Here is a 72,089-nt window from a genome sequence, read left to right on the forward strand (position 1 = left end):
CAGCCGATTCCGTCCACAAACGCCAAAGTTATTAGACATAGAATTTTCAAAAGTTCCATAGAGAAAAAATCCTAACTATATATACCTACTGGCTATCGCCAGTAGGTAATATATGTATTTAAAATATATATATATTTTTTAGTTACATTAATTATTTCTCAATTTTACGTTTATTTAAGTATTTTAAATATGTTTAAATTAATTTAATTTATTATTATATTACTTTTAATTTACTTTTAAGACATTTGAAAAAATTGATATTTTGACAGTCTATATTTTTTACACTCGATATTTTGGAGTCAATATTTTGTCTGTCTCTGTTGTGTCAGTGATCGGTCCAAATCCATACTGTAGATTTGAGATATTATCATTCTCCTCTGCCCATAATTGTATCCTGTTTAAAACTATCTGGCCTGCTACCTTCATTAATGCATCGAGCAGCGAAATTGGCCGGTAACAAGTGGGGTCATTTCTATCTCCTTTTTTAAAAAGTGGGACCACTATTGCTTCCGACCAGGATGGTATAAACCCCTGTTGATTTGCTTTATTTAGGACGTTTGTTAACATCGGAGCCCATTGATCAATCTGATTTTTATAAACGACTATTGCCTGAGGGGCATTCATTAAGTGCCTTCATGACCTCTCCACAGTTAAAAATAATTTCTAACGGGAACTCACCCGTTAAGTTGATGTCACAGTGGGTACTCATCATCTCGGTCCCAAGATTCACATGATTTGGGGGGGTTCACTTTCTCATAAAGATGTTTAAAGTGATTTACCCAAGTATCCCCGTTAATTGCTTGGTCTATGACATCTGTCTCTCTGTTCTGTAAATACGGGGCAATTACTGCTTTCCAAAATGCGGTATTATCCTTCTGTTTAGAGACTTCAGCCAGAGCAGACCAGGCCTCTTTCCTCAGTAAGTTTTTCCTGATCTTTATAGCCGCTTGATAAAGCTTTCTGGCTTTCCGTATCTCCCCGGGGGATCTAGGTGATGCGTTCAATGCCCTTTTCAGGGTAGAATGTGCTTTTGGGCAGCGCTTTGTTTGAGTCTGGTCGATATTCCCTGGTTAATAACTTTTTCATCTCGATTTGAATTTTTTAAAACAAGTTCACTACTTTTGATGGCTCCTCCTTATCTGACAAACAAATAAATAGGTCTTCAAGGGATGCTAATGCTAAGTTTTGCAAGAAATACACGGGCTCCACCTTGTCCCATTTAATTGAATATTGATTTCTAGTTGCCAGTTTAATCCCAACTTTATATAAAGATTTACCATCTAAGATCTGTTTATGCCCTCTGATTTTTAAACTGAAAGAAATTGGATAGTGGTCACTAAAAGCAAGCTTGAGGGTTTCCCATGAAGATACTAGCCCCGCATACATGGTTGATAAAAGTGTAAAGTCAATCGTTGAATTACACCCTCTCCAGTTAAAAGTCGGCTGGAACGGGATGATTGGGGAGAATAATTCATTGACAAAGGATAAACTAAAATGGAAAATCATGTTATTCAGCATATTACCAAGTTTAGAGTGGGTGAAATGGGTGGGGGTGTCCTCCCTATGTTCGGCAAGGCCGCAAATGCCAGTCGAACCATATGGACAAATGGTACAGTTAAAATCGCCCACCCAAATAAAAACCATCTCCCCTCGTAGCTGGTCCTTAAGAGTAGGTAAGCTACTCATGAGTTTTTTAATTACATTTTCCATATTGTTTATGGGCACATTATTATAAAAATTTACTAGGGTCATGTTCTTTACATGGCCCCAGCTGATGGTTATAACCTGATAAAACTCAGTGGTCGTGAAATTAAGATTTTTAATTCCCCCTGTGGTGGAGATATATGTACACAAGCCCCTTTGTTTCTTCCCTGGGTGCTTACTATTGCGGGTGTATGCAGAGTCTGGAACCCGCTTATGTGCAATTCTTCTACAGCCCATGTTTCCTGGAGACAGAGTATGTTATAGTTATTGACTATATCTAACCAGGGTTGATGGAAAATGTTGTTCATTAATCCTGCCACATTCCAGGATAAGATATTGTATGTGGGTCTGAGCTCCACAGGGTGATACTGTTACCGATGTCACTTACTATCATTGCCCTTCCTAAAGGGGGGACTGGCTCTATCACGAACTTGGGTTTATCCCTGAGGTCCACAAGTAAGTCGTAGGCTTTTATTCTCATCCAAGCGATGTGTAACCTTTACCGCACTTTTTTCTTGCTCCCTATTTTTTGTCCCAGCCCTGCCTAAGTATACACTTAGTTGTGTGCTATTTAAATCCAATGGTAGTGGAGAGACATTCTCTATTAGTTTCTGCTCCCAATTATTCCTTGTGTGTCAATCGAGGTCTTCCAGGTCTGTTAGTGCCTCATACCGATTGTTTAAGGGAATGGCCCAGTGGGCAGTATATGCAGCCTGCTGTGCTCCCCCGTGTTGGAGTAAAGGGGGCCTACCTACATAAGACTGTAATGGGTGGAAAGCCTCCTGTCGACTGGAGGTCAAAGGGGTTTGAACTGGAGGAATACGTCTAAAACTCTTCCCCGTCTCGCATACAGATCTAAAGTTGCGAGAGGTCACTAGAGATTGGGGTAAAAATAACTCAGATCGCGTGTTGATATCCCGCCTCCTCCTCTCTCTAGGTACCAGTCTACTATGTGGGTGACTACTCTTCGATCCCTAAAATTAATGATCAAAACGTCCCCCTCTATGTCCTTAGGTCTGTGCCCCACCCAAACTAATCTTCTCACAAACATAAATTCTCTGTTAATATTGGGGGGAAGTGGTCTATTCTTCCTTAACCAAAAGACTGCTTTATTTTTGAGTTCCATGTATCCTTCCTTCTTTCCAGCTGCCAATTCTGGGACGCCGGTAAGAACGATAACATATGGAACCGCCTCTGGTAGCAAATCTATATGCTGTCCATTTCCTTTTATGTTATTATGCAAAGAATGTTCCCTTACAGTGTTAGTGTTTGTGTGTCCTGGCCCCTTGTCTGGCCCTGCCGTTATTACTTCTCTATTTATCACTGGACCACTCACTTTTTCATCGGGCACTAAGATGGTCTCTTTAAGTGAAAGTAATGTGTCCCCTCTATTGATCGCGTCCGGGGGTTTCTGCTCACACACAGCAGTAGTTTGTTTATGGGCTGGCAGTTCCCTTAGTAATTTACTATTGGCGGCGGACGTTTCCGCTATAATGCCTATTTGCTCAGACATCCTCTTGACTCTTTCCATAAGGGGTAAGAGTAAGGATTTAACTAGGTGTCCTATGCTTTCCACTAAGCCATGAGTACTGACAGGGGCTGGTACTTGTGGTTCATGCAAGGTCTTTATTATTGGCGTAACTTGGCTCTTGAAAGGGCTAATATGAGTTTTAGATGTTTTGGCACGTCTACCCTGGCGGCAATCCCCCCCGCTTTCTCTTTTTCTCTTTAGTGTTGCCCCCTGTCCTGGTAAATTGTGTTGTGTATTGGTCTTTTTGTTCCTACGGTCAGGATTAGAACCAGAAATCATTTGAGGCTCCTCAACAATTGATTCTATCGAGTGGTCTAAGATAACAGTGTTGGTAGGTACCCCCCTGTGTGGCTCTGGGGATGCTATTCAATCCTGTAAGATTAGTGTAATACTAGATTCGCAGTTAGGATGTTCCTCTATGATTTGTGTAGGGGGAGAGATTGCTATTATAAGGGAACCCAAAGAAGAATTTTTGTTGTGGGTGAGTTCTAGGGACAGGCGGCGTTCAGAAATCGCTATTTCCTGCTCTAATTTCGAGGCCGCCCTTGTTAAGAAGTGGTCTAAAGTCCCTCTGATAGTCCCTCCCCCCAACGAGCTCCTTCCTTTGGTTGGGCGTGTACTCATCTCTTCAGCAGATTTAAGATACAAGACCTCTCTGACTTTAAATACTATCCCTAGAAACAAGCATTAAAACACCAATGTCACAATCCAAATGTGCACCGAGGCACTTACTTCACGTCCAAAGTTCAAAAACCAAGAGGGCTTCCCCGCCCCGGCCTCGTCGGGCCCCGGGCGGCCCGCCCTTTGCCTGGGCTTCGCCCGCCTCGTCCCGTGTGCGTCCTGCGATGCGGGGTTAGAAGGCAGGTTATATGCACCTGTGGAGGGTGTGGCGGGAGGGTGTTTCTGTACCCAGATGGCTAGTGGGCTCTGTGGTTCACTCTTGCTTTCACTCGCAAAGGCCCCCAAAATTCAAGTGTTTCCCGCAGAGCGGGAAACGTGAGAAGTGATGCTGATGCCGCAATTGAGAGGGGGAGCGTGGTTCACCTCCGAGTCGTTGCCCCCACCGCTGCTCCAAACAAAGTCCGTAGGGTTTCAAGATATTTCCCTCGATGCGGGGTTAGAAGGCAGGTTATATACACCTGTGGAGGGCGTGGCGGGAGGCTGTCTCAGTGCCCAGATGGCTTGTGGGCTCTGTGGTTCACTCTTGCTTTCACTCGCAATGGCCCCCAAAATTTGAGCGTTTCCCGCGAAGCGAGAAACGCGAGAAGTGATGCTGCTGGCGCAATTGAGAGGGGGAGCGTCGTTCACCTCCGAGTCGTCGCCCCCACCGCTGCTCCAAACAAAGTCCGTAGGGTTTCAAGATATTTCCTGGCTATCAGTAAAAATAGTCACTTTTAGATTTTTCCCAAATTTACAAGCTTTTGTCAATGCAATTAATTCTGCTACCTGTGCAGATTTTACTCCAGGTAAATATGATGCTTCAACTGGACCCCATAGAGTGCAAACTGCATAAGCAGCACTCAAACCTCCTTCCTCATGTCGCATACATGAACCATCTACAAATAGCTCATGTTCTGAATGTATTAGTGGCTCTTCTCTTATGTCTGGGCGTGGTTTAGTACAATATTCTGTAAGATCAATACAATTATGTTCAATTTCATTTTTGACTTCTGCAAATTGTGATTCAGGTAACAATGTTGCTGGGTTCAGAATATTATATCTAGCAATTGTCACATTCTTTGCACCTTCAAGAATTTGTTCATACTTAGTCAGCCGACTAGGTGTTAAATACTGAGTTTTAGTCCTAGTCAGTAAAATCACAACTGCATGTGGAACATACACTGTTGCTGGATGTCCCATGATAATGGACTCACTTTGCTCAAAACTCGCACAAGTAGCTGCTACTGCTTTCAGACATCCAGGCAATGCTGCTGCCACTGGATCCAGAGTAGAAGAAAAATATGCAGCAGGTTGTCTCATTAGACCATGAGTCTGAGTCAGGACTGAAAGTGCCCAATTGTCTCGGTGTCACAAAACAATGCAAAATCTTTTGTATAGTCAGGTATCCCTAATACTGGAGCTGAACACAGACAATCTCGTAACTTTAGAAAAGATGACATGCTTTCATCATCCCATTCTACTGGGTCTTTTGCTCTTTTCTTTGTCATTTGTATCAAAGGTTTTGCTAGGACTGCAAATCCCACAATCCATTGCCTGCAGTAACCTACAACTCCAAGAAACATTCTGATCTCTTTCTGTGTTTGAGGTAGATTCATGTTTTAAATTATTCTGATTCTTTCAGAGGGAACCCTTCTAACACCTCTCTCTATCTGGTGCCCCAGATATTTCACTGATGTTGTACAATACTGCAATTGTTCAGGTGATACTTTGTGTCCACCTTTTCCTAAATGATTCCGCAAAGCAATTGTATTAGTAACGCAGTCTTTTGGATTCTTAGATGCCACCAGTAGGTCATCTATATACTGCACCAGGACTGATTGTCAAGGCAATATCAAAGATTGAAGAAATGTTTTCAAGTTCTGATTAAAGATCAATGGACTTTCTGCGTACCCCTGAGGGACGCGATTCCAAACATAGATATGGTCATCGAATTTGAACGAGAAAAGATATTTAATATCCGGGTGCAGTGGTATTGGGAAAAATGGGTGGCAAATGTCAATTACGTTGAACCAGCCTGCTGCCCATGGTATTTGATACAAAATCACAGCAGTGTTTGGCACAACTGGACAACATGGGACGACAATTTTATTAATTTTGCAGAGGTCCTGTACGACCCTGTATTTTCTGCTCGGTTTCATGATACTAATTATGGGTGAATTACATGGACTGCTCATCATTTCCTGCAAAATTCCTGCTTCCACTAGACGTTTTATTTCTAGTGTGACTCCTGCTTTTATTTCTGGGCTCATTTTGTACTGTTGAATATTTTGATAAACTGCACCTTCTTTTACTGTCACTTTTACTGGGTCAACATTTGCCATTAATGCACCATCTTTTTCTGTGAAATCCCATACTTTAGGATCGACTGTATGTTGTAATTCTTTTGGCAAGCCTTCTATGGTAAACTTTTGTTTTTCAGTTTCTTGTTTTGCTAGCACTCACTGGAGTTGGAATAGTAATTTTTACCCCTACACTATTCAACACTTTCCCTACTGTTGCACTCACTGGAGTGGGAATAGTAATTTTTACTCCTACGCTATCCAACGCTTTCCCTACTGTTGCACTCACTGGAGTTGGAATAGTAATTTAAACCCCTACACTATCCAACACTTTCACTACTGTTGCACTCACTGGAGTGGGAATAATAATTTTTACCCCTATACTATACAACTCTTTACCTACTGTTGCACTCACTGGAGTTGGAATAGTTATTTTTACCCCTCCGCTATCCAACGCTTTCCCTACTGTTCCACTCTCTGTAGTGGGAATAGTAATTTTTTTAACCCTACGCTATCCAACGCTTATCCTACTGTTTTACTCACTGGAGTTGGAATAGTAATTTAAACCCCTACGCTATCCAACGCTTTCCCTACTGTTGCACTCACTGGAGTGGGAATAGTAATTTTTACCCCTACGCTATCCAGTGCTTTCCCTACTGTTGCACTCTCTGGAGTGGTAATAGTAATTTTTACCCCTACGCTATCCAATGTTTTCCCTACTGTTTCACTCTCTGGAGTTGGAATAGTAATTTTTATCCATACGCTATCCAACGCTTACCCTATTGTTACACTCACTGGAGTTGGAATAGTAATTTAAACCCCTACGCTATCCAACGCTTTCCCTACTGTTGCACTCGCTGGAGTGGGAATAGTAATTTTTACCCCTATGCTATCCAACGCTTTCCCTACTGTTGCACTCTCTGGAGTGGTAATAGTGATTTTTATCCCTACGCTATCTAATGTTTTCCCTACTGTTGCACTCTCTGGAGTTGGAATAGTAATTTTTATCCCTACGCTACCCAACGCTTACCCTACTGTTACACTCACTGGAGTTGGAATAGTAATTTAAACCCCTACGCTATCCAATGCTTTCCCTACTGTTGCACTCTCTGGAGTTGGAACAGTAATTTTTACCCCTACGCTATCCAACGCTTTCCCTACTGTTGCACTCACTGGAGTTGTAATAGTAATTTTAACCCTTTCGCTATCCTACGGTAAAAATATTGTATATGTTTTGTAAATAATATGTATATATATATATATATTCACAGAAAAAACCATAGGTTATAGACCATATATAGTTAGGAATTTGCATTTACAAAACCTTGAAAATTCACTGAAAAAACCATAGGTTATAGACCATATATAGTTAGGGATTAGCATTTAAAAAACCTTATTTTATTTGCACAAAACCATTGAAATTCCATATATAGTTAGTTGCACTAACTATATATCGCGGACCCGCAATCCACTGCTAATGATGTCACATATTACATCATTCATGACATGGTCAGTGACATCACTGATAACATCACTGATGACATCTCAAATGACATCACTGATGACATCACTGATGACAACACCCAGTGACTGTATGTTTCTGTAAAGTTAAAATATGTCTTACATATTGAAGAATGAGTGGATGTATAAGTGTCTGGATGAAGGATTTAGTAGGTGCATGACTGACTGTATGAGAGAATGATTAAATGTGTCTCACTGAGTGCATGGGTTAGTGATTAAAGTGTCTTAATTTGGCAATTCTTATTTATGTTGTTCTGTAAACTGCTGCATGTTTAAATCAGTAGCTATATCAGAAACTATATGAATTATTGAATGGTTGCCCAAGTATTTGTATGGGAGACTGAGTATGTGTGTGGGTGGCTGGGAGGTGTATAAATCTGTGCATAGATGTGTGAGCAGTTGATTCCCTAGGTGTATGGGTTCAAAAGTGCATGTAGAAACAGCTGTATGGACAGTTGACTGTGTGCATGAGTATATTGGTGAGTGAATGGATATCTCAGTGCTACATGTCAAAGTAAGTACATATGTAAAACACACTCCATGTGAGAGTTGACATATATAAATAACTGAACATAAGAGCCAGTGAATGTGAGAGTGGCTGTATGAATCATTGTGAACTTGTATCAAGGATTGTATAAGAGAGTAAATATGTGTTAGTATATATTTGAATAAGTAAGGTGTGTATAACTGTATAGTTGAGGAAATGGAGATGTGATTGATTCTTTGCATGACTGACTAGGTGTGTGAGTAACTCCATGGATGTGTGACAGTCTGTGAGTGCCTGTTTACACTGAGTGTATCTAAGGTTATATTAGAGTCTGAAGATGTATTATCACATAAATGATATCATCAGTGATGTAATCAGTAATGTCAAATGAGATGTCAGTGATGTCATCAGTGATGTCATTTGAGATGTCATCAGTGATGTCATCAGTGATGTCATTTGAGATGTCATCAGTGATGTTATCAGTGATGTCACTGACCATGTCATGAATGATGTAATATGTGACATCATTAGCAGTGGATTGCGGGTCCGCGATATATAGTTAGTGCAACTAACTATATATGGAATTTCAATGGTTTTGTGCAAATAAAATAAGGTTTTTTAAATGCTAATCCCTAACTATATATGGTCTATAACCTATGGTTTTTTCAGTGAATTTTCAAGGTTTTGTAAATGCAAATTCCTAACTATATATGGTCTATAACCTATGGTTTTTTCTGTGAATTTCATTGGTTTTTTAAAAGCTAATATCTATAGCTGTAAAATATATTCTTTATTAAGTGACGTATCACGTAGCCCGTGAGACGCCTCATGATGCATCGCATAACAGTGACGTATCGTCTCTGCAGCGCAAACCAAACCCAAAACGTAAGCGCGCCAGAACACGCTTAAAGATATATATATATTTTTTTAACCTTAATTAGACAAAATCCACACGTGCACATATCACAAACGTTCAAAAAACACAATATGTCGGACTCCCGTTACGCTGCCGGTTAGCTGCCCAGTTAACGTACCAGGAAGCACCTTTACCACGAAAAATCGCAATTTTTTTTTCTTTTGCCCCGCAGGGAACTTTAATAGCCCCCTCATCAATCCTAGGGGTTCAGGAGGGGTCTGCCTTACCCCTTTCATTCATTTACACCTTTTTTTTTTTCCACCTCTTGTCTCTCGATCCCACAGAGAGACAAGATGGCGGCCGCTCCAGACTGTTTACAATGATAACAGCCAATCAGCTTCTCCTCAGACTCCCGTTACACTGCCGGTTAGCTTCCCGGTTAGCTGCCCGGTTAGCTGCCTGGTTCGCGTACCAAGACGCGTCTCTACGGCGAAAAAATCCGATTTTTTTTTTTTTTTGGCCCCGCGTGGCTTTATAATATCCCCCTCATCAATCCTAGGCGGTCAGAAGGGGTCTACCTTGCCCTCTTTCCTTCATTTCCCCCTTTGTTTTGGCCTCCTTTTGTCTCTCGATCCTACCGAGAGACAAGATGGCGGCCGCTCCGGAATGTTTACAATGTTGACAGCCAATCAGCTACTCCTCAGACTCCCGTTACACTGCCGGTTAGCTTCCCGGTTAGCTGCCCGGTTAGCTGCCCGGTTAGCTGCCCGGTTTGCGTACCGGGGCGCGCCTCTACGGCGAAAAAATTGGATTTTTTTTTTTTTTTTGGGGCCCCGCGTGGCTCTATAATATCCCCCTCATCAATCCTAGGGGGTCAGAAGGGGTCTACCTTGCCCCCTTTCCTTCATTTCCCCCTTTGTTTTGGCATCCTCTTGTCTCTCGATCCTACCGAGAGACAAGATGGCGGCCGCTCCGGACTGTTTAGAATGTTTACAGACATCAGAGAGCCAATCAGCTTCGTATCGCAAAGTTCCGTTACGCGAAAAGTACGCGAACCGGAGCGCTGCCCGGAGCGCTGTTACAGATATATATCTTATTTGAAACGTTAATTTCTCAAAATCCACTGAAGCACATATATTGAGACCTAGCAAAGGCACATCGGGCTAACAGTCCCTACAATTTTGCCAAGTTTCGTGCAAATCCATTCAGCCGTTCGAGCTAAAAGTGAGGCCAACCGCCCTATGGAAAACTCAATGTTAAAAATGCGTTTTGGGACCCCCCTTTTTTCTCGGCCCCCCCCTTGACGACCCCCCCCCCAAATTTTCAGGGGCTGCTCAGAAACAAAATGTGCCATTTTCCTGAAAATTTCAGCCAATTCCGTCCACAAACGCCAAAGTTATTAGACATAGAATTTTCAAAAGTTCCATAGAGAAAAAATCCTAACTATATAGAGACAAGATGGCGGCCGCTCCGGACTGTTTACAATGTTGACAGCCAATCAGCTACTCCTCAGACTCCCGTTACACTGCCGGTTAGCTTCCCGGTTAGCTGCCCGGTTAGCTGCCCGGTTAGCTGCCCGGTTCGCGTACCGGGGCGCGCCTCTATGGCGAAAAAATCGGATTTTTTTTTTTTTTTTTTGGGCCCCGCGTGGCTCTATAATATCCCCCTCATCAATCCTAGGGGGTCAGAAGGGGTCTACCTTGCCCCCTTTCCTTCATTTCCCCCTTTGTTTTGGCCTCCTCTTGTCTCTCGATCCTACCGAGAGACAAGATGGCGGCCGCTCCGGACTGTTTAGAATGTTGACAGACACCGGAGAGCCAATCAGCTTCGCATCGCAAAGTTCCGTTACGCGAAAAGTACGCGAAAAGTACGCGAAAAGTACGCGAACCGGAGCGCTGCCCGGAGCGCTGTTACAGATATATATCTTGTTTTAAACGTTAATTTCTCAAAAACCACTGGAGCATATATATTGAGACCCAGCAAAGGCACATCGGGCTAACAGTCCCTACAATTTTGCCAAGTTTGGTGGAAATCCATTCAGCCGTTCGGGCTAAAAGTGAGGCCAACCGCCCTATGGAAATTAACATGGGAAAAACGCGTTTTGGGACCCCCCTTTTTTCTCGGCCCCCCCTTGACGACCCCCCCCCAAATTTTCAGGGGCTGCTCAGAAACAAAATGTGCCATTTTCCTGAAAATTTCAGCCGATTCCGTCCACAAACGCCAAAGTTATTAGACATAGAATTTTCAAAAGTTCCATAGAGAAAAAATCCTAACTATATATACCTACTGGCTATCGCCAGTAGGTAATATATGTATTTAAAATATATATATATTTTTTAGTTACATTAATTATTTCTCAATTTTACGTTTATTTAAGTATTTTAAATATGTTTAAATTAATTTAATTTATTATTATATTACTTTTAATTTACTTTTAAGACATTTGAAAAAATTGATATTTTGACAGTCTATATTTTTTACACTCGATATTTTGGAGTCAATATTTTGTCTGTCTCTGTTGTGTCAGTGATCGGTCCAAATCCATACTGTAGATTTGAGATATTATCATTCTCCTCTGCCCATAATTGTATCCTGTTTAAAACTATCTGGCCTGCTACCTTCATTAATGCATCGAGCAGCGAAATTGGCCGGTAACAAGTGGGGTCATTTCTATCTCCTTTTTTAAAAAGTGGGACCACTATTGCTTCCGACCAGGATGGTATAAACCCCTGTTGATTTGCTTTATTTAGGACGTTTGTTAACATCGGAGCCCATTGATCAATCTGATTTTTATAAACGACTATTGCCTGAGGGGCATTCATTAAGTGCCTTCATGACCTCTCCACAGTTAAAAATAATTTCTAACGGGAACTCACCCGTTAAGTTGATGTCACAGTGGGTACTCATCATCTCGGTCCCAAGATTCACATGATTTGGGGGGGTTCACTTTCTCATAAAGATGTTTAAAGTGATTTACCCAAGTATCCCCGTTAATTGCTTGGTCTATGACATCTGTCTCTCTGTTCTGTAAATACGGGGCAATTACTGCTTTCCAAAATGCGGTATTATCCTTCTGTTTAGAGACTTCAGCCAGAGCAGACCAGGCCTCTTTCCTCAGTAAGTTTTTCCTGATCTTTATAGCCGCTTGATAAAGCTTTCTGGCTTTCCGTATCTCCCCGGGGGATCTAGGTGATGCGTTCAATGCCCTTTTCAGGGTAGAATGTGCTTTTGGGCAGCGCTTTGTTTGAGTCTGGTCGATATTCCCTGGTTAATAACTTTTTCATCTCGATTTGAATTTTTTAAAACAAGTTCACTACTTTTGATGGCTCCTCCTTATCTGACAAACAAATAAATAGGTCTTCAAGGGATGCTAATGCTAAGTTTTGCAAGAAATACACGGGCTCCACCTTGTCCCATTTAATTGAATATTGATTTCTAGTTGCCAGTTTAATCCCAACTTTATATAAAGATTTACCATCTAAGATCTGTTTATGCCCTCTGATTTTTAAACTGAAAGAAATTGGATAGTGGTCACTAAAAGCAAGCTTGAGGGTTTCCCATGAAGATACTAGCCCCGCATACATGGTTGATAAAAGTGTAAAGTCAATCGTTGAATTACACCCTCTCCAGTTAAAAGTCGGCTGGAACGGGATGATTGGGGAGCATAATTCATTGACAAAGGATAAACTAAAATGGAAAATCATGTTATTCAGCATATTACCAAGTTTAGAGTGGGTGAAATGGGTGGGGGTGTCCTCCCTATGTTCGGCAAGGCCGCAAATGCCAGTCGAACCATATGGACAAATGGTACAGTTAAAATCGCCCACCCAAATAAAAACCATCTCCCCTCGTAGCTGGTCCTTAAGAGTAGGTAAGCTACTCATGAGTTTTTTAATTACATTTTCCATATTGTTTATGGGCACATTATTATAAAAATTTACTAGGGTCATGTTCTTTACATGGCCCCAGCTGATGGTTATAACCTGATAAAACTCAGTGGTCGTGAAATTAAGATTTTTAATTCCCCCTGTGGTGGAGATATATGTACACAAGCCCCTTTGTTTCTTCCCTGGGTGCTTACTTTTGCGGGTGTATGCAGAGTCTGGAACCCGCTTATGTGCAATTCTTCTACAGCCCATGTTTCCTGGAGACAGAGTATGTTATAGTTATTGACTATATCTAACCAGGGTTGATGGAAAATGTTGTTCATTAATCCTGCCACATTCCAGGATAAGATATTGTATGTGGGTCTGAGCTCCACAGGGTGATACTGTTATCGATGTCACTTACTATCATTGCCCTTCCTAAAGGGGGGACTGGCTCTATCACGAACTTGGGTTTATCCCTGAGGTCCACAAGTAAGTCGTAGGCTTTTATTCTCATCCAAGCGATGTGTAACCTTTACCGCACTTTTTTCTTGCTCCCTATTTTTTGTCCCAGCCCTGCCTAAGTATACACTTAGTTGTGTGCTATTTAAATCCAATGGTAGTGGAGAGACATTCTCTATTAGTTTCTGCTCCCAATTATTCCTTGTGTGTCAATCGAGGTCTTCCAGGTCTGTTAGTGCCTCATACCGATTGTTTAAGGGAATGGCCCAGTGGGCAGTATATGCAGCCTGCTGTGCTCCCCCGTGTTGGAGTAAAGGGGGCCTTCCTACATAAGACTGTAATGGGTGGAAAGCCTCCTGTCGACTGGAGGTCAAAGGGGTTTGAACTGGAGGAATACGTCTAAAACTCTTCCCCGTCTCGCATACAGATCTAAAGTTGCGAGAGGTCACTAGAGATTGGGGTAAAAATAACTCAGATCGCGTGTTGATATCCCGCCTCCTCCTCTCTCTAGGTACCAGTCTACTATGTGGGTGACTACTCTTCGATCCCTAAAATTAATGATCAAAACGTCCCCCTCTATGTCCTTAGGTCTGTGCCCCACCCAAACTAATCTTCTCACAAACATAAATTCTCTGTTAATATTGGGGGGAAGTGGTCTATTCTTCCTTAACCAAAAGACTGCTTTATTTTTGAGTTCCATGTATCCTTCCTTCTTTCCAGCTGCCAATTCTGGGACGCCGGTAAGAACGATAACATATGGAACCGCCTCTGGTAGCAAATCTATATGCTGTCCATTTCCTTTTATGTTATTATGCAAAGAATGTTCCCTTACAGTGTTAGTGTTTGTGTGTCCTGGCCCCTTGTCTGGCCCTGCCGTTATTACTTCTCTATTTATCACTGGACCACTCACTTTTTCATCGGGCACTAAGATGGTCTCTTTAAGTGAAAGTAATGTGTCCCCTCTATTGATCGCGTCCGGGGGTTTCTGCTCACACACAGCAGTAGTTTGTTTATGGGCTGGCAGTTCCCTTAGTAATTTACTATTGGCGGCGGACGTTTCCGCTATAATGCCTATTTGCTCAGACATCCTCTTGACTCTTTCCATAAGGGGTAAGAGTAAGGATTTAACTAGGTGTCCTATGCTTTCCACTAAGCCATGAGTACTGACAGGGGCTGGTACTTGTGGTTCATGCAAGGTCTTTATTATTGGCGTAACTTGGCTCTTGAAAGGGCTAATATGAGTTTTAGATGTTTTGGCACGTCTACCCTGGCGGCAATCCCCCCCGCTTTCTCTTTTTCTCTTTAGTGTTGCCCCCTGTCCTGGTAAATTGTGTTGTGTATTGGTCTTTTTGTTCCTACGGTCAGGATTAGAACCAGAAATCATTTGAGGCTCCTCAACAATTGATTCTATCGAGTGGTCTAAGATAACAGTGTTGGTAGGTACCCCCCTGTGTGGCTCTGGGGATGCTATTCAATCCTGTAAGATTAGTGTAATACTAGATTCGCAGTTAGGATGTTCCTCTATGATTTGTGTAGGGGGAGAGATTGCTATTATAAGGGAACCCAAAGAAGAATTTTTGTTGTGGGTGAGTTCTAGGGACAGGCGGCGTTCAGAAATCGCTATTTCCTGCTCTAATTTCGAGGCCGCCCTTGTTAAGAAGTGGTCTAAAGTCCCTCTGATAGTCCCTCCCCCCAACGAGCTCCTTCCTTTGGTTGGGCGTGTACTCATCTCTTTAGCAGATTTAAGATACAAGACCTCTCTGACTTTAAATACTATCCCTAGAAACAAGCATTAAAACACCAATGTCACAATCCAAATGTGCACCGAGGCACTTACTTCACGTCCAAAGTTCAAAAACCAAGAGGGCTTCCCCGCCCCGGCCTCGTCGGGCCCCGGGCGGCCCGCCCTTTGCCTGGGCTTCGCCCGCCTCGTCCCGCGTGCGTCCTGCGATGCGGGGTTAGAAGGCAGGTTATATGCACCTGTGGAGGGTGTGGCGGGAGGGTGTTTCTGTACCCAGATGGCTAGTGGGCTCTGTGGTTCACTCTTGCTTTCACTCGCAAAGGCCCCCAAAATTCAAGTGTTTCCCGCAGAGCGGGAAACGTGAGAAGTGATGCTGATGCCGCAATTGAGAGGGGGAGCGTGGTTCACCTCCGAGTCGTTGCCCCCACCGCTGCTCCAAACAAAGTCCGTAGGGTTTCAAGATATTTCCCTCGATGCGGGGTTAGAAGGCAGGTTATATACACCTGTGGAGGGCGTGGCGGGAGGCTGTCTCAGTGCCCAGATGGCTTGTGGGCTCTGTGGTTCACTCTTGCTTTCACTCGCAATGGCCCCCAAAATTTGAGCGTTTCCCGCGAAGCGAGAAACGCGAGAAGTGATGCTGCTGGCGCAATTGAGAGGGGGAGCGTCGTTCACCTCCGAGTCGTCGCCCCCACCGCTGCTCCAAACAAAGTCCGTAGGGTTTCAAGATATTTCCTGGCTATCAGTAAAAATAGTCACTTTTAGATTTTTCCCAAATTTACAAGCTTTTGTCAATGCAATTAATTCTGCTACCTGTGCAGATTTTACTCCAGGTAAATATGATGCTTCAACTGGACCCCATAGAGTGCAAACTGCATAAGCAGCACTCAAACCTCCTTCCTCATGTCGCATACATGAACCATCTACAAATAGCTCATGTTCTGAATGTATTAGTGGCTCTTCTCTTATGTCTGGGCGTGGTTTAGTACAATATTCTGTAAGATCAATACAATTATGTTCAATTTCATTTTTGACTTCTGCAAATTGTGATTCCGGTAACAATGTTGCTGGGTTCAGAATATTATATCTAGCAATTGTCACATTCTTTGCACCTTCAAGAATTTGTTCATACTTAGTCAGCCGACTAGGTGTTAAATACTGAGTTTTAGTCCTAGTCAGTAAAATCACAACTGCATGTGGAACATACACTGTTGCTGGATGTCCCATGATAATGGACTCACTTTGCTCAAAACTCGCACAAGTAGCTGCTACTGCTTTCAGACATCCAGGCAATGCTGCTGCCACTGGATCCAGAGTAGAGGAAAAATATGCAGCAGGTTGTCTCATTAGACCATGAGTCTGAGTCAGGACTGAAAGTGCCCAATTGTCTCGGTGTCACAAAACAATGCAAAATCTTTTGTATAGTCAGGTATCCCTAATACTGGAGCTGAACACAGACAATCTCGTAACTTTAGAAAAGATGACATGCTTTCATCATCCCATTCTACTGGGTCTTTTGCTCTTTTCTTTGTCATTTGTATCAAAGGTTTTGCTAGGACTGCAAATCCCACAATCCATTGCCTGCAGTAACCTACAACTCCAAGAAACATTCTGATCTCTTTCTGTGTTTGAGGTAGATTCATGTTTTAAATTATTCTGATTCTTTCAGAGGGAACCCTTCTAACACCTCTCTCTATCTGGTGCCCCAGATATTTCACTGATGTTGTACAATACTGCAATTGTTCAGGTGATACTTTGTGTCCACCTTTTCCTAAATGATTCCGCAAAGCAATTGTATTAGTAACGCAGTCTTTTGGATTCTTAGATGCCACCAGTAGGTCATCTATATACTGCACCAGGACTGATTGTCAAGGCAATATCAAAGATTGAAGAAATGTTTTCAAGTTCTGATTAAAGATCAATGGACTTTCTGCGTACCCCTGAGGGACGCGATTCCAAACATAGATATGGTCATCGAATTTGAACGAGAAAAGATATTTAATATCCGGGTGCAGTGGTATTGGGAAAAATGGGTGGCAAAGGTCAATTACGTTGAACCAGCCTGCTGCCCATGGTATTTGATACAAAATCACAGCAGTGTTTGGCACAACTGGACAACATGGGACGACAATTTTATTAATTTTGCAGAGGTCCTGTACGACCCTGTATTTTCTGCTCGGTTTCATGATACTAATTATGGGTGAATTACATGGACTGCTCATTATTTCCTGCAAAATTCCTGCTTCCACTAGACGTTTTATTTCTAGTGTGACTCCTGCTTTTATTTCTGGGCTCATTTTGTACTGTTGAATATTTTGATAAACTGCACCTTCTTTTACTGTCACTTTTACTGGGTCAACATTTGCCATTAATGCACCATCTTTTTCTGTGAAATCCCATACTTTAGGATCGACTGTATGTTGTAATTCTTTTGGCAAGCCTTCTATGGTAAACTTTTGTTTTTCAGTTTCTTGTTTTGCTAGCACTCACTGGAGTTGGAATAGTAATTTTTACCCCTACACTATTCAACACTTTCCCTACTGTTGCACTCACTGGAGTGGGAATAGTAATTTTTACTCCTACGCTATCCAACGCTTTCCCTACTGTTGCACTCACTGGAGTTGGAATAGTAATTTAAACCCCTACACTATCCAACACTTTCACTACTGTTGCACTCACTGGAGTGGGAATAATAATTTTTACCCCTATACTATACAACTCTTTACCTACTGTTGCACTCACTGGAGTTGGAATAGTTATTTTTACCCCTCCGCTATCCAACACTTTCCCTACTGTTCCACTCTCTGTAGTGGGAATAGTAATTTTTTTAACCCTACGCTATCCAACGCTTATCCTACTGTTTTACTCACTGGAGTTGGAATAGTAATTTAAACCCCTACGCTATCCAACGCTTTCCCTACTGTTGCACTCACTGGAGTGGGAATAGTAATTTTTACCCCTACGCTATCCAGTGCTTTCCCTACTGTTGCACTCTCTGGAGTGGTAATAGTAATTTTTACCCCTACGCTATCCAATGTTTTCCCTACTGTTTCACTCTCTGGAGTTGGAATAGTAATTTTTATCCATACGCTATCCAACGCTTACCCTATTGTTACACTCACTGGAGTTGGAATAGTAATTTAAACCCCTACGCTATCCAACGCTTTCCCTACTGTTGCACTCGCTGGAGTGGGAATAGTAATTTTTACCCCTATGCTATCCAACGCTTTCCCTACTGTTGCACTCTCTGGAGTGGTAATAGTGATTTTTATCCCTACGCTATCTAATGTTTTCCCTACTGTTGCACTCTCTGGAGTTGGAATAGTAATTTTTATCCCTACGCTACCCAACGCTTACCCTACTGTTACACTCACTGGAGTTGGAATAGTAATTTAAACCCCTACGCTATCCAATGCTTTCCCTACTGTTGCACTCTCTGGAGTTGGAACAGTAATTTTTACCCCTACGCTATCCAACGCTTTCCCTACTGTTGCACTCACTGGAGTTGTAATAGTAATTTTAACCCTTTCGCTATCCTACGGTAAAAATATTGTATATGTTTTGTAAATAATATGTATATATATATATATATGTATTCACAGAAAAAACCATAGGTTATAGACCATATATAGTTAGGAATTTGCATTTACAAAACCTTGAAAATTCACTGAAAAAACCATAGGTTATAGACCATATATAGTTAGGGATTAGCATTTAAAAAACCTTATTTTATTTGCACAAAACCATTGAAATTCCATATATAGTTAGTTGCACTAACTATATATCGCGGACCCGCAATCCACTGCTAATGATGTCACATATTACATCATTCATGACATGGTCAGTGACATCACTGATAACATCACTGATGACATCTCAAATGACATCACTGATGACATCACTGATGACAACACCCAGTGACTGTATGTTTCTGTAAAGTTAAAATATGTCTTACATATTGAAGAATGAGTGGATGTATAAGTGTCTGGATGAAGGATTTAGTAGGTGCATGACTGACTGTATGAGAGAATGATTAAATGTGTCTCACTGAGTGCATGGGTTAGTGATTAAAGTGTCTTAATTTGGCAATTCTTATTTATGTTGTTCTGTAAACTGCTGCATGTTTAAATCAGTAGCTATATCAGAAACTATATGAATTATTGAATGGTTGCCCAATTATTTGTATGGGAGACTGAGTATGTGTGTGGGTGGCTGGGAGGTGTATAAATCTGTGCATAGATGTGTGAGCAGTTGATTCCCTAGGTGTATGGGTTCAAAAGTGCATGTAGAAACAGCTGTATGGACAGTTGACTGTGTGCATGAGTATATTGGTGAGTGAATGGATATCTCAGTGCTACATGTCAAAGTAAGTACATATGTAAAACACACTCCATGTGAGAGTTGACATATATAAATAACTGAACATAAGAGCCAGTGAATGTGAGAGTGGCTGTATGAATCATTGTGAACTTGTATCAAGGATTGTATAAGAGAGTAAATATGTGTTAGTATATATTTGAATAAGTAAGGTGTGTATAACTGTATAGTTGAGGAAATGGAGATGTGATTGATTCTTTGCATGACTGACTAGGTGTGTGAGTAACTCCATGGATGTGTGACAGTCTGTGAGTGCCTGTTTACACTGAGTGTATCTAAGGTTATATTAGAGTCTGAAGATGTATTATCACATAAATGATATCATCAGTGATGTAATCAGTAATGTCAAATGAGATGTCAGTGATGTCATCAGTGATGTCATTTGAGATGTCATCAGTGATGTCATCAGTGATGTCATTTGAGATGTCATCAGTGATGTTATCAGTGATGTCACTGACCATGTCATGAATGATGTAATATGTGACATCATTAGCAGTGGATTGCGGGTCCGCGATATATAGTTAGTGCAACTAACTATATATGGAATTTCAATGGTTTTGTGCAAATAAAATAAGGTTTTTTAAATGCTAATCCCTAACTATATATGGTCTATAACCTATGGTTTTTTCAGTGAATTTTCAAGGTTTTGTAAATGCAAATTCCTAACTATATATGGTCTATAACCTATGGTTTTTTCTGTGAATTTCATTGGTTTTTTAAAAGCTAATATCTATAGCTGTAAAATATATTCTTTATTAAGTGACGTATCACGTAGCCCGTGAGACGCCTCATGATGCATCGCATAACAGTGACGTATCGTCTCTGCAGCGCAAACCAAACCCAAAACGTAAGCGCGCCAGAACACGCTTAAAGATATATATATATTTTTTTAACCTTAATTAGACAAAATCCACACGTGCACATATCACAAACGTTCAAAAAACACAATATGTCGGACTCCCGTTACGCTGCCGGTTAGCTGCCCAGTTAACGTACCAGGAAGCACCTTTACCACGAAAAATCGCAATTTTTTTTTCTTTTGCCCCGCAGGGAACTTTAATAGCCCCCTCATCAATCCTAGGGGTTCAGGAGGGGTCTGCCTTACCCCTTTCATTCATTTACACCTTTTTTTTTTTCCACCTCTTGTCTCTCGATCCCACAGAGAGACAAGATGGCGGCCGCTCCAGACTGTTTACAATGATAACAGCCAATCAGCTTCTCCTCAGACTCCCGTTACACTGCCGGTTAGCTTCCCGGTTAGCTGCCCGGTTAGCTGCCCGGTTCGCGTACCAAGACGCGTCTCTACGGCGAAAAAATCCGATTTTTTTTTTTTTTTGGCCCCGCGTGGCTTTATAATATCCCCCTCATCAATCCTAGGCGGTCAGAAGGGGTCTACCTTGCCCTCTTTCCTTCATTTCCCCCTTTGTTTTGGCCTCCTCTTGTCTCTCGATCCTACCGAGAGACAAGATGGCGGCCGCTCCGGAATGTTTACAATGTTGACAGCCAATCAGCTACTCCTCAGACTCCCGTTACACTGCCGGTTAGCTTCCCGGTTAGCTGCCCGGTTAGCTGCCCGGTTAGCTGCCCGGTTTGCGTACCGGGGCGCGCCTCTACGGCGAAAAAATCGGATTTTTTTTTTTTTTTGGGGCCCCGCGTGGCTCTATAATATCCCCCTCATCAATCCTAGGGGGTCAGAAGGGGTCTACCTTGCCCCCTTTCCTTCATTTCCCCCTTTGTTTTGGCATCCTCTTGTCTCTCGATCCTACCGAGAGACAAGATGGCGGCCGCTCCGGACTGTTTAGAATGTTTACAGACATCAGAGAGCCAATCAGCTTCGTATCGCAAAGTTCCGTTACGCGAAAAGTACGCGAACCGGAGCGCTGCCCGGAGCGCTGTTACAGATATATATCTTATTTGAAACGTTAATTTCTCAAAATCCACTGAAGCACATATATTGAGACCTAGCAAAGGCACATCGGGCTAACAGTCCCTACAATTTTGCCAAGTTTCGTGCAAATCCATTCAGCCGTTCGAGCTAAAAGTGAGGCCAACCGCCCTATGGAAAACTCAATGTTAAAAATGCGTTTTGGGACCCCCCTTTTTTCTCGGCCCCCCCTTGACGACCCCCCCCCAAATTTTCAGGGGCTGCTCAGAAACAAAATGTGCCATTTTCCTGAAAATTTCAGCCAATTCCGTCCACAAACGCCAAAGTTATTAGACATAGAATTTTCAAAAGTTCCATAGAGAAAAAATCCTAACTATATAGAGACAAGATGGCGGCCGCTCCGGACTGTTTACAATGTTGACAGCCAATCAGCTACTCCTCAGACTCCCGTTACACTGCCGGTTAGCTTCCCGGTTAGCTGCCCGGTTAGCTGCCCGGTTAGCTGCCCGGTTCGCGTACCGGGGCGCGCCTCTACGGCGAAAAAATCGGATTTTTTTTTTTTTTTTTTGGGCCCCGCGTGGCTCTATAATATCCCCCTCATCAATCCTAGGGGGTCAGAAGGGGTCTACCTTGCCCCCTTTCCTTCATTTCCCCCTTTGTTTTGGCCTCCTCTTGTCTCTCGATCCTACCGAGAGACAAGATGGCGGCCGCTCCGGACTGTTTAGAATGTTGACAGACACCGGAGAGCCAATCAGCTTCGCATCGCAAAGTTCCGTTACGCGAAAAGTACGCGAAAAGTACGCGAAAAGTACGCGAACCGGAGCGCTGCCCGGAGCGCTGTTACAGATATATATCTTGTTTTAAACGTTAATTTCTCAAAAACCACTGGAGCACATATATTGAGACCCAGCAAAGGCACATCGGGCTAACAGTCCCTACAATTTTGCCAAGTTTGGTGGAAATCCATTCAGCCGTTCGGGCTAAAAGTGAGGCCAACCGCCCTATGGAAATTAACATGGGAAAAACGCGTTTTGGGACCCCCCTTTTTTCTCGGCCCCCCCTTGATGACCCCTCCCCAAATTTTCAGGGGCTGCTCAGAAACAAAATGTGCCATTTTCCTGAAAATTTCAGCCGATTCCGTCCACAAACGCCAAAGTTATTAGACATAGAATTTTCAAAAGTTCCATAGAGAAAAAATCCTAACTATATATACCTACTGGCTATCGCCAGTAGGTAATATATGTATTTAAAATATATATATATTTTTTAGTTACATTAATTATTTCTCAATTTTACGTTTATTTAAGTATTTTAAATATGTTTAAATTAATTTAATTTATTATTATATTACTTTTAATTTACTTTTAAGACATTTGAAAAAATTGATATTTTGACAGTCTATATTTTTTACACTCGATATTTTGGAGTCAATATTTTGTCTGTCTCTGTTGTGTCAGTGATCGGTCCAAATCCATACTGTAGATTTGAGATATTATCATTCTCCTCTGCCCATAATTGTATCCTGTTTAAAACTATCTGGCCTGCTACCTTCATTAATGCATCGAGCAGCGAAATTGGCCGGTAACAAGTGGGGTCATTTCTATCTCCTTTTTTAAAAAGTGGGACCACTATTGCTTCCGACCAGGATGGTATAAACCCCTGTTGATTTGCTTTATTTAGGACGTTTGTTAACATCGGAGCCCATTGATCAATCTGATTTTTATAAACGACTATTGCCTGAGGGGCATTCATTAAGTGCCTTCATGACCTCTCCACAGTTAAAAATAATTTCTAACGGGAACTCACCCGTTAAGTTGATGTCACAGTGGGTACTCATCATCTCGGTCCCAAGATTCACATGATTTGGGGGGGTTCACTTTCTCATAAAGATGTTTAAAGTGATTTACCCAAGTATCCCCGTTAATTGCTTGGTCTATGACATCTGTCTCTCTGTTCTGTAAATACGGGGCAATTACTGCTTTCCAAAATGCGGTATTATCCTTCTGTTTAGAGACTTCAGCCAGAGCAGACCAGGCCTCTTTCCTCAGTAAGTTTTTCCTGATCTTTATAGCCGCTTGATAAAGCTTTCTGGCTTTCCGTATCTCCCCGGGGGATCTAGGTGATGCGTTCAATGCCCTTTTCAGGGTAGAATGTGCTTTTGGGCAGCGCTTTGTTTGAGTCTGGTCGATATTCCCTGGTTAATAACTTTTTCATCTCGATTTGAATTTTTTAAAACAAGTTCACTACTTTTGATGGCTCCTCCTTATCTGACAAACAAATAAATAGGTCTTCAAGGGATGCTAATGCTAAGTTTTGCAAGAAATACACGGGCTCCACCTTGTCCCATTTAATTGAATATTGATTTCTAGTTGCCAGTTTAATCCCAACTTTATATAAAGATTTACCATCTAAGATCTGTTTATGCCCTCTGATTTTTAAACTGAAAGAAATTGGATAGTGGTCACTAAAAGCAAGCTTGAGGGTTTCCCATGAAGATACTAGCCCCGCATACATGGTTGATAAAAGTGTAAAGTCAATCGTTGAATTACACCCTCTCCAGTTAAAAGTCGGCTGGAACGGGATGATTGGGGAGCATAATTCATTGACAAAGGATAAACTAAAATGGAAAATCATGTTATTCAGCATATTACCAAGTTTAGAGTGGGTGAAATGGGTGGGGTGTCCTCCCTATGTTCGGCAAGGCCGCAAATGCCAGTCGAACCATATGGACAAATGGTACAGTTAAAATCGCCCACCCAAATAAAAACCATCTCCCCTCGTAGCTGGTCCTTAAGAGTAGGTAAGCTACTCATGAGTTTTTTAATTACATTTTCCATATTGTTTATGGGCACATTATTATAAAAATTTACTAGGGTCATGTTCTTTACATGGCCCCAGCTGATGGTTATAACCTGATAAAACTCAGTGGTCGTGAAATTAAGATTTTTAATTCCCCCTGTGGTGGAGATATATGTACACAAGCCCCTTTGTTTCTTCCCTGGGTGCTTACTATTGCGGGTGTATGCAGAGTCTGGAACCCGCTTATGTGCAATTCTTCTACAGCCCATGTTTCCTGGAGACAGAGTATGTTATAGTTATTGACTATATCTAACCAGGGTTGATGGAAAATGTTGTTCATTAATCCTGCCACATTCCAGGATAAGATATTGTATGTGGGTCTGAGCTCCACAGGGTGATACTGTTACCGATGTCACTTACTATCATTGCCCTTCCTAAAGGGGGGACTGGCTCTATCACGAACTTGGGTTTATCCCTGAGGTCCACAAGTAAGTCGTAGGCTTTTATTCTCATCCAAGCGATGTGTAACCTTTACCGCACTTTTTTCTTGCTCCCTATTTTTTGTCCCAGCCCTGCCTAAGTATACACTTAGTTGTGTGCTATTTAAATCCAATGGTAGTGGAGAGACATTCTCTATTAGTTTCTGCTCCCAATTATTCCTTGTGTGTCAATCGAGGTCTTCCAGGTCTGTTAGTGCCTCATACCGATTGTTTAAGGGAATGGCCCAGTGGGCAGTATATGCAGCCTGCTGTGCTCCCCCGTGTTGGAGTAAAGGGGGCCTACCTACATAAGACTGTAATGGGTGGAAAGCCTCCTGTCGACTGGAGGTCAAAGGGGTTTGAACTGGAGGAATACGTCTAAAACTCTTCCCCGTCTCGCATACAGATCTAAAGTTGCGAGAGGTCACTAGAGATTGGGGTAAAAATAACTCAGATCGCGTGTTGATATCCCGCCTCCTCCTCTCTCTAGGTACCAGTCTACTATGTGGGTGACTACTCTTCGATCCCTAAAATTAATGATCAAAACGTCCCCCTCTATGTCCTTAGGTCTGTGCCCCACCCAAACTAATCTTCTCACAAACATAAATTCTCTGTTAATATTGGGGGGAAGTGGTCTATTCTTCCTTAACCAAAAGACTGCTTTATTTTTGAGTTCCATGTATCCTTCCTTCTTTCCAGCTGCCAATTCTGGGACGCCGGTAAGAACGATAACATATGGAACCGCCTCTGGTAGCAAATCTATATGCTGTCCATTTCCTTTTATGTTATTATGCAAAGAATGTTCCCTTACAGTGTTAGTGTTTGTGTGTCCTGGCCCCTTGTCTGGCCCTGCTGTTATTACTTCTCTATTTATCACTGGACCACTCACTTTTTCATCGGGCACTAAGATGGTCTCTTTAAGTGAAAGTAATGTGTCCCCTCTATTGATCGCGTCCGGGGGTTTCTGCTCACACACAGCAGTAGTTTGTTTATGGGCTGGCAGTTCCCTTAGTAATTTACTATTGGCGGCGGACGTTTCCGCTATAATGCCTATTTGCTCAGACATCCTCTTGACTCTTTCCATAAGGGGTAAGAGTAAGGATTTAACTAGGTGTCCTATGCTTTCCACTAAGCCATGAGTACTGACAGGGGCTGGTACTTGTGGTTCATGCAAGGTCTTTATTATTGGCGTAACTTGGCTCTTGAAAGGGCTAATATGAGTTTTAGATGTTTTGGCACGTCTACCCTGGCGGCAATCCCCCCCGCTTTCTCTTTTTCTCTTTAGTGTTGCCCCCTGTCCTGGTAAATTGTGTTGTGTATTGGTCTTTTTGTTCCTACGGTCAGGATTAGAACCAGAAATCATTTGAGGCTCCTCAACAATTGATTCTATCGAGTGGTCTAAGATAACAGTGTTGGTAGGTACCCCCCTGTGTGGCTCTGGGGATGCTATTCAATCCTGTAAGATTAGTGTAATACTAGATTCGCAGTTAGGATGTTCCTCTATGATTTGTGTAGGGGGAGAGATTGCTATTATAAGGGAACCCAAAGAAGAATTTTTGTTGTGGGTGAGTTCTAGGGACAGGCGGCGTTCAGAAATCGCTATTTCCTGCTCTAATTTCGAGGCCGCCCTTGTTAAGAAGTGGTCTAAAGTCCCTCTGATAGTCCCTCCCCCCAACGAGCTCCTTCCTTTGGTTGGGCGTGTACTCATCTCTTTAGCAGATTTAAGATACAAGACCTCTCTGACTTTAAATACTATCCCTAGAAACAAGCATTAAAACACCAATGTCACAATCCAAATGTGCACCGAGGCACTTACTTCACGTCCAAAGTTCAAAAACCAAGAGGGCTTCCCCGCCCCGGCCTCGTCGGGCCCCGGGCGGCCCGCCCTTTGCCTGGGCTTCGCCCGCCTCGTCCCGCGTGCGTCCTGCGATGCGGGGTTAGAAGGCAGGTTATATGCACCTGTGGAGGGTGTGGCGGGAGGGTGTTTCTGTACCCAGATGGCTAGTGGGCTCTGTGGTTCACTCTTGCTTTCACTCGCAAAGGCCCCCAAAATTCAAGTGTTTCCCGCAGAGCGGGAAACGTGAGAAGTGATGCTGATGCCGCAATTGAGAGGGGGAGCGTGGTTCACCTCCGAGTCGTTGCCCCCACCGCTGCTCCAAACAAAGTCCGTAGGGTTTCAAGATATTTCCCTCGATGCGGGGTTAGAAGGCAGGTTATATACACCTGTGGAGGGCGTGGCGGGAGGCTGTCTCAGTGCCCAGATGGCTTGTGGGCTCTGTGGTTCACTCTTGCTTTCACTCGCAATGGCCCCCAAAATTTGAGCGTTTCCCGCGAAGCGAGAAACGCGAGAAGTGATGCTGCTGGCGCAATTGAGAGGGGGAGCGTCGTTCACCTCCGAGTCGTCGCCCCCACCGCTGCTCCAAACAAAGTCCGTAGGGTTTCAAGATATTTCCTGGCTATCAGTAAAAATAGTCACTTTTAGATTTTTCCCAAATTTACAAGCTTTTGTCAATGCAATTAATTCTGCTACCTGTGCAGATTTTACTCCAGGTAAATATGATGCTTCAACTGGACCCCATAGAGTGCAAACTGCATAAGCAGCACTCAAACCTCCTTCCTCATGTCGCATACATGAACCATCTACAAATAGCTCATGTTCTGAATGTATTAGTGGCTCTTCTCTTATGTCTGGGCGTGGTTTAGTACAATATTCTGTAAGATCAATACAATTATGTTCAATTTCATTTTTGACTTCTGCAAATTGTGATTCAGGTAACAATGTTGCTGGGTTCAGAATATTATATCTAGCAATTGTCACATTCTTTGCACCTTCAAGAATTTGTTCATACTTAGTCAGCCGACTAGGTGTTAAATACTGAGTTTTAGTCCTAGTCAGTAAAATCACAACTGCATGTGGAACATACACTGTTGCTGGATGTCCCATGATAATGGACTCACTTTGCTCAAAACTCGCACAAGTAGCTGCTACTGCTTTCAGACATCCAGGCAATGCTGCTGCCACTGGATCCAGAGTAGAGGAAAAATATGCAGCAGGTTGTCTCATTAGACCATGAGTCTGAGTCAGGACTGAAAGTGCCCAATTGTCTCGGTGTCACAAAACAATGCAAAATCTTTTGTATAGTCAGGTATCCCTAATACTGGAGCTGAACACAGACAATCTCGTAACTTTAGAAAAGATGACATGCTTTCATCATCCCATTCTACTGGGTCTTTTGCTCTTTTCTTTGTCATTTGTATCAAAGGTTTTGCTAGGACTGCAAATCCCACAATCCATTGCCTGCAGTAACCTACAACTCCAAGAAACATTCTGATCTCTTTCTGTGTTTGAGGTAGATTCATGTTTTAAATTATTCTGATTCTTTCAGAGGGAACCCTTCTAACACCTCTCTCTATCTGGTGCCCCAGATATTTCACTGATGTTGTACAATACTGCAATTGTTCAGGTGATACTTTGTGTCCACCTTTTCCTAAATGATTCCGCAAAGCAATTGTATTAGTAACGCAGTCTTTTGGATTCTTAGATGCCACCAGTAGGTCATCTATATACTGCACCAGGACTGATTGTCAAGGCAATATCAAAGATTGAAGAAATGTTTTCAAGTTCTGATTAAAGATCAATGGACTTTCTGCGTACCCCTGAGGGACGCGATTCCAAACATAGATATGGTCATCGAATTTGAACGAGAAAAGATATTTAATATCCGGGTGCAGTGGTATTGGGAAAAATGGGTGGCAAAGGTCAATTACGTTGAACCAGCCTGCTGCCCATGGTATTTGATACAAAATCACAGCAGTGTTTGGCACAACTGGACAACATGGGACGACAATTTTATTAATTTTGCAGAGGTCCTGTACGACCCTGTATTTTCTGCTCGGTTTCATGATACTAATTATGGGTGAATTACATGGACTGCTCATTATTTCCTGCAAAATTCCTGCTTCCACTAGACGTTTTATTTCTAGTGTGACTCCTGCTTTTATTTCTGGGCTCATTTTGTACTGTTGAATATTTTGATAAACTGCACCTTCTTTTACTGTCACTTTTACTGGGTCAACATTTGCCATTAATGCACCATCTTTTTCTGTGAAATCCCATACTTTAGGATCGACTGTATGTTGTAATTCTTTTGGCAAGCCTTCTATGGTAAACTTTTGTTTTTCAGTTTCTTGTTTTGCTAGCATAATTTTATAAATTCCATCTTCATCTGGAGTTTGAATTTCAACTCCATTTGGTGTACAAAAGATAGTGCAATTCATTTTGCACAACAGATCCCTGCCTAATAGATTTACAGGACTGGAGTCACATACAACAAATGTGTGCATTTCTTTAAAATTGCCTATTTTGACTTCCATTGGTTCTGTAACTGGGGTACTAATTTGTTGATTAGAAACGCCCACTACTTGGATCGCTTCTCCCGAGAGGGGTAGGTTTGGAACGTCTGCTGTTCTTGCACATGGCCCTCAATGGACTGTTGCCTTTGTGGTCAAGGCGATGAATCAGTGCTCCATTTACTCTGTATTTGTCCGGCATTACTATACGAACGGAAAAGATTGCTGAGGCCGTTATTGATAAAAGAACAGATAAGGACATGCAGATCAGCAGTAATAAAATGTTTAGGAGGGTCAACAGTGCAACTGGCATGCAAATCACTAAAACTTTTAAGTCTAGCTGCAAAAGCGCTAGAAAAGAAAGATACAGAACAGGATTTAGGAAATGCTTAGACATGTACCTCAAGTAAACATAAGTACTAGAATCAGATTCCTTGAGCTAGTATAACTTCATAAGACTAAAAGGCGCTAATTGAACCCTCGCTTCCTTTGTTTTATTGATTAAAATGTTTTAAAAGAAAGCTTACTTACTAAACCAGTATTATTTTAAATTTTAAGTCACATGTGCTCATGTGTTTTTAGCGGTCATTCCGTTCTTTGTATGATTTAAACCAAATCAAATAAAAGATTTTTTTTACTGCTGCTGTTCTCACAGTTGAATGGGTAGCGCCAGTATCCAACAGAAAGGTAACATCATTCCCTTCAACCTTTCCCTCAATGTATGGACCTGACTGATCTACCTGCAAGGATGCGCCAAGTACGCACTCCTCGTCCTCCCCCCTCAGGCACCGTCAGAAACTACCTTCATCAAAGTATGAGTCGCTCAAAAGAAATTGGGGTATCACTGTGTCCCTTTTACCTCTTCCTTCCCAACTTGTGGTATCTATACTGTATGCTGGTTGACTCCTATGGTTTGGCATAGGCACTAACGGTAACTGATTTTGTATTACCTGTTTTTGCTTCTTTTTTGATACATCATTCTGCGTCTGTGGATTCAAATTATTATTATTATTTAGCACAGCCTTACACTCGTTCTTCCAATTCCCCAACTTGCCCCACCCATGAAATTAAATTTCTTTTTAGCCTCTTCTCGATTACATTTTCCACTAGGTTTATTACCATTTCCATCTCCTTGGGTCTGAATGTTTTTCAATTGAAGTTCTTGTTGCTCTGCTAATTCTACCTGTGCCCACATTACCTTTTCTTCCAAATTCTTTCATTTATTATCCATTTCGTCTTCACAATATTATGCATATGTAGGTATTTCATCTACAGGTTTGGCCTGCCAACAGATTTTATTATCCTTAATCCATTGTGAAATTTATAGTCTTAGTCCAGACACAAACCGATAGATAAAATGTGTCATATCTTTGGTGTCAATATTTTCTAAACCACTATACTGTTTAAAAACTTGTAAAAGACTTTCATAATATTCATTCACAGATTCAGCTTTATTCTGAGTAGTTCTGTCTATTCTAGTCCAGTCTGTTTCTTTTGGAGGTACTTTCCCTTTCAAGTACAGTATAACCTGATTATATTTCCTCATCACCTCGTCTGATGGTGCTCCTGTTTTCGCGTCTCTAGGATACTCATCATTTGGCCAGTTTACTGCAATTTTACATTCTGTCCATAAATTGACAGGAACAACGATGTTGAATAACCCATCTAGGTCTTTTAATAACACTTTTGAAACCTTTACAAATCTCTCGACCTGTCTGTACCAATCTACAGGTTTCTCTCTGAGTTTTGTAAATTCATTTGTAAATGACAATGTATCTTGTCGGGACCATGGAACATGCACATAACCTCCACCTGGTACTTCTCTCATTGGACACAACCTTTCCACTTTTTCTGTTTCTTTCAACATATATTCTGATACAGTGTTTTTCCTTTGATCTTCCTCCTTTTTCTTTAACCATCTAGTTTTCCATCTGTCTATGTCATCCCATTTTTGCAACAATGATAGCAGTTCTTTTATTTGTAATTTACGACCTGACAAATTCATATTTTCTAAATCTTTGTCAGAAAATTCAGCTCGATATGGTTTCTGTAACACTTTTGATTTACCAATGTAAATCTCCATTTCACTTGCTAAACTCGTTAATTTTTCATGAAATGTTTTTGTATTTCGAGTAATACTTCGACATATAAACAACAATTCATCCCACATTTCCAGCATCCATTTCTTCTCATTCAACTCTTAATTTAAAAATATCCAATGTTTTAGACTGTGATTTTGGTTTTTCTGTTTCACTGGACCATCTTTCAATTTCTTCTGGAGTAACAACAGTAGCACTTCTCGTACCCAAAGAGGTTTCGATTTGTACCTCTCTAGTATTTACAGGTGTGGTTTTCTTAGCCAAGCTACTTACTGGTTCTCTTATAGGTATATCCATCAAATAAATTTTGGGCCCACATTCACTTGCTTGGTAATCCACTATTAGTGTTTCTTTCCTTGGCTGCACTACAGGTGTAGTTGAAACAGGAGGTCTAAGACTAGTCTGTTTTTCTCTATATAAAGGAACAACTGGACCTATAGTCACCGGAATTGTCAAGGCTTCAGGACTGATATTTAACTGTGAAATTTTCTGAATTAAGTAATTCCTTTGCTTAATTATTGCTTCTTGTTCCTTTTCCTGCAGCACTTTTTCTAATGATGCCTCATGTAATACTTGTGGAACTAAAGGTGGCTTTAAAACCGGAGCACTAGCATTTGTCTGATTCTGCTCCTCATTATAAGGTGGCAGATTTTTCATTAATAAATCCTCCAAGTAATCATCTTCTGGATTAGCACTTGTCATGAAATTTCTATTTTTTTCAGTACTTTTACTCCCTGTTTGTTCTGCTAATGCTCGAACAGGATATACAGCTAGATTCTTAAATGCTATTCATGAAACATTTAAAACTTGCGATTTCGCAATTTAGGAGCGCTATTTACCACAAAGTCAAACCTTGTGGTAAATAGCGAAAACTTAGAAAAATGCATTTAAATGCATTTTTCTAAGTTGCATGTTACACACACACATGTCCTTTGGACATGTGTGTGCACAACATCAGTGTAAATTCACATTTCAGGGGTGCTACAGGGTGTCCTTTGGACACCCCTGGCCCCCTTGAAATCGCATCCTTATTTACGATTAGCAAATTGCTAATCACAAATAAGGAATACTCGCCATTCATTCCTATGGGCCTTCGGAATGTGTAGGAATCACAATTTATTTAGCGATTCCTACATGAATCCCGTTTTGCAAGTCCTTAATAGCGATTCCTTAATAATCGCTAGTAAGGACTCGCAAAACGGCACTATGATGAATCTAGCTGATAATCCTTCCGCTAGCATAGACTGTCTCCATTGTTTCATCTGCATATCTCTTGTTTCTTTAGGAAATTTAGGATAACATTTGCTAATACTTTGATCAATTCTGGATCTGTCTCGCTCAAAAGCTTCTGTTTCGCATTCGTCCAATGCCTCATATTGGGTTAACCTAGGTCTTGGATCTAATTCATTCATGCGTGCTATTAAATTGTACACAACTCTACCATTAAAAGTACCATTTTCTGGAAATGCCACAATTCCATCATCTTTTGTGTATTCTATCCAGTTTTCTAACCATATCCAAGTATGGTAGCCCCATTCAACCATCATGTATGATGCCAGCGTATTCGGTGGTGGAATAATAATCCCTTTTCTGGTTTTAATCAGTTTATCCTTTTTAAAGAAATTTTTAACTTTCTTGACAAATGACATTTTTCTTTTGTCTCCGTACATGATATAAGGTCTCCCTCTTATCCTCTGTCCTTCAGCAAACCCAGATATTTTCTATCTGGTCAATTTCCTATGAATCCTGGATCTAAATGCCACATATATTTTATGCCGCTTTTACTTCGTGATGACACTCGTTTGGGTACGAAAAACCTCCAATACCAAAACGTTTCTCATTTTCAATGACCAATCAACAATTAGAATCCAAAATATATTCAACCAATGGTTGTGCGGCTTTTCCTGTGAAACGAATTCTCACACCCCTGTACTCACCCCTCCTTTATAAAATTACCTCAGCTACACACCCGCTGTATTAACTAATACCAGCGCAGCTCTGAGTGACGTCAGCGCAGCTCTGCAACTGACTCCCTCCTTTGCAAGGTAATAAAAGAGTTTTCTTCGATTTACTTTTAAATGCTCATTTTATTAATTAACGACGCAAAAACATTTGCCACTGTGTCTGTGTAACTAATTTAAAGGAAAGAAATGACTTTATTCACTGCGAGTAACTCCCTTCCGTTTACTCTTCATTCACTACAAGTAGATCCCTTCCGTCTACCTTTCACACAAGCATCGGAGAACTCTTTACTCCCTCTGACTTACCCTTTCTAGGTTATGCAAGGCCAAAGTTTAATCAACGAATCCCTTTGCTGTCAATCAAGCTTAGAAGAACCTGCTACACCTCCAGTGTGACCCTTTCTAGGTAATATCACATCAAAGTTTTACTAGCGAACTCTTTGCTAACAATTATTCACACATTTATACAGAAAAAATCCCTAAAACAGTGCTTCAGGTTTTACCTAACCATGCACTTACTTCACTGACAAGTGACCTCACTACAGAATGGTTTCCATTTACCACCTGTTATTCTGCCCCAGGGGTTTGCAGACAAAACATAAAAACAGGTACGAACAGTTTTGGTTAGTACATTAAAATCAATAAATCAATAACTAATAATCCATCAATAATCAATATTTTCTAATTACCTATCTACACTAATCCCTAACCTTGCCTCTGCTACCAAAATAACTGATAGAGCGCGGGCTCACCTGCTCAACATACCCACCTGGGCCCATATATCTATGTATACACTAAACAGGTAAACCTACACTTAATCAATTAGGATTTTTACCATTTGAATTTTTATACCATTTATCTTACCAAATCCAAGTCACCGGCACCTATAGTCCTAAAGGATCAAGGGAGTTAAAGAGAGAATAGGTAGCAATAATAACATTTAGCATTTCATAAATGACCACAAACTCAGGAAAGGTTTAACATCTTTATCTAAGCAAATCTTTGAAAACGTATAAAACATGAAACTCAAAATTAATTTCTTATTCTGTTTAGACTAATGCATATTTATTAAAACATAAACATTAAACAAATTATTTGGAGAGTAAATGTTGTTAAGCATTTAAACAGAGGGTGGGTAAGAGAAAGGGAAAACAGTACAATGACAAACCCACACTTTATAGTTACCTAGAACGGTGTGATGACCAACCCTGGTCATAGGCTGAGTCAAAGAATAAGAATCCCAAAGTATAGGTGCCAGCAGGAAAGAACAGGTGCAAGCCAGAATCAGGACGTGTTACGGACCAAGTTGGATCAGGATAGGACCACCACAGGCTAAGACCAGCACCACAGTTAAAGTTCAAATTCCAGAGTTTTAAACCCTCTCTGCAGCTAACGGTGGAACCCCGATTGGGTCATCGATCTCCTTCCCATAACCCCGATTGGGTTATCGAATCTTCTGACTGAGTGCTCCGCCAGCAACTCTGCTCCCGATCACCTATTGAGTGCGCTGGGTCAGTGGCAGGTCAACTATTTGGACGAGTCGGACAAACGAACTAGCTAAGCCTACCCTAGTTATACTATTTTTCAGGTCAGTGTACCACCCCCAAATGTTGCAAATGTGTGAATCCCACAATTTTATTGGACAAAGACCGAGGAGTAACCATCACACCATTTTCTTCTGAAGCAACTTGTCAATCATGTATTCAAATTATTCCCTCCCATAACTTTATCTACCCATGTACTTTTATTCCGCCCGGTAGTGAAATGTAACAATAAACATAAACAACATGGTTAAATTCATCTTCCTCTAGCAAGGCAAGCAGTTCATTCTTCTCTGCCATCCATGTCTGATTGGCTTGATTTCAAGGCTACCGCTTCAGTGGCTTCAGGACATTTGTTGCACTGGCGCAGTTTCTCCAAAGATGGAGTTCAGCAAAGCATTTAGGCCTGTATGATGTAAAAATAGAAAAGATACAGTTTTAGAGACATAGAATAAATGAATGCACTGTATACCACGTCTTTCTACTCTATTCCCATTATTATATTTTAACTTTTGCGTTAAATGTTAATCGAAAACAAGCAGCTTAGCAAAGCAGCGATGCAAGCTTCTTGCACGTTAGGACACATAACTGCCATCTTAATTCTGTTGCGCAGAAGCAGAAGTTTTCCCACCAAGCATGTCACGTGGGCATGACAGACGCATGCGCAGTAGAAAATCCTGCATAGCAGCAACCATTTTAGTGCAAGCAGATTATGGTTAGTAAAAGCACATTGGCTAGCTTCCCCTAGATGCCTGATATGTTGTGTAATGCAATATTAATAAGACAAATCATGTTAGTTAGTACAATAATATTATTATCGAGAGGGTTGAGTACAAGCAAGTCACTTTACTTGTAAAACCTTGCTCCATCACATCCACTAGTAGCTGCTGCAAGCATGCACTTTGATCCATTGCTGTTCTTATAGTTGGCCCCAAAGAGTTCTATTTTATATTATTTATTATTTTTTTTAAGTATTTGTAGAGCGCAACTGATACCTTGCAGGCTTCCTGGCGCTGGAGAATACTCTGCTGAGGAAAGACCGGGGTAGTTAGCAGGCGAGCGGAATTTTAGGGGAATAGCCAGGTCTTGATACGTTTCCTGAATGGAAGAAGTTGTGAGATCCTGGCGTATGTCAATGGGCAAGCTGTTCCATAACTTGGCCGCTGCGACCCTGAAGGATCTGCCCCCGGTTCTGGTTTTGTTGAATCTGGGCACCTTTACCAGACGGGCTGATGAAGATCGTAGGTCTCTGGTGGGAGTGTACCACAGAAACAAAGCTTGCAGGGGTCTGGGCCCAAGTCCATGCAGAGCCTTAAAGACAATGCAGAGGGACTTGAATGCCACACGCTGCTTTAAGGGAAGCCAATGTAGCTCGGCCAGGGCTGCTGTGGCCGAAGACCTTCTCGTCGAGCCAAGAGCCAGCTTGGCGGCGGCAGATTGAATTCTTTGAAGTCGGTCCATCAGCGTGACTGGAGATTCAAGGAGCAGGGCATTACAATAGTCGAGGCGACTGAGTATTGTACACCTGACTATCGACGCCCGGGCTTGTGCCGGGAGGAGTGGCATGATTTTACGCAGGGAGCGTAGCAGGGCTGTGCAGATCCCCACTGTTTTTGCTACCTGGGTTTCCAAACTCAGCTTGTTATTGAGCATGGCCCCCAGGTTGCGGACCGAGGAGACTGGCAGAGGTTTATCTCTAGTCTCTGGAGGCCAGAAATCGCTCGGAAACTGGCGGGGTATATTGGTGCCAGCACAGAACAGAACCTCTGTTTTGGAGGAGTTGAATTGGAGGGAATTTCTGTGGAGCCACCCAGCCGTCTCTCTTAAACAGTCGTGGAAGGTGGTTAAAGGAATGGAGTCTACACCTTCCCAAGAGAGAATGAGCTGCGTGTCATCAGCGTAGTTGATCGTTTTTATCCCAAAAGACTTAATTAACGTGATCAGCGGGATGAGGTACACGTTAAAAAGAATGGGGCTGATGGAGGAGCCCTGGGGAACTCCCTGAGGCACCGGTGCGAAGGTGGATTGGAATGGGGGGAGGGAGACAGCCTGTCTCCTGTCCCATAGGTAAGAGTGAAACCATAGCAGCGCTGTGCCATCCACACTTGCCTCACCTAGTCTCTGCAGCAGCGTACTGTGGTTGACTGTATCGAATGCAGCAGACAGGTCCAGCAGTATCAGTGCTACTGGCTGGCCCCTGTCTGCACGCATGCGAAGGTATTCCATGTAAATGTAAATGTATGTAAATGTATAGGCATTTATATAGCGCACTACTTACCCGTAGGGTCCCAAGGCGCTTCGACCGCTGCGAAACCCTTCCTGGCTTCCCTGAGAGATGGTCCCTTAATGGGTATCTCCAGGGTGAGACCAGGCATCCCCGGCGGTCTGGTGGGGCCGTTAGTGAAGATGAGGCAAGCTAATGCCCAGAGTTGCCGAGTGTGATCGCTGATCAGAGTGGGCACCGAGGCGAGAGAATTATCGAGTCCGCTGACCCTGGTCCAGAAACGTGCCGCGCCGGGAATCGATCCCTGGTCCCGGGCCGTCCTCTGCTCTTGGGTCTGCCGCCTCTAACCAGTGAGCCACACTACTTCACTTCCATGGCTGTCAAGACCGCTGTTTCGGTGCCGTGGGCGGGACGGAATCCGAACTGGTGATCGTCTAGAAAGTTGTTCTGTTCTAGGTGACAGGAAAGGCAAGAACTGACCCATCGTTCAGCGACTTTCGCCGGAAAAGGTAATAAGGAGATGGGTCGATAGTTAGATAGGCAGTCTGGACTCAGGGAGGGTTTTTTTAGGAGTGGAGTGACCAGCGCCTGTTTCCACGAGGTTGGGACAAAACCACTGTGCAAGGACTGGTTGCATATTTGGCGCATGGTGCCAAAAAGTTCAGTTCCAAAACTTTTCCAAATTTTTGGAGGCAGGGGGTCGAGCGGGGAACCCGATGTAATTCCAAGCGCCAGTCTTTCAAACTCGGAGACCGGGATAGGAGGAAATTCCCGTAATCTGGCCGTCAGGGCGGAGCCTGGAGGCATCAAGTTTAGAGAACTGGTGCTGGGTCCCTGAGTGTTGGGTGCTCCCAGAGAGGGGGGTGTATTCAGGTTTTGAATAATAGTGTTTATTTTATTGATGAAAAAAGCTGCAAGGTTGTCACAGAGGGCTTGGGTGGGGGGCTGCGAAGAAGTTACACAGTCTGGATGGGTTAAGTTTTTAAGTATCTGGAAAATACTTTTCGAACTGTTGGTCAAGTCAAGTCAAGTCAAAGAATTTATATAGCGCACTACATACCAAGAGGGTGTCAAGGCGCTTAAGAAGGGGTGGGGAGTTACTTGTCAAATATCCACGTTTTAAGTTGCTTTCTGAATGCTAGGTGGTTCTGGGTAAGGCGAAGGTAAGTGGGAAGAGAGTTCCAGGTTTTAGCTGCCAGGTAGGAGAAGGATCTACCTCCCATGGTGGTCTTGTTGATGCGAGGTACAGTGGCAAGGGCTTGGGTGGAAGATCGAAGCTGGCGGGAGGGGGTGTAGAAGGACAGTCGTGAGTTGAGGCATTCTGGTCCGATTTCGTAGAGTGCTTTGTGTGCGTGGGTTAGGAGCCGGAAAGTGATCCTCTTATTGACGGGAAGCCAGTGGAGGTTTTTCAGGTGACCAGAGATATGTTCTTTGCGCGGGATGTCTAATATGAGCCTGGCAGAGGCGTTTTGGATTCGTTGGAGTTTTTTCTGGAGTTTAGCGGTAGTCCCGGCGTATAGGGTGTTTCCGTAGTCCAGGCGGCTCGTGACCAGTGCGTGGGTGACCGTTTTCCTAGTTTCGGTGGGGATCCAACGAAATGTTTTTTTGAGCATGCGAAGAATGTTGAAGCAGGATGAGGAGACGGCGTTGACTTGTCTGTTCATTGAAAGTGAGGAATCCAGGATGACGCCCAGGTTCCGTGCGTGGTCTGTTGGGATGGGTGCTTTTCCAAGGGCTTCTGGCCACCAAGAGTCGTCCCGTGCGGAGGGGGAGGAACCTAAGATGAGGACTTCTGTTTTATCAGAGTTCAGTTTCAGACGGCTGTGTTTCATCCATTCGGCTACTTCTTTCATTCCTTCATGTAGGTTGGTTTTGGCGGTGCTAGGGTCATTGGTGAGTGATAGGATCAGTTGAGTGTCATCCGCGTAGGAGATGATGTTTAGGTTGTGTTGGCGGGCGATGGCCGCGAGGGGGCTCATGTATACGTTGAAAAGGGTGGGGCTGAGTGAAGATCCTTGTGGTACGCCGCAGATGACTTCAGTGGCCTCTGACTTGAATGGTGGGAGGCGGACTTTCTGGGTTCTTCCGGTGAGGAACGAGGTGATCCATTCCAGGGCTTTTCCTTGGATTCCGATGTTTCTGAGTCGCTGTAGAAGGGTGCTATGGCAGACTGTGTCAAAGGCTGCGGAGAGGTCGAGGAGGATGAGGGCGACTGTGTCTCCATTGTCCAATAGGGTTCGAATGTCGTCTGTTGCTGCGATGAGGGCGGTCTCAGTGCTGTGTTTTGCTCGGAAGCCGGACTGTGAGGAGTAAAAGGGATTTGTTGGCTTCGAGGAAGGCGGCAAGCTGGTTGTTGACAGCTTTCTCGATGACTTTGGCCGGGAATGGAAGGAGCGAGATAGGGCGGTAGTTTTTGAGTTCGGTGGGGTCAGCTGTGGGTTTCTTCAGGAGGGCGCAGAGTTCAGCGTGTTTCCAGCTTTCCGGGAAGGTGGCGGATTTGAAGGAGCAGTTGATGACGTCTCGGAGGTGCGGTGCTATGATGGAGTCTGCTTTGTTGAAGATGTGGTGAGGGCATGGGTCTGTGGGGGAACCTGAGTGGATGGAGTTCATCAGGCGGATGGTATCCTCAGTGGAGATTGTGTTCCAGTCATTGAGGATGTTTGAGGGGGGTGAAGGTCCAGCAGATGGTTGGGTGGGTTGGTCTCCGGGTTGGTTGTCGAAGCTGTTGTGGATGTCTGCAATTTTGTTGTGGAAGAATGAAGCTAGGGAGTCGCAGAGGGCTTGAGAGGGGGTGATGTCGTTAGAGTTGGCCGAGGGATTGGTAAATTCCTTGACGATGTTGAAAAGTTCCTTGCTGTTGTGGGCGTTGTTATCTAGTCGTTCCTTGAAGGCGGTTTTCTTGGCCTTTCGGATCAGTTGATGGTGTATGCGGGTGGCGTTTTTGAAGTCGTCCTTGGTGCTGGTGGTTGGGTCTTTTTTCCAGGCCTTCTCAAGGGAGCGGCAGAGTTTCTTGGATTTCTTAAGATCATCGTTGAACCATGAGGCCTTCTTGCTGCCAAGTTTGCTTTGTCGTTTTTTCAGCTTATTATGGGCAATGGCAGTTTTGTACGCCCGGAGATTATCTTTCCAGAGAGATTTGTTGGTATCAGAATAGTCTTGCCTCCATCTTCTCTCGGCTTGTCTACAGGCTAGTTTGAGTGCTCTCAAAGAGTCGTCGAACCATGGGGCAGGTGCTCGTCTCTTTGGTTTGCCCTTTTTCTGAGGGACGAGGCGTTCGGAGATATTGGAAATCCTTGCGCAGAGGGACAGATAGTTGTCCTCTACTGACTGGGCGATGGAAAAACTGTCTTCCACCTCAAAAACCGGGCCGGTCAGTCTCAGTTTATCCAGAGCTTTCCAGTCTCTGTACAAAAAATCGGGGCCGGAGCTGAGTGACGAACTGCTGGCCCTGCTACCGGCTATGAGAAATTTAATGAACGCGTGGTCGGTCCAGCACATAGGCAGAACGTCGCTCAGGAATACTAGCTGGGGAGAGGAAAATATTAGATCGAGCTTGTGCCCTGAGGAGTGTGTAGGTTTATTGACCAGCTGTGAAAGTCCCATACCTTCACAGGAGAGTAGAAGATTATTGAGAGCGGAGTCTAGGCTGCCATTAGGCCATAGATTAAAATCGCCCAAAATGATCAACTTGTTGTGAGAGGTAGCCATATTAGTAAGGGTGGTGAGGAGCGACTGCTGATGAGTGGAGTTGAAGGCTCCCGGTGGGCGGTAACAAACCACAGCTGTGAAAGTTGTTCCGGAGTGGCAATCGATTGAGAGTCCAAGTATTTCCGTGCCGGCCACTGGGTCCATATCAAGGGTTGTTATGGTCCAGGAGGCTCTATATATTATACCGACTCCACCACCCCGACCCTTGGGTCTAGGGAGATGCAGGATTTTAAAGTCTTGAGGACAGGCCCAGTCTAATTCTATATTACAGTCTGAGTGGGTCCAGGTCTCCGTCAGGAATAAGGCGTCAAGATGATGATTGTCGATAAGCTGGGAGATTTCGTTAGCATGTTTAGGCAGTGACCTGACGTTCAGCAGGCCACCCGACAGTAGACCTTTGCAGGCAAAGTCATGCAGAGGATAGGCGGTGTCAGAGAAGGAGAGGTGGCCTTCATGAGCGTAGTCTCTGAGACGGATTAGAGACTCGCGCGCCAGAGGCGGAGGGCTAATGGTGGAAAGGGGGACTGGAGCCATGGGGGTCGCTCTGGGCGCTACCGAGGCGCGGACGAGCGCAGACGAGCTTGCCGTATGCGCACCTTCGGCGCGCAATCGTCGCGCCCGCTGCGCTCGTCCGCTGCACTTCCTACAGGGGCTCATGATTTATAGACGATGTCGGTGCGTAGGAGGGGGGTGTGGCCAGCCGCGGTGGGCGTGTCTGGCGGCGACCAGGAATGGCGGCAGGACGCGATGTGCTCTACGAGCGAAGCGACAAGCTGTCTGCCGCTGAGCTGTAGCACAGGTAGGGCCAAAGTTTTTACACAGTGCAAATAGTAGTAAAATCACACAATATACACAATTATACAAGTTTAAAAATGAGGATAGCGACTACCGGCTTCCGCCTCAGTAGTGTTCTCAGGTTGTCAGTGAGCGCTGGCGCTTTGCCGCACAATTTATACCAATTGGGCGGGGGGGCGTGGCCAGCCGCGGTGGGCGTGTCTGGCGGCGACCAGGAATGGCGGCAGGACGCGATGTGCTCTACGAGCGAAGCGACAAGCTGTCTGCCGCTGAGCTGTAGCACAGGTAGGGCCAAAGTTTTTACACAGTGCAAATGGTAGTAAAATCACACAATATACACAATTATACAAGTTTAAAAATGAGGATAGCAACTACCGGCTTCCGCCTCAGTAGTGTTCTCAGGTTGTCAGTGAGCTCTGGCGCTTTGGCGCACAATTTATACCAATTGGGCGGGGGGGGCGTGGCCAGCCGCGGTGGGCGTGTCTGGCGGCGACCAGGAATGGCGGCAGGACGCGATGTGCTCTACGAGCGAAGCGACAAGCTGTCTGCCGCTGAGCTGTAGCACAGGTAGGGCCAAAGTTTTTACACAGTGCAAATGGTAGTAAAATCACACAATATACACAATTATACAAGTTTAAAAATGAGGATAGCGACTACCGGCTTCCGCCTCAGTAGTGTTCTCAGGTTGTCAGTGATCTAACACTGTTGGCATTCCCACAACTACTAACAGCTGCTGCATGCCTGCACTTTTTCCACGCCCTTTTAGTAAACATAAGTGAGTGTGTAGGATCCTTTGTGTATCATCTGATCCATTGCCCCTTTAATAGTGTGTTTCCCTTTTAATCTTATGTTCATTCTCAATGTGCACATGCATTTATTGTAAGGTTCTGTTATGGAATTGTTTATCTGTAAAAGACTTGTACTGGTTATTTTGAGAGAGGAGCTTGGAGCTAAGAGTACTGTGCTGTTCTGCTAATAAATCAACCTCCTATTTTCCCTGGATTCTGTCTCAATTCTTTACAAAATTGGCGACAAGGACGTCGGCGGCCATTTTGGGCGTTGTCATGACAACTGCAGCATCGGGACACTGATTAGTTGCTCGGCAGCGGAAAGTAAAGCGTTTTATCTGAAGTGCATCACGGAGGTTTCCATTCGGTTTCTGTAGCTATACGAAAGAGATAAGTTCTCCGGCGAGGAGGTCTGAAATAACTGGGCGTACTTTTAAGGGTGTGTGGGTCTTTTCTCCATACCTTTTGACATAATACATTTTACCTCATGATGCAGTTTGAACCTCCCACAAAGTTCTTGCAGTGCAAGGGAGACCCACCCATACCTTGGAAAAGGTATAAAGAGGAGTTTTTAACTTACCTGAAGGCCATTGATGGGGATAGGATGGGAAATGAGAGAAAGAAGAATATTTTTCTACATTGTCTGGGGTCAGAAGGGCAAGCTATATTCAGGACACTTCCTTCTGTGCCTGGTGAATTGGGAAGTTTTGATGATGCGATGCTAAGAATAGAGACACGATTTAAACCTACCACTAGTATAGCGCTAAATAGGTATATATTTTACACAAGAGCTCAGAAAGAGGGAGAAACGTTTGATGATTTTTTAACTGGTTTAAGGTCTTTAGTTGTTTCGTGTGAGTTTGGGGAAATTACTGATCAGATGATTAGGGATCAGATTATTGTAAATGTGAGATGTAAAAAAACACAGGAACAACTGTGGATTTTGGGGAACCCAACTTTAAAAGAAAGTATATCTACTGCAAAAGCGTTTGAACAGTCAAACAAATGGATGAAAACAATTGAAGAAAATGTTAAAGGGGGAAAAGGTGATAAGTCAAATGATGATGTCTGTGCTTTGAGCAATGTGAATACAAAATCTTATCCACAGTCTCAACAGAATTTTCACCAGCAACAAAGCAGAGGCATGGGGAAAAACCAAATTGTATGCTTCAAATGTGGCAGCACTAATCATGTTGCTTCATTTAAATTTTGCCCTGCGATTGGAAAGGAATGTACCAAATGTGGTAGGATAGGACACTTTGCAAAAGCTTGCAGAGATGAAAGGAGGAGAAATTTCGATCGTAATGCTAGCCATTACAAGAAGAATGAAGTTTTCTGTGTTAGACCTTATTATGATTCCTCGTGTGAAAATGTTTGTGCAAGGTGTAAACATACAACTTCAGAAGATACTATTAAAGAAACTGGTATGGTAGTTACCCTAGTGAATGTAGGGGTGGTTGATGGTGAAATTCTTAGTTCCCCAAAGTGTGTTGTGACATTCTTAGATGTTGATCTAGAACTGATGGCTGACTCTGGTTCTCCTTGGACAATTATTACCAAAAAATACTTTGGTGAAAAATATGGTCTGAGATTTTCTGAAAGAGACTTAGTTTCTCCCGATATAGCAGCTTTAGGTTTTACAGGTTCGAATATTGATTTCATTGGCTTCATACAGTCTGTTATACATTTTAAGGGAAGGTCTGCTGCCATAAAGGTATATGTAACAAGGAAAGGTATTGATGTACTTGGGTGGAGAGACCAATGGAAGTTAGGAATCATGTTGAATCCTCGCAACAGAGAACCAGTTATGATACTAGGTGATGAGTTCTTGGACGGTAAACAAATTGTGTCAGTAGCAGAAGACAGAAGATGGACGTTGTTAGCAGAAGAGTTTCCAAGGGTATTTTCTGACAACTTAGGAAAGTTGAAGGGATTCACTCACGCCATTAAACTTAAGCAGGGTGCTGTGCCTGTTGTGCAGAAATTAAGAAATGTTCCACTCAATGTCAGGGAAGAACTTGGGGAAGCATTGCGTGAGATGTTGAATAATGAGGTTATAGAGGAAATAGAGTCATCTGAGTGGGTTTCGCCTGTGGTTCTTGCCAGGAAACCTGATAAAAGTTTGAGGCTATGCATCGATTTGAGGGCTTTGAATGCAAACCTAGTTATAGATTGTCATCCTCTGCCGAATATCAACGAGGTAGTGAGCATGTTAGGTGGAGCCACTGTGTTTTCCACTCTCCATCTCAGTCCGGCTTATCACCAAATTGAGTTATCACAGGAATCAAGACATATGACGGCTTTCATCACTCCACAGGGTTTATATCAATTTAAAAGAATGCCATTTGGCTTAGCCACGGCGGCATCAGTGTTTCAAAGGTCCATGCACCATCTGTTTAGAGAAATGGGTAGTTACGTGAAGTGTTTTCAGGACGATATTCTCATTTTTTCGAAAAATGATGATGTGCATTTAGACCATCTAAGGAGTGTGTGTAGAGTGTTGAGTGAGTCCGGTTTAACCATTAAGAGCAAAAAGTGTAAATTATTTCAGTCTACAGTAGAGTATTTAGGTCATACTTTGTCTAAAGATGGTGTTTCACCGAAAAAGTCCCTGATTGATGCAATTTTAAAAGCACCAGCACCTGATTGCAGAGATAAGTTGCTTTCTTTCTCAGGTCTCTGCGAATACTACAGCAAATTTATTAAGGACTTTGCGACCAAAATGGAACCTATAAGAGCGTTGGCAAGGAAAAATGTTGAGTTCATATGGGGAGAAAAGCAACAGTGCGCTTTTGAAAGTATAAAAGCTGACATGGTTGCGGCACCGACTCTCAAACCCTTTTGTTTGAATAAGTTGTGTATGTTGACTGTGGATGCTAGTATGTATGGGTTAGGGTGTGTGTTGTCGCAGAGGTCTGGTGGAGAGGAATGGAATGTAGCGTTTGCCTCTCGCACTCTTACTCAGACAAAAAGAGGATATGCAGTCATTGAAAAAGAGCTGTTGGGCTGTGTTTGGAGTGTTGAACACTTTAGAAACTATATTTGGGGAGCAAGATTTTTAATAAGGACTGATCATAAACCATTGGTGGGAATTCTGTCTCCTGGGGGAGGCGTCAAGGCCAAAGCTCGCATTGCCAGACTCATGTCACGTTTGCAAGAATACAGTTTTGACATTGAGTTTGTTCCAGGGAAGTTGAATGTCACTGCAGACTGTTTATCTAGACTGCCATGTAGTCATGAAGGGAAAGGTGAAGATGAGGAAGTGGTTGTTAGCATTGTGGAGTCTATGCCTAACAATTTCAAGTCTATTTCAGAGGCAGTGTGGAAGAAATGTATGGATGAGGATGAATTGCTTTGCAAGGTTAGAGATTTTGTTCATAAGGGCTGGCCAGCCAAGTCTGAGTTATCTGCTGATGTTGTTTCATATTTTAATGCTGGAGATGATCTTACTTTAGAAAATGGTTTGTTGTTCAAAGAAGGAAAATGTGTCCCACCTTGTGGTGTACGTGAATCTATTTTGAAACTCAGTCTTGAGTGTCACATGGGAATGTCTTCCATGAAGAGGCTTATTAGATCTAGCTTTTGGTGGCCTGGTGTTGACAGGTTTGTTGACAGATTTGTAAGAGAATGTTCTGACTGTATTGAGAGTGATAAAGCGTGTAGATGCAGTCCAGCCCCTTTGTCACCTATAAAGTGGCCAGATTTTCCGTGGCAAAAGTTGGGTATTGACATCACAGGTCCTTTCAATTTTTTACCACAGGACTGCCGGTTTGCCATTGTAGTAGTGGATTACCATTCCAAAGGGCCGGAAGTTAAGTTGATTTCTCATTTCAACACTAGTACTGTCATAATGTTTCTTAAAGAGTTGTTTGCTCGTGAGGGTTCTCCTGAGATGGTGATTTCAGACAACGGTGTACAGTTTACATCGTCTGAAATGATTGATTTTTGGAAGGTATGTGGTATCAAGCATATGACAACGGCGCTGTATGAACCTCAGGGTAATGGACAAGTTGAGAGGTATAATAGGGTGCTCAAACAGGACATCCTTTGGGCACGCTCCTTTGGTGGTTTGTGGAAAGATAAGTTAAGAGAGAGGTTGTGGTTATATCGCATCACACCGCATTCTACGACGGGGGTTTCACCTTTTCGTTTGTTGAAAGGTAGGGAACCGGTTTCTAAGTTGTGTCCGTGGTGGTTTAAGAAGAACTTGTTTCCTTGTGAAAGTAAAGTGGATGTGTCTGAGGTGGCTTGGAAGGTTGAATCTAAACAGGAGAAGTCCAAGATTTACTATGATTCCAGGATGAATGTTAAAGTTCCCCTTTTCCAGACTGGTGATTGGGTGAGAATACGCAAACCAGGTTTTATTTCCAAAGATGAAATAAAATATGGAAAGCCTATTCGGGTTGTGAGAGTGAATCGAAATAGTGTTGTAACTCAGGATGGAAAAGTCTGGAATGTTAGACGTGTTTCAAAGTGTAGAGTTTTGGACCATTGATTTTCTTTTATGCTATTGTGTGTACATAGTACTTTTGTTTTTCTTTGCTGTGTACAACTTTTCTTGAGAGGGGAAATGTGTAGGATCCTTTGTGTATCGCCCCTTTAATAGTGTGTTTCCCTTTTAATCTTATGTTCATTCTCAATGTGCACATGCATTTATTGTAAGGTTCTGTTATGGAATTGTTTATCTGTAAAAGACTTGTACTGGTTATTTTGAGAGAGGAGCTTGGAGCTAAGAGTACTGTGCTGTTCTGCTAATAAATCAACCTCCTATTTTCCCTGGATTCTGCCTCAATTCTTTACAAAATGTCATTTGCACTTTTTCTGGTTCTTATGATAGTTTATAATATTTTATGACTGATGTCTTCTTGTAAGATTTTAATTGATCAAATACAAATAAAGATTGATTTGAGTTGTATAACTCACTGAAATAACACATGCATTGAATAATTTATTAAATACACATCAAACTCTGAGAATTTTGGTTTTATCACATAAAATGGTGAGATTTGCCAAAAATGTAAATGCCAATACAAAGTTGGAAGATGTTTCAGGAAACTTAATTGTTTCATTAAACCATTGTTTTAACACCAGTTGGGCCTAGTTGACCAAAGATCAGTAAATTAATATTATTTAAATTCTCAGAGAACTCTTGTTGTGATTTTTTACACACATTTTCCGGAAATTTTCCAGAAGTTAACTGTAAGACTTTTTTACAATATTTGTAGTGCTCTCTGCTTTGCAAATGTTTACCACCATATTATTAGAGCAAATTGTTATCAATTATAAATTTGGCAAGAATGTTTGTGTTTATTAAAACAAACAGGCTGCAGCTGAAGAGCACCAAACAACATAGAAAAGCCCAATAACAGCATCGTAGTACAACAAACCAATACAAGGTAACAACACAAAAACTCACCAACACAGCAAGAAATTTACAAAAACGACAAAATAATACAACATACCAAAAACATCAACAAAATAAAACAATAATACAATTGCAACACAAAACACAAACTATTCGTACAACTACAGGCCAATGGAAGCAAACATCAACAAAAATCAATAACACATCCAAAAAAAACAGATTGCATTTTAAGTTTTGATGTGTTTAGCTCTGTTGTGTTTTTGTTTTCAGGTTGTGGGTGTGGTTTATTGTGCTTTTTGCTCTGTTTTGTTGCGTTGTGTTGCTCCAAGGCCTGTGGTTTTGCTGCTTTAAAGGTGCGCCATTGTGTTCTATCATTCTGCTGTCTTTTATAAGTTGTGTTCTATTGCGTCATTATTCTGTATTAATGTGTTACTGTGTTGTTTTGGGTTGTGTCACTTTGTTGATTGTATGCTGGTTTGTGTTTTTGTGTTATGTTTCCTTTTTTTGACTTCATTGTGTTGCTGTTGCGGCTGTTCTTTGTTATATTGTTGTTATTGTATTTCCATTTCTGATGTGCTATATTGTTTTTTTGTTCTGTTGTACTTTTGTGTTGCATTATTGCATTGTGTTACTGTACTGTGCTTGTTGTGTTACAGTCTGCTCTGCTTCTTTCTTTGTGCCTTAATATATTATCGTATTTTATGTTGCTTTTTGTAGGTTATTGTTTTTTGGTCTGCAGTCACTTTAGCGATGTTAATAAAAGCTGCTGCTTTTCCAGTCAAAAGCATCGCATTCAGCTCAAATTCCGAAGACAAACAGCCATTTAATTAAGTCCAAGGTGGTAACATCAACTATTTGAGGTGGCCAGTCAGTGCAAACAGTGACCAACAGTATATTTTAAGTTAGAAAATGCAGTGCTCCCTTCCTGTGACCCTGCCCTTATTGTTATAAATTATTTTGTAGCTTGTTCTTCTCTACTCTACCCACATTTTTAACATATCATACGTCGTACAATAGTGCAGTACCTATTGTTTAGTTGGATAAAGAAATTATTAATAGTGAGTTGGGTGACCAACTGTCCGTAAATTTCACGTACCACCCGGTATTTGGGCCTCATGTCCGTTATCCGTAAGGATTTCTTTTCCTGACACCTTTTGTCCGTAATTCGGCACATTGCAGCGAGCTATCCCACTTGCAAGCAGCCTGAGACTTCTGTAACTGTCCCTGCAGGGGCCAGCTCCAGCTCTTGCTGTGATTAATGACCTGCAACATCCCCTCCCCGACCTGGCATAGACTGCTATCGGTCCATTATCATTCTGTATGTTGGCCTAATTATCACATACAGAATGATAATGGGTCTATCTTTGCAGTACAGTGTGACCTCTTTCCACTAGTAAGTTTACTTCACATGAAGCCTTGTGCAGACTCCAGCATACAGCCAGTATTTGGTACTTTATTTTCTCCCCACAACAATCAGAATCTTTAAGAGGAGACAATCTCTGACTGTGAGCCAGAGTGTGATCTTTCAAAACAATGGGGCATATTACCAAGCAATAGCGATAATTATCGCTATTGCTTGGTTAGAGACAAAAATTTACTGCTGAGCTGTGGCGATTTTTACCGCAAATAAACCTTGGTATTACCAAGGTTTATCGCAAATGCGATAAAAATCGCTGCAATGCATGATTATCGCTGAAAAGTCAGCGATATTCATGCATTACCGAGCTAATGCTCTTAGCCATGTTATCCACCTCCCATTGGATAACATGGCTAAGAACTGCTCAGGGCAGGTGTTAGCTTTTGGAGATATTCACGATTAGCGGGAATATCTCCAAAAGTTTGTAATAGGAGATAGCAATGTTAGCGACTGTTTTCAGTCGCTAACATCTTGGCACGCCCACTTTGCATGTCATTAGTGATAAATATCACTGACATGCAAAGTGGGGCCCAAGATGGTCGCTATCTCCTACTAGCTGTCACTAACTGGTGTTAGCGACAGCTAGGTAATAGGGAGATAATTTTATCTCCGCTTTCTTGGCTTTTAAAGCCAAAAAAGCAGAGATAAACCCCCTTGATAATATGCCCCAATGTTCAATAATCACAGAAAGTATTTGCCCTGCTTGGCTCTCAACTGTGAGATGGGACAAGCGAGTAATTATGATGTTTTGAAATGCCACAAAAATACCTGCACAGTTGCTCAAAGCTGCAGGCATACCAAAAAAATGCTAAGTACATGATTGTCGAAACCTAATATACACTTTTTTGACTTGCACTAATGTTGGTTGTCTATTTACAATGAAAGTCAAAGGAATATCCCTGGACCTACTGCTAAACAACTATACTCACTTTACTGTTATATGGTCACACCTCATTCACTCAGCATATTATATTAGGGTACTCATTGAATTAAGGGGCAAATTACCAAGCAATAGCGATAATTATCGCTATTGCTTGGTTAGCGTGAAAAATTTACCAACAATCAGAATCTTTAAGAGGAGACAATCTCAGAGTGTGATCTTTCAAAACAATGGGGCATATTACCAAGCAATAGCGATAATTATCGCTATTGCTTGGTTAGAGACAAAAATTTACCGCTAATCTGCGGCGATTTTTACCGCAAATAAACCTTGGTATTACCAAGGTTTATCGCAAATGCGATAAAAATCGCTGCAATGCATGAATATCGCTGAAAAGTCAGCGATATTCATGCATTACCGAGCTAATGCTCTTAGCCATGTTATCCACCTCCCATTGGATAACATGGCTAAGAACTGCTCAGGGCAGGTGTTAGCTTTTGGAGATATTCACGACAGCTAGGTAATAGGGAGATAATTTTATGTCCGCTTTCTTGTCTTTTAAAGCCAAAAAAGCGGAGGTAAACCCCCTTGATAATATGCCCCATAGTTCCCACACAAAAATGTAACGTTTACAATCTTTTATTTAAGAATGAACAATATTGTCCTTTACACTTAGCAAATAATTTTTTTTTAATTTCAGAAAAAGAGTATTTCCTGAAAACATTTAACATGAAAGCATTTTATGCAGTACATTGAAATACATTAAAACATCATCCTCATAATATTACATCAAATCTAAAGGAAACATAAAAACATAGACAAAAACAAAGGTTGTGTATTTACTACTTATTTACTATTGAGTGACCTCCTCTGATGTGTTTGTAAAACGTACCTTTTGTCCCGAACTTTTGTCCTGAATTTTGACCATCTGTCCTGAATTTTTGTCCTGAATTTTTACAGTATGTTCCGAATTTTCACACTCACCATCCTGAATTTGCACCCATGTCAGTTGGTCACCCTAATAGTGAGAGTTGGTTTCATTCTACCATTTAAGTTCCCTGTTAATGCCCTACATAGACAAACTAATCTGAGCCAGGCTCTTGCCCAATCGCTCAACACTCCCGTACATGTTCATTCGCTCACATTCTTTAAATACACTTATACTTATACTTATGTTCTTTTTTTTTTTTTTTATTGCTTAAGAGTCTTTAACTTTGTATTCCATTGTATTTTATTTGACACCTGATTTTCTCTTTTTATTACTATCAAATAAAATTCTTTTGAACTTAAATAGACTTGGTCACCTGTCCCCTCGGGAAGGGGAGCTGAACGCTTGCCATCAGAGCAAAGCATTGACCGGCAAGTCACGAGTTCGTTTCGTTGATTCCCAGCAAAGATTAGCCTTTTATCTTCCTGAAGGTTTTTAAATTGAGTACAATGAGCGGGTAATTGACATCTTTTTCTGAGCAATTGCGAGTGAATTATTTTAAAAGATTGGAAACAGTGTTTCTTTAGTAATGGTTTAAACACTGTAAAATTAGGTATAGATTTAGAGTTTGTGATGAAGTAGTTTTGGCAAGGGCCATGGGTTCGATTATGTTTAGGTTAAAGGTTTAATGTTAGGAATGGTAAAAGTTGTGATCAAGAATTTTCTTCAGTGTGGGTTCTTTATAGCAGGTGCCTTCGTACGTGTTTCTGTTTTTTTTTTCGTTCTTTATTCTCAAATAGACCTGTAAAGGGGATCCACGGGGCATATTATCACGGAATGGCGTTATAATTATCGCCGCTTTAGCGGCAGAAAACTGCTGCTAAAGCGGCATAATGGGCTTGATAATATTCCCTTGTGAATTCCAATAGAAGCCCAGGTTCACACCAGAACATGGGCTTCTATGGGAATTCACAAGGGCATATTATCAAGCCAAAAACTGCTGCTAAAGCATTGATAATTATAACGCCATTCCTTGATAATGTGCCCTTTGTTCTTAAGGGTGAAATAAACGTCTATATTTTATTGTAGTAAAGGAAACTGTCTCCGTTAGCTAGAAAGGGAAGCCAAAAATGTATCAATTCTCACAGTGCGTGCACCTTCCCTTCTTCAAAGTGAACAGTGCACAACTCCTATGTACACAACTTGTGGTAGAGACTTGACAGGGTGATAGCTTGAATTAATCACAGTATCAACAGTAGAATTACCCAGAAGGGCAACTGAAAGCCGAAAATAGCACAGGACGCCACTTACAGGGGACGATCTAGAGCAAGGTATTCCAGCTAAACCTAGAGCCTACAGGTTGCACTGACATCCAGCTGTATCCTCACTGAAGTCCCTCACGCTGTTATCACAGTCCGTCACCGAAACACTTGCTTCAAATGAGTTTCCTCATCTCAGAGTGCAGTGAAGCAAAACTCGTTCCATTCATCCCGTAGATTAAAGGACAAATGATCTTTGAATGAGCTTTGAAGAAAGGCCAATAACACAGTGATAAATTGGGGTAATTATTATTTCCTCTCTTTCTGAAACACACAAATTTGTAGACCCAGCGTCCTGGATATGGGAATAAATTCCATCACTGTGTTATTTCACTAGCCAACAGACGTAATGAGTTGACAAAGTTCACAAGAAAACAAGAAACATTTAGCACGGTATAGTATAACTTAATAATTCAAAACAAAAACAATGCATAGCCTACATGATAAGCAAACACATGACAAATCATGGCGTAGGGTGTTTGGCCAAAATAGGCCCCAGGGGAACAGGTAATATTGAGCTTCGACTATATATTATCCTGCACAATCCGGTCTAACATGAGCCGACACCAGAAGCATCAATAGTGGACGGGCTCCCCTGCAAGACTCCAAAGTTCTTGGCCAGAGTTCAAGCAGGGACATCACCTTGGAAATTGTGCACCAGGTGCATGGAGTGCTGCAGGCCTAAAGATTTGGGGGCTCATTTATGAGGTTTTGCCGTAGGGGAGCGCGGCAGGCCTTCCTGCTCTGCTTCCCTACAGAAAAAAAGAAAAGGGCAGGAATGCGCCATACCGCTTTGTTCGCCATAATTTGGCAGGGTATGCTCAGACGTGAGTCCCTTGCTCACTTTGCCACTGGATTCAAGCAAGCCGGGCTGAAGACGGCGGAAATGCCAGAAACCGGTCCTCGGAAGCTTGTTTCCGGTCCAGGGAAGGCATGGCTTGGCAGTTCGGGGTGGACTGCTCTCATGAGGCACAGGGTCAGGCTGATTTGCGTATGGCCATGTCTGAACTCGGGTGGCAGAGTGGGCAAAAGAACGGTGATGGATTAAACCCAGATCTGTTGACGGGGTGTGAGTGTTTGATTGGTTCAGATGCTCCGTCCATCACCACCCCCTTTTGTACCGCTTTGTTCACCATAAGTTGGCAGGGTATGCTCAGACGTGAGTCCCTTGCTCACTTTGCCACTGGATTCAAGCAAGCCAGGTTGAAGACGGCTGAAATGCCAGAAACCGGTCCTCGGAAGCTTGTTTCTGGTCCAGGGAAGGGATGGCTTGGTAGTTCGGGCTGGACTGTTCCCATGAGGCACAGGGTCAGACTGATTTGCATATGGCCATGTCTGAACTGGGGTGGCAGAGTGGGCTAAAGAACGGTGATGGATTAAACCCAGATCTGTTGACTCAGTGTGAGTGTTTGATTATTTCAGATGCTCTGTCCATCATCACCCCCTTTTGTATCGCTTTGTTCACCATAAGTTGGCAGGGTATGCTCAGACGTGAGTTCCTTGCTCACTTTGCCACTGGATTCAAGCAAGCCGGGCTGAAGACGGCTGAAATGCAAAAATCCGGTCCTCGGAAGCTTGTTTCCGGTCCAGGGAAGGCATGGCTTGGCAGTTCGGGCTGGCCTTTTTTCCATGAGGCACAGGGTCAGACTGATTTGCATATGGTAATGTCTGAACTGGGATGGCAGAGTTGGCTAAAGAACGGTGATGGATTAAACCCAGATCTGTTGACAGGTGTGAGTGTTTGATTGGTTCAGATGCTCCGTCCATCACCACCCCCTTTTGTACCTATAAGATACTGCACATTCCTGTCCTTTTTACCTGTACCGGCGCACAATGGGCTGCCTGCGCCAACGTTGCATGGGTGCCTGCGTTGCGGGGATGATTACTTTTGTTTCCCCAAATTTATTAAAAAGCAATTAGTACGCTGAGGAACTTCTTTTGCATAACCACTAAAACAGGTCACCGCCCAGGGTCCGAGAAACCTAACGGCAACAACATGTGGTATACAAAAGTTTGTAGACGGAAAAAACCCACCCTGGTTGCGGCAGTTAAAAGCAAATCTCTCCCTATGATCCTGCTAGCAAGAAGGGACTATAAGGAGGCAGTGATCTATGCTAAAAACGAGTGGGAAGAGTAGCACTGGCAAGATCTAAAAACAGCCAGCCTGGAGAAGGCTGCTAGCCAATTTTGGAACCTCATTAGATCTAAGACACGATCTGACAGTGAATCAATCACTTGTAACATCCCAAGCCATATCTGGCACGACCATTTTCTGAAACTTTATTCTAACTCTGAGGATGCCTTATGGGAAGGCATATCAACCGATCCCAGAATAGGCCCGGGGAACCTAAACAGTTATCCTTTTTCAGAAATGGAAGTGGAAACTGCCATCCGGCATATAGTTCTAACAAAGGCAGCGGGCCCAGATGGCATTCCCGGGGATCTCCTTCGGGTAGATCCTGCAAAATGGGGGAAATGTATTAACCTCTTAATCAATGCCATTGATAACGGCTCTCCAATTCCAGATTCCTGTAAAGTAGCAGAGGTCGTCCCTATCTATAAAAAGGGTGCCAGGGACGACCCTGCTAATTATCGCCTAATCAGCCTAATTGATTCAGTTCAAAAGGTCATCGGGAGGGTGGTGTTGGACAGGATCTTAGAATGGGCAGATGAAAACAGGATTCTCTCCGACTACCAAGCAGGTTTTAGGGCTGGCACCGGGACAAATGAGCAGGTTGTTTAGGTTAATTCTCCTCTACTGGAAGGTGGTCCGGATAGGCAAAGGCAGTCTTTACCTCGCATTTATAGACCTAAAGACTGCCTTTGACCTGGTCCCTCGGGTCGTTTGTGGCAGGTATTAGCTGAACAGGGGGTCCGAGGTATATTTTACACTTGTTGGTGCGCCTCCATGAAAGCAATTATGCCCAAGTTAGATGGGGCTCTCAAGGACAAAAGAAAGACAGAATATCGGTAAGCAGGGGTGTCCGCCAGGGCTGCGTTTTAGCTCCCACCCTATTTTCTTTGTATGTGAATGGGGTGGTTGAGCACTTACAGCGAATACCATCTGACGCACCAGCCCTGGCAGACGAAAAAATCCCTACCCTCCTGTTTAACGATGATAACTTCCTTATTTCCAAGTCTCCAAGGGGTTTACAGAGTTTGTTAGATAGTTTCCAGTTGTTTTGCTCCAACAGAGGACTGGTTATTAACTCTGAAAAAACCAAGTATCTGGCGTTGAATCCCCCAAAGAATCTCAGGACTCCACCTGTACTAAATTCTGTCCCACTAGAGAGGGTCACCACGTTCGATTACTTGGGCATCCGTATTTCTGATTCCATGCTTTGGAGCACCCATATACAAAAACTGCTCTTGAACCGATAACGGCGGCAATACTTAAAGAACACCGTACCTCATTGAGCAGACCTATTGCTCCCGCACTTGACATATATAAGTCCAGAGGAGTGAGTTCAGCCCTTTATGGTGCTGAACTTTGGGGCTTTTCTAATTCAGACCAAATTGTGAGATCGGAAAATACATTTTTAAAAGAACTTATGAAGGACCCCCACTAGGCCTTTGTTGCAAGATCTAGGGTGCCATTAATTTAGAGACTTGACAAGACTGCGCCCCCTCCTGTTGTGGACCCGCCTATGGCGGACACCAGAACTGGCAGGGTACGCAGCTGGGCTAAGCGAAGTAATAAACATGGATGAATAGCACAAAATCAAATGGCTAAAGGACCTAAAAACACTGCTATACGACCTTAATCTCAAAGAGGCGTGGAGAAATAGAACTGCTCCACCAAAGGTAGAACTCAAGAAGATTTACTGGTCCTGGGTTCGCAATAGATCGAAAACCCTGAAAGCCAACCTCTAAGTACTGATGCTGCTATGAGTCACTGTCACTTTGTGAATTGCATTTTATCCAATTTTATGTTGTATATACTATTTTTAATGTTACTTTTAATTACTTTTACTACAATGACTTTGTCGAATTCTGTTATCCAGTCATTTAGGGTGTATTTAACTATTTGATAACATGTTTTGTACTCTGAATATTATGGATTTTTTAATTTGTGCACCACAGCTTTTAAGATATGTTTTTATCGAAATAAAGCTAATATGACTGACTGACTGATTACTTTTGTACAGGAATGGAAACCTTTCTGTACAAAAATAATCACAAGAGGCTTTTCCTCTTTCTATGTGTAATGCAGCATGCAGCACACTGGGGCAGTGCCAAAAGGCCATGGATGTTGCTGGGAATGCCCTCAACAACACCCATTGCATGCCCCTTTAACGCAGAACACTGCATTAAAGGGACTGATATTTATCAGGCAGCATTAAGCCAAAAAAGTGGCTTAGTGCTGCCTTATAAATATCTCACAGGCTTCTGCGCCACAAAATGTCACAAAAAGTGGTGTTCCGATGGCGCAAGGGGCCTCATAAATAAGGCCGCAGGTGAGGGCCTTGACCGCCCTGGAGGTGTATGGGAAGGGAGGTATGAATCATATTGAAACCAAACTAGTACCCCTTGTTAGCACATTCATAGAGCAAATCTTAATATTCAAGTTTCAGGTCGAACCATCAAGTTTAACTGATGGGAAAGGATGTGGGAACCCACTAAGATAGAGCGGGAGATTAGTTAGAGTCCAAGAGGAGATTGAAAAGCCAAAGATAGGACACGAAATAAAGAATATATTATAAACACTTATGGAGGTGTATGGGAGAACAGAACCCAGAGAAGAGGGCTGGCGCAAAGTGTGCTGTAACGGTGAGTAGGAAAGGGGGTGGTGATGAACAGAGTGTCTGAATTAAGCAGACCACTCTTACCCAGTCCAACAATCAGGGCTTGATCCATCACCGTTATTTAGCTCACTGCACCATCCCAGCTCAGAACCCGGCTATATGCAAATAGTGTAAGAATTGGCTTGGTAGTTTGGTTTGCCCTGTTCCCATCATGCACTGGGACAAGAACAGACTAATTTGCATATAGCCAGGTTCTGAGCTGGGATGGTGCAGTGAGCAAAAAAACGGTGTTGGATCTAGCCCTGATCTCCCCTGACTGGGTGAGAGTAATCTGCTTAATTCAATAACTCTGTCCATCACCACCCCTTGTTGTTAAGTAACGGTGAGTAGGCCACAGCGAAGAGGAGCCAGCTTTGTCAGGTCCGGTGTAGGACTTTGGGCTGCAGGTAAATAATGTTGCCTGCAGCAGGCGGGGGGTGAACGGATCAGTGGTCTTCCTCAGTGCCCTGCACCATGAGGTAGCAGAGACGCGGCAGTGCCTTTTGGGCCCAACATGGCCGCATGTCAACCACACCATGTGATTGAGTCAGTGGCACCACCTTCCACAGGGACAGCACTGGTAACGTGACCCAGAGTTGTAAGCAAGTGATCAATGGGTCGACTGCGGCGAGGACTACTGATTCATTCGGTCTTTCAGCAATTAAGGACCTATTGCCATCTGGAGGACGAGGGTGGTTGATCCTCAGTGAATGGTGGACTGGAGACTCCCCTCTTTGGGAGGAGTTCTGGAACCATCCTGGTAAGTACAGAGTTCAGCCGGTGGCACCAGAATGCCAAACAGCCACCTGAAAAATTGACAGGCTGGCCTACAATAATAGTATTGTGGTGACTGCTGTTCTGTCCTGTCACTATGAGGCGGCCTGACCCAGTCTGGACTTTGGTGAGTGTGTGGGAAGACCCTCTGCCCACAACAGGCACCCCTGTTTGGATGAAGGACAGAGCGGGTGGCTGCTGCCCGTAACAATGATACTCCTGAGGACCAGACCACGGTGATGGACCCAGTGTTACAGCTCTGCGAGGTGCAAGCATCACTTCAGCTGAGGGACTCGAAAGATCCAGTCAATATTAAGGGCTTCCCGCAGATGCTTAGAAGCCACAGCCACAACAGTCACGCAGCAGTAGAGGAGCCTGGAGTGATTGATGTTACGCTGACGGTTGACACAGCGAAAGGGGCCCATATTTCTCCTGGCATGATTGATGAGGATAAATAGGGCATCGCCTTTCAAGTTGTGCCACCTTACGTCGGTTGAGATGGTCAAACCCAAAGTGTCCAGACCATTGGAGACATCTTTCAGAGATAAAGGGAAGATGCTTGCCACAAAGCAGCCTGGGAAACGCCCCTTGAGCCAATTAGAAACTACCAAAGTAAAACACATGGGACTTCTTCAGGCTATAATGGACACTAAGAGCCAGATATACTAAGGGAAGAGTTTGCAATGACCAAATGGTACATTTTTGTGATTTGCTAATGGGTAATCACTAACAGCAATGTACAAATGAGAGTTTAACACATTTTGTGATTCTCAGTGTTTTGGAAATAGAACTACTCCTATTTATAGAGAGGGGGGACACTATGAGCTGATTATTAGGTCCAGTGACCCTTGCTCCCGAAAAGTACCTAGTACACAAGGGGAGTCACTGTTCCTTGTAGAGGATGTAAGGGGAAGAAACTTTTTTTCGTGTGCTACTCTATCTGTGGGGAACAGTGTGTCCTCATCAAAATGCCCTCAAACACACCGAAGGATGTCATGCTTCATCATTTGGGCTTTGCTCCTCGTCAGGCCGGCGCTGCATTGCAATACGGGTCCCCCGAAGGGTCTCTTTATCGGAAATCTTTTGATGAAAAGCTGTTTGGGTGTGTGGGTGTAAGTGGCAGTGAAGTCTAAAGTTGTGTGTTAAAAAATGACTAGAGGGAGAGTGGGTACTATTTATTAGGGTGACCCCTCTTTCATTGTTAAAACAAAGTGTGTAGTGCTGCTCTAGGGGATATTATGTCCTGGGTATATGTCCATAATGGAAATATATATTGGTCAACATGTTTCACGCTGTATGTGACCTCAGAAGGATTTCAATAAAGGACATTAAAAAAAATCGTGCCTGTTTTCCTTAAGGGAAAATCGGATTTGTCTAAAAAAAATATTTATTTTGATTTTTTAAGAGTTGGCAGTAGTCCGTGGAACCACTGCCTGCTCTTAAAACATGTTTTTACAAACATTCACAAAGGGAAAGAGGCCCCTTAAGGACCCCTTTGCATTTGCAAAAGGGTTACCACCTACTTGAAGTAGGTGATAAAATGTGAATGATATGCAGCTGCATTTCAGTCGCAAAACATTCCAACATACCACTGTGATTCAGTATTAAAGGGATGCTCCAAACATGCTCCTTCCTAATACCGATTCGCAAACCCAATTTGTGATTCAGTAATAGGTTACCTAATCGCAAATGTGGCCTTTGTACATAAAAAAATGGTTTTTTGATGTTGCCAATGGCCCAAATATGAGAATCAGATTTGTTGCGACTTCAAAAATGATTTGTACATTTGGCCCTAAATTAGCTCTGGAAATAAATATAGACACCATTACTATTTTAGTCAATATGCTATGCTCAGACTTTACAAACTGTCTAACTGAGTGGATGACACAGAATCCGCAATAACTTGACTGTTGCCTCCAGTCCAGGACACGCATCACCACTTGTGGGACCTACAGATGGAGTCCAGGAGCTGAAACAGTGGGCGGAGGATGCAGAAGGCAGATTTAAAACAATTAAATCTGCCTCCTGGCATGCCGGAAAAGATAGAGGGCTTAAATATGGAATTCTTCCTTGAAAAGTGGTTAGTGGACAAGGAGCTGACTGGGAGGCAACAGAAATTCTTCTCCATTGAGTGAGCGCATCGCCCACTCAGTAAGCATGGGCGAATTTTGCGAATCTCGCGTTCGCGAATTTTGCGGATTTGCGAATTCGCAATCCGCAAAATCCGCGAATTCTCGCGAATTTGCGGATTTTTTTTTTTGTGTTCGCAAGTGTTTCTGCCAGTTCGCGAGGATTTGGTACTAGTTCGCAATTGCGAACTTACTTGTCGGCTCGCAACGGTCGCGACTATGTTGTTTCTACGTCTGGTTCATCATCACAGCCTCCCAGCACCCTCTGTTTCACCACTGGCACCCTCTCTTTGACCCATGCCACCCTCTGTTACATCAATGCCACCCTCTGGTTCATCATCACTGTAAAAGATGGGGGGGAAAAGCAAGCCCACCTGCCCTGCTTGAACTGACATGAATTAATTTGGGGTTAGTTTATTAACAACACCTGCCCTGCCCCAACTGACAATAATGAATTAGGGGCTAATTAATGTGTCACTGAAAGAATTTCAAGTTCCAGCCTGGCACCTGCTTGTCTGCTCCTTTAGCTGTAAATCAGGACCTTTGTGGCATACAGTTAAGGTCAGAGCAGGGTCACACAATAGTTGCAAGCAGGCAACCGAATTCTGGAGGGCCCCCTCAGGAAGCACTACAGAGAATCGTTACAAATCATGAGGTTGACCTTTTGCACCTGCTCATTGCTTTTGCTTTTGCTAAAATCGTTTTTTGGTTTTTTCGCGCTATTCGCGGGGCGCGGCGTCGTGCGAAACCGACCGCGGAAGCCGCCAATTCGTGCGAATGAGCATTTTATTTTTTTGCGGCTTGTTGTTTCGCGAGTTTTTTTGCAGTATTCGCGAGCCGCTTGCAGCGCAACACGCGAATTTACCCCAAGGTCGAGTACGGGCGCGGCCATTTTGTTTGCGTGACGTATTTCCGTTTCCGCCCGCTATGTATAATCTCGCGCAGTAAGCGCATTGCGAGTAAAGGTTCGCACGAGATCGCGCGGGAAATCTAGAGGTTCGCACGAGATCGCGAGGAAAATCTTGCGCGAACTTACTTTCGCGCTCGTGAACGGGCGCCGGCCATCTTGTTTTTCATTCATTTCCTGTGTCTGGGCATGGTGTTTAATCCTCTTGGTATCTTTGCCATCCTTTGCTTGTTTTCAGTTTGTTTTTTTACGATTTTGCTTCTTATCTATCCCTCTCTTTTCCTAGCTGTATATTTTTGTCTTTTCTGCTATTTTTCTTTACTTTTAAACTACTTTTTTAAACTCTTTTCTTTTCTTCTTCCCTATCCTATTCTTTCTTAATTTTCTACTTCTTCCTACCTTACCTGCCCAGACCATGGTCAAGCCAGGCGCCGTGAAGCTGCCCAGGCACTTGAGGGCCGCAGCGGCGGCGGGGAGTAGTGCTGGACCCAGTGCCAGGACAGCATGCGGGAGATTGAGGGGGGAGCAGGTGACGCGACGGGAGATATTCAGCCCGGAGGAAGTGGGCGCGCTGGTCTACTTCGTCCAGCGCCGCCTGCCCAGGACCATCGCGGGAAGCGGCAGGATCGCGGCCGGCGGCTACAACATGCGGGAGCACCGGAAGCGGTGGGAGAAGGTGTGCTGGGCCATATCCCACCTCTACGGGGTCCAGCGCACCTACAGCCAGGTCACCCATCGCTGGACAAACCTCCTGGACCGCGAGCGCGACCTGCTGGACCAGCTCGGCTTGGAGATCCCCGGGCTTGGTGAGTAGTAGTAGCCATTTAATCACTCACTACTATGATGTTTTCTCCTGCTCTGTGTTGTTGTATTGCAAATATTTGTTTTTTACATGGAGCAAGCCAATAATGCCGCTGATGACGATTACATTGTAGTTAAATTATATTTCAAAATCTTCTGTGCATTTCAGGTGCACTGCTCTCCTTCTCAGTGGCGTTGCTACTATGCTTATTTGTTTTCTATTTCGTGGTCTCATTGGCCTGAGTAACTATTATGTATGAGTGTACTTTACAGAACTGCGTAATGCTAGACACTAGGGGGCAGATTACATTTACAAGCCCCTTGCGCCACGTTTACGTTGCCTTGCGTGACGCAACAGCGGCGTAAACGTGCCGCATCCCTGCGAGTCATTTACAGCATGACGCATCTAGGGAGATGCGTCACGTTATAAAGCCATGGGCCTGCACCACAATGGGTGCGTTCCTAGTACGCAGGGTGGGCGGTCCGGCGGCTGTGCGCCTCGCAAAATTGCCTGCGTGAAATCTACAAGATTTAACGCAGGCACTTCTGCGACGCTGCTACGTCAATTCAATTCCTTATGTCTGCTCGAAGCAGGCGAAAGGACTGACACAGCATGTTAAGTATTGGGTGGCCCTGAGCATTACTGGAGTTGCATTGCGTTGGCGACGTGACTCCAGCGATGCGCCACTCTTACGTGACGAGATGCGTCACGCAAGTGCCTACCCTTGCGCCAGGGCGCGCCGCATTGTAAATGAGGCGCATCTGCAGTGTCGCAAGGGTAGTTTTGCGTGACGCATTTGACCTGGTGCATCTCTGGAGATGCGCCAGAACGCGTAAGTAAGTATGCCCCTAAGGGGCAGAATTGCAATTACCGTCACATCCCTGCAAAGTAGCAGGGATGCGCCATTAATTGTGCGGCCCGCTACCACTACCAAACATGGTGCGCCGTATTTGCAATGCGGCGCACCATGGGCCCAAAACGTCACCGAAGCTTTACTGCTGGAGTTGCGTCGCAACGATGGCGCAGCTCCAGCAATGCTCTGGGGTACCCTATCTCCCCAATGCTGGGTCAAGCCGTACGTCTGCTTCAAGCAGGTGCAGGGTTTGTGTGACGCATCATTGTCCTAAAGGTGACTGATTGAAATTTTGTAGATTTCCCTCAGCCACTTTTAGGATGTGTTCCAGAGCAGGAATGCCCTCCCTTGCGCCGGAACGCCCCCTGATGGCGCAGGGCTTTATAACGGGATGCATCTCCCAAATGCGTCACGTTGTTATAATATTATACGCCGCACCATGGCGCTCTTTTTTGTTTAGCTGCTGCGTCACAAAAGTCACGCAAGAACGGCGCAAAAGAGCCGCAAGGGGCTTAAATCTGCCCCTTCCTTTGTACCCCTGACAATAAGAAAAATAGTGGCGGTGGATTGATAGTTTGACTATTTAAATGACTGGTAATGTAGCAGGCAACTGTTAGTGTTGTCACTGATCTGACTGAAATCACAATGGAGTTTGTCTGTCACTTTGCGTCTTGCCTGCGGACTGCTGCCTGCCAGTCCTAGGTGAACGTTTCAGTACTTTGTTTAGTGAGTTACGTGACTTTCGAAGTCACAGGTCCGCAAATAAATGAAAACTAACCCTAATCAATATAATTTCGCGGAAATATTTTGTTATTGTTCTTTTGAAATGTTTGATTTGGTTGACATTGACAAGCAACAATCATCCATGTTTTCTGTTCTTTCTTTCATGTTGTACGTCAGCTCCCCCCAGGGGCGAGAGGAGGACACAGGAGCAGCAGGCGGCGGATGCTGTTCAACAGGGCCAGGATCGGGCAGGCGAGGGCTCCTCTGCTGGCCCCAGTAAGTTTTCATTTTAGACTAGTACCTATTTTTTCTAGCGTTCCTCATTTGACTTTTTTCAAAATTGTCTTTGATCTTCTTGTAGACTGTATCTAAATTCTTATCCTGCCTCTACTATGACTCCCTGTGGTATTACTAGATTATTCTTATTAGTCTGTCTGTGTAGCTAACTAAGATTGCACGGTTGGCGAAAATCCCATGATTCTAGTCAGCAATAGCTCTATCAACTTAGTGCAGTCCTCTGGGATTGTCCATAATGTCTTTTGAAGTGTTCTATCTGGACTCATGCTTGCAAAAATTGCAAAACCTTTCGCTTAGTCACTCTAGTCTGGACCAAAAAACACAGATTGTATTTAAGTTTAAAAGCTTTTATTAAAAGTAAACACATTTATTAAAATGAAGTCATAATAAAACTAAACTTTTAACTGATAATGGAAAAGTGGTTAGTGCTGACGATTAATTGAAGACATTTCTTGTGGTCGAGCCGAGCTCTCACCTGGTTTCAACTTGATCTTGTTGTTAGAAGTCCATCTTCTGTCTGTGTGGAGAAAAATGGTGCGTGTTAAAAAAACAGCCTTCATCAGTTGTGCCAAAAAGTGCAGCAAGACAACCTTCCCTGGAAAAAGGGACATTTTTTTTAACTTTAAAGTAGACAGTCACAAATTACATTGTTTTCACATGTCTTCATTCCTAGACCAAAGACTAGTGAGTGCTTTATTCTAACATTCTTAAATGTACTTTGTAGGTGGAACATCTGGTGGCGGGGCCAGTGTGGAGGTGGTGGTGCTCGACACGGAGGCGGAGGGCGATTCTTCAGGGGAGGAGGCGGCGGCTGTGAGAGTTGAGACGGTGGTGGTGGCGGCCAGAGGTAAGCTCTTATATATTCCTTATTTATTGAGATTGAAGACTAGATGGGAAGGCAAGAACATGAGATGCATGGCTGGGTGAATGATGAAGCAATGATGGGTGGAAGGACAACAGCCTGGGTGGGTGACACAGAAACTGTATGTGTCCATATACCTGGATCATGCTACTATCTGACTCTTAGGTAGCATATGTGTATCTAGAGCAGGGGTACTCATAGTACGGCCCGCGGGCCGGTGGTGGCCCGGCAAGCCTTCCTTGGCGGTGCGCAGACCTTGCAGACAATCACTGCTCCCCCGGCCCCCACAGAGCAGAGGCTTTTTTGTATTTCACCTGTTAGCGCCCCTGCATCTCCACTCTGACAATCACTGCTCCCCCGGCCCCCACAGAGCAGAGTGGAGATGCAAGGCCACAAAGAGGTGAAATAGAACAAAGCCTCTGCTCTGTGGGGCCGGGCAAGCAGTGATTGTCAGGGTGGAGAAGCAGGGGCGCTACAACAAACAAAGCCTCAATAATATGTTAATGGTCTTTTAAAGACCTGTTAAGTACTTTGGTGTTGTTGTCTGTGTGTGCGCGTTGAGGAAGCGGTCTCAACCCGGGCTGAAGGCTGACACAGATAGACACACACACAGTGAGATGACAGAGGGGGAGGGAGAGGGAGGGCAGGAGGGAGAGAGAGATGGAGAGGGAGGGCAGGAGGGAGAGCAGGAGGGAGAGAGATATATGTAAATGCTGGGTCTGGTGGCTCAGTGGATGAGGGCATCTGCTGCAGGGACCTGTGTGCAACCTCATGGTCACAAGTTATCGTTTTGCTTTAGCCCCGCCCCCTCTGACTCCGCCCCCACCAGTGCGGCCCTCGGCCACAAACTACACTGTAAATTTAGCCCCTGAGAGAAAGTTTGTGAGTACCCATGATCTAGAGAGAGTAGACGGTCAGTGGATGAACTAAGAGTAACTTTGAAGAGCATGTAACACTGCACCCGCACGTCCGTTCCAGTGTAGGAAAGGCAAGGAAAAGAAGTTTTAATTTTGTCCAAATACTACCATCAATAGTAGCAGTAGTTTGTATTGCAAGCACAGCATAGATCCGGTTATTACGGTGGCCACTCCCTACCTCTCTTAATAAGTTTAGTAGTACTCAGTCATTCATGTGTGGATGTATCACTGGTCACTCAATAAAAAGCAAAGCACCTAAAGTCATCCCATATATAAGCAAAAACATCCCATGTGAAGTGATAGATAATCAGATTATTTATCTTCTTCAATTTTCCATTTCTAGTACTCATTTCCACTGTAGGGTGAAAGTTAAATTAATTAGGCAGTAGCCCTTGAGTTGTAACAGAGTATTCTCAGTGCCACCCGTAATAGAAAAGTAAGAGCTTCACCACCTGCATGTACTGGACAGGTACAGTAACGCAACGCAAGTCTAGGTCACTCCTCATGGCGTGCATCTCTTTTTCTCGGGTGCAAGTTTACTGCTCTGGCATTATGCCGGCTTGCAGAAGATAACGTACCAATTTTCCTAAACAAGAGACAAGAAGAAGAATAAGACTGGTGTACTTTCATAGTCGACTCCAATGGAAGTCCATAGTGCTCGTAGAATTTGTTCCTTAAACTCCCACTAATGTTAGAGCAAGGATGAAGAAGTGTGAGGTTAGATAGATACTGGCCTCAATAGTTATGTAATGCGCTTGCAAGTTGCTAGTTGTAGTGCAACACAAATTTCTGCTGAATGATTGAGTTAATCTTAAAGAGCATTGGTTACAGACTATGTCTTTCTTTCTTCATATAGGTTCTCCTTCCAAACGAACAAGGAGGAAGGAGCTGGCTAGAGCGGCCCGGCAACGGAGGATCGATGCCACTGTGGCCGAATATCGGCGGCTGGTGGCCCTGGAGGACGAAGAAAGTGTGCAGTCGACCACAACAACTATGTCATCTGCATCGGCCTCCGTTCCCCCACGGGCTGCCAGTGCCACCCAGCACAGTGGTCCACCCAGACTGAGCCGGGCTGCCAAAGCCAAACGCCACCGCCGAGTAGCAAGGACAACAGCTTCCTCTCACAGCCGTTGCACCTACAAGGCATTGAAGGCACGCCTGCGCCGCAGTACCCTGATGGTGTCCCGCCTTCAGCAGGAGCTCCACCACTTTTCAAAGGAGTTGGAGGGGCTCTGCGTAGAGCACGCCTTGCTCCGCCAGGAGCATGATGCCCTGGCCCAAAAAGTTGACAGCATCCACCCATAGTGTCCCTTGCCCCTTTTTTAGAGACTTTTGGGGGGTGGGAATAGGGAGTTGGGTTTTTGGGGACTTTTGAAGGACAATCGTTGGGGTTAGGGAGGGTCTTGCGGGAGATTATTTTGTTAGGGATATAAATATACTTTTTCAAACTTTATCTGAGCATACCCGTTTCTTACTGCTTGCCTGGTGGGTGGGGGTTTAACAGTGACTTTGTTTTCCTGAAAGTTTAGTTTCATTTTCTTCCTTTAAGTGTAAATGCCCAAATGTTTTCAACACTAAGTGCCTCTCACAGACTAAGTGAAGTGAATCCAAGAGTCCTAGGACTTTAGTAGTACTACCTTCAGTCTCTCGTCTCTCCTACTAATACTCCATTATACCCCCAAACCACCAAACGCTTATCTTACCTGTAATTTGTGTTTGAAAGTAGGGCTAGACCCAGGGCTGGCTCCACGGGAAACAGCGAATAAGGTTGGCAATCTTGGTCAGATAAAATGTCCTCATAGCGGTGGTACTAGTGGTGTGACACAGTGGCAGTTGCATGCCTATGTAAAAAAAAAAGAAAATGAAATCTGGTTTGTCCTCCTGAGCAATTCAACGGTACAACTGAGAATATAGCAGGTGACAGAAGTACAGTAGAACAGTGCCACATTGTAGCCTAACAAATGGTAAAGTATAACTACTAATTCGGTTGAAGTTCTTTCACATTAGCAATGGTTCTTTGTCAAGCAGAGTAAGAATATATCCTCGGATTTCTTCACCAGCCTGTTGCTATCACCTTATCCTCCCCAGCAAGTGTGTGGATTTATTGCTGTAATTTAGTCACACATCAATCAAAACCACACAGCCCGGGGGAAGAGGGTTAGGGTTTGAAAAATGGATGGGTACGGGGGTTTTTGGGAAAGGTTTTGGGAGACAAGAAAAAATAGCACAGCATAGACAAACAATTGAACATAAACAATTCTTTGGGTACAAACCTATCCATCAATCTTTGAAAGTGCATGCACTACTGCATGCATGTCAGTGAAAAGTAAGTAGTACATTCGACAACTATGGAAGAAAGAATGCGACAGTACAGGGCCTGTGTGGAATTATTGATAACGATATTCAACATAAGGTCTCTGTAGCCAGATACCCGAGAGCCTTGCTGGTCACTATAAATCCATTCACAACAACACTCAATGGGGTTGGTCTGGAAGGTATAGTAGATAGAAAAGGAGAAATTGTTTTTTTTCTAGGTGTCCCCTCACTCACCAGGGTTGCCCCTTGGTGACATGCTTCATCATTGGGGCCATCCCAGTCCTCTACGGCCTGGGGCGTGCTGCGACTTGCGAATTACGTAGGAGCACTTACAAATGACTATGTGTGGTGCAGATGTGATAGTGGAGTGGACTAAGTGATGTGTTAAGGGATCAATTTAGAAGCAGAGAGAGATCCAAGAAATGCAGTCACAGTCAGAGAAAAAGGCAAGGGATACTGTATCTATGTGGTTGTAGTTGTCCTGTTGGAAGTGGTAAGTAAGTTGCCTGCAGAAAAAAAATCCTCTTATTAGCGGCACTCCTCCATTGCAGCCGACGCTTCGTCCATCGATGTTGGTCACCAGAAGACACCCTGTCCACTGCCTGCCTGATGCTGAATTGTGGCTCGCTACTGTGAAGCCTGACTCCATCCTTTTTTCCCCATTGCAGAGACTGAAACCCGGCCTGTAATTATTCAACGAAAAACAGGAAGTGATATAATATTACAACACCACTGATAAATAAATATAAGGTATGTAGGCTGTGGAGTGCAAAAAGTCACAATTTGATTTTCCTAGTAGACAGTACAATATTTTTGAAAGTGCGTACTCTGTCTGAGTCACCTTTTGAAGGATAAATAAGTATGGGCAAATTAATGTAGCGGATCTTTCCCCTCAAGCTAGGTGTAATGTAAACTGTGTTTTAGAACAAAATTAGATCTTCCTAGCAGTGCTCCCACCCAGACCCTTACTAAAGCCAGTTGCAAAAATGTAGAAGACCCCCAATCAAATCTCAAAAAACGAGGCCTAGCAGAAAACTGGTGACAAAACTTACTTTGAAAGTAAAAGTAGGCCGAAGTACCCCCTTCCTAATTACCCCTTACCCACCGTGGATTGCATTCAAACCACTTGCAAGCAACCAAGCAAAATTAGCCATAGCCAGCATTGCTCCAAGACTCGAAATCCCCCCCACTCAAACACATGCAATAGAAATACTGCTAACCCTAACGAACCCTAAGTTAAGAATAGTGGCAAAGGCTTTCTTTAACTATGCCAAATCCCCCCTTTCCCACCATGGATTTTCTTCAAATGACTTGCAACCAAAATTACACATTCTCACGAGTGCTCTAAGACCCCAGAACTCAGTTGCAAAAATCTAGAACACCCCGAAACACATGCAATCCTGCTGCTAGGGCTAACCCTAACGAACCCTAAGTTACAAAAAGTGCCAAAAGGCTTTTCCGCGAGGATTTTGTCCCAACCACTTCTACCCGGTATTAGACCTTCCCAGGAATGCCCCAAGGCAAAGACCCGCCAACCCAACCCACCCGCCAAGAAGCATAACACCCCCAAAGAGGCCAAAAGCAAAATCTCAAACTTGCAATATTTCTCGGCCTTCGGTCCAAACGCGCTGCGTAGCTAGGCCATAAGTCGGGGTTGCCACGACGGATTTCCTGAAAAGCAAATGCAATCAAGATTAGAGTGTCCCAGCAGTGCTCCCAGACCACGAAACTCACCCACAAACACCAGGAAGCCCCCCAAACAGGCCCCCGAAAACGCTACATTGAGCAAAATGTCAGAAATAGCCAAAAAAAAATCGGCCTGGATTTTGTCCCAACCACTTCTACCCGGTATTAGACCTTCCCAGGAATGCCCCAAGACCCGCCAACCCACCCGCCAAGAAGCATAACACCCCCAAACAGGCCAAAAGCAAAATCTCATACTTGCAATATTTCTCGGCCTTCGGTCCAAACGCGCTGCGTAGCTAGGCCATAAGTCGGGGTTGCCACGACGGATTTCCTGAAAAGCAAATGCAATCAAGATTAGAGTGTCCCAGCAGTGCTCCCAGACCCCGAAACTCACCCACAAACACCAGGAAGCCCCCCAAACAGGCCCCCGAAAACGCTACATTGAGCAAAATGTCAGAAATAGCCCAAAAAAAATCGGCCTGGATTTTGTCCCAACCACTTCTACCCGGTATTAGACCTTCCCAGGAATGCCCCAAGACCCGCCAACCCACCCGCCAAGAAGCATAACACCCCCAAACAGGCCAAAAGCAAAATCTCATACTTGCAATATTTCTCGGCCTTCGGTCCAAACGCGCTGCGTAGCTAGGCCATAAGTCGGGGTTGCCACGACGGATTTCCTGAAAAGCAAATGCAATCAAGATTAGAGTGTCCCAGCAGTGCTCCCAGACCACGAAACTCACCCACAAACAGACGGAACCCCCCCTAAGAGCACCTCAAAGGCAAGCAAGTCATCAAAAACATAAAAAAAATTCCGCCTGGGATTTGGTCCAAAACACTTTTATCCGGTATTAGAGCTTCCCAGCAATGGCCCCAGAGCCGTCAACCCAGGAGAAAACGAGTAGAAGACCCCCAAACAGCCAAAGAGCAAAAGTACAAAAATGGGGACTTAGTCAATTTTTCACAAATTTCCCAAATCACTCTGCGCGCGCTCTGCAGCTAGGCCCTAACTCCCCTCTGCCACCATGAATTTGCTTCAAACCTCTTGCAAAGTAAAGTATATATAGCCAGCAGTGCGCCCAGACCCCGAAACCCACCCACAAACACCAGGAAGCCCCCCAAACAGGCCCCCGAAAACGCTACATTGAGCAAAATGTCAGAAATAGCCAAAAAAAAATCGGCCTGGATTTTGTCCCAACCACTTCTACCCGGTATTAGACCTTCCCAGGAATGCCCCAAGACCCGCCAACCCACCTGCCAAGAAGCATAACACCCCCAAACAGGCCAAAAGCAAAATCTCATACTTGCAATATTTCTCGGCCTTCGGTCCAAACGCGCTGCGTAGCTAGGCCATAAGTCGGGGTTGCCACGACGGATTTCCTGAAAAGCAAATGCAATCAAGATTAGAGTGTCCCAGCAGTGCTCCCAGACCCCGAAACTCACCCACAAACACCAGGAAGCCCCCAAACAGGCCCCCGAAAACGCTACATTGAGCAAAATGTCAGAAATAGCCAAAAAAAAATCGGCCTGGATTTTGTCCCAACCACTTCTACCCGGTATTAGACCTTCCCAGGAATGCCCCAAGACCCGCCAACCCACCCGCCAAGAAGCATAACACCCCCAAACAGGCCAAAAGCAAAATCTCATACTTGCAATATTTCTCGGCCTTCGGTCCAAACGCGCTGCGTAGCTAGGCCATAAGTCGGGGTTGCCACGACGGATTTCCTGAAAAGCAAATGCAATCAAGATTAGAGTGTCCCAGCAATGCTCCCAGACCACGAAACTCACCCACAAACAGACGGAACCTTCCCTAAGAGCACCTAAAAGGCAAGCAAGTCATCAAAAACACAAAAAAATGTCTTCCTGGGATTTGGTCCAAACCACTTTTATCCGGTATTAGAGCTTCCCAACAATGGTCCCAGAGCCGTCAACTCACCTGCAAAGAGGTACAACAACACCCCCACAAGTGCTGAGTCTTTCTTCATTGGGCGTAAACCAGCCCTCTGGTTTGATGGAAATAGGAGTCTGGAGGAGGAGGATAGAGGAGCATGTTCTTCTGAACTTGTGAACCTGAGGAATGCAGACTGCGGCAACTTCAAATCAATTAGCAAACCAGTGAAGACAGTTCTGCTGATGGGCTTGATTTTGTGATTATCTGATTAAAGTTTGAAATATATTAACTGTGCACAACAAAGAAAGATAGACACACAGGAATAAAAGTGAATAGGGACGAAAAAGAAAGTTATTGATTCGTTGTCTCATTTTCAGGGCTCGGTATCACGGTCCAGGAATAAGAATAAGGCTTCATCATCATACTCTGCGAATTCAGGCAGGGTGAGCTCAGTGTCACCTGACAGAGTAGAAATTCCCTCATCTATGTTGCTGGCCACCTCCTCTTCATCCGGCATGCTCTCTCGTACTCTGAAATCTGGTGGTATGAGGTGCTGATTCATCTTGATCATTGTTAACCTCTCCACATTTTTGGGCGAGAGGCGGCTCCGTTTGGGAGTTACAATGCCACCAGCAGCACTGAAAACCCGTTCAGAAGACACGCTTGCGAGTGGGCAAGACAAGTAGTTTAAAGCCAGGTTGGTGAGCTGTGGCCACAATTCTTTTTTCCCATGCCAATACGCCAATGGGTCAGAATTAACATAGACCTCTGTTGAGTCATTCAGATAGTCCTTCACCATCGACTCAAGGTCCTCATCCAAGGTTCCTCCACTTTGCTTAGCTCTTGCTGTGCCTCTGACCTTTTGAGAACCAAACCCACGCAGAGCTAGCCAATCCTCTTCAGCCTCCAATGTTTCTGTTGTGTTTCGTGCAGATGATCCGGTTGCCGGTGTCTTTAACGGCTGAGAGGTCACTTGTGCCACAGCCACAGGTGCAGAAGTGGATTGTTTTGACTGGGGATGGCCTGCTGATGTACTGCCATTTCCTTCAATTTCCAGCTGTTCTCTTTCAAACCTCTTGGCTGACAAGGCTAGCCAACGTCTGTACTTTGG

The sequence above is a fragment of the Lissotriton vulgaris genome, chromosome 2_1, assembly GCF_964263255.1.
Source record: "Lissotriton vulgaris chromosome 2_1, aLisVul1.2, whole genome shotgun sequence".
Lineage (NCBI taxonomy): Eukaryota > Metazoa > Chordata > Amphibia > Caudata > Salamandridae > Lissotriton > Lissotriton vulgaris.